At 31.1% G+C, this 60,948-nt stretch overlaps 3 protein-coding genes across 8 annotated transcripts in view; 2 read left to right on the forward strand and 1 right to left on the reverse strand.

The window, feature by feature from the left end:
* Positions 1 to 9,896, forward strand: part of Ref1 (RNA and export factor binding protein 1) — a 14,327-nt gene extending 4,431 nt beyond the window's left edge. Inside the window, exons 2-6 of the mRNA XM_076453661.1 lie at positions 1,789 to 1,926; positions 2,979 to 3,126; positions 5,902 to 6,022; positions 6,824 to 6,920; positions 9,504 to 9,896. Coding sequence (XP_076309776.1) covers positions 1,789 to 1,926; positions 2,979 to 3,126; positions 5,902 to 6,022; positions 6,824 to 6,920; positions 9,504 to 9,512 — 513 coding nt within the window. The 3' untranslated portion in view covers positions 9,513 to 9,896. The remainder of the gene's footprint in view (positions 1 to 1,788; positions 1,927 to 2,978; positions 3,127 to 5,901; positions 6,023 to 6,823; positions 6,921 to 9,503) is intronic.
* A 12,319-nt stretch (positions 9,897 to 22,215) lies between these two features.
* LOC143225020 (ubiquitin-conjugating enzyme E2 S-like) lies at positions 22,216 to 34,975 on the reverse strand. The gene is made up of 4 exons (XM_076453667.1): positions 34,856 to 34,975; positions 31,135 to 31,282; positions 28,935 to 29,125; positions 22,216 to 26,163 (listed from the first exon to the last, which is right to left on the reverse strand). The coding sequence occupies exons 1-4, from the start codon at positions 34,862 to 34,864 to the stop codon at positions 25,852 to 25,854; spliced, it is 660 nt and encodes a 219-aa protein (XP_076309782.1). The 5' UTR covers positions 34,865 to 34,975; the 3' UTR covers positions 22,216 to 25,851.
* Positions 34,976 to 35,140: 165 nt separating this feature from the next.
* On the forward strand, positions 35,141 to 60,715 carry LOC143225019 (ADP-ribosylation factor-like protein 6-interacting protein 1). 6 transcript variants are annotated; one of them, XR_013013565.1, is made up of 7 exons: positions 35,141 to 35,259; positions 37,922 to 38,067; positions 43,376 to 43,495; positions 44,538 to 44,655; positions 47,754 to 47,845; positions 51,036 to 51,120; positions 57,790 to 60,715. XR_013013565.1 is itself a non-coding variant. In XM_076453663.1 (6 exons), the coding sequence occupies exons 1-6, from the start codon at positions 35,203 to 35,205 to the stop codon at positions 57,903 to 57,905; spliced, it is 642 nt and encodes a 213-aa protein (XP_076309778.1). In that variant the 5' UTR covers positions 35,141 to 35,202; the 3' UTR covers positions 57,906 to 60,715. The 6 variants fall into 6 exon arrangements, 4 of the variants coding, with proteins under 4 accessions (XP_076309778.1, XP_076309781.1, XP_076309780.1 ...); XR_013013564.1 differs by having other exon boundaries at positions 35,188 to 35,274; XM_076453663.1 differs by lacking the exon at positions 47,754 to 47,845.
* Positions 60,716 to 60,948: the final 233 nt, after the last annotated feature.

The raw sequence follows: 60,948 nt of genomic DNA on the forward strand, positions 1-60,948 counted from the left end.
CTCTCATTCAGTTATCTTCATATCTTTCCAAGAAATGAGAAGCCAGTTAGAATTTAAATTATAATGCATTAAATTCTGTGGTTTTGAAAAAAATAGAATTTGGTTCTATGATAAAAAAAATCACTTGATCCTTTCCAAACAAGTCAAGGATCAAAGGCCATGTCATGTTTTATGTTAAGCATTCAAAAGTTTTTGAAAGTTCTACTATTTCTGTTTAAATTTTATCAAGACTTCTTGGACCAATGTGTTTTTAGAACATCAGGGAAGACTTAAAGATCATTTTATATTATTTGATATGGTAATGTGTAGAGGTGCATTTTGATATTGTAACTTCTGTATTGTTAGCCACGCATGGCTGAAAAGTCAATATAATAAAAATAATAAATCTATATAAATATATATAAGTTATGAGATTTAAGCTATTTAGTCTAAACATTTATGTTTCCATTTTATATTTGTTTAATCAACTGAACCCATACAGAGATTTGTTAGTAAAAATCTATTTTTTATTAAGAAAAGTTTAATAAAACTATCTGGACATTTTGAGGACTTCATGTATAAAATATGAAAAAAAATTATTGCATAAGTGTATTTTTAATTTTAAAATGAAAAGTACTTTGGATATTGAAGAGACAACATAGAAAAAGAAAAGAGGCAAGTGAAAAACATTGCCTAACAAACCTTAAGACTTTTAAAAATCTAATATTTTACATATGAAAGCATTGTAATATTTATTGATAATCTGCCAAATTTCTTGAACATATACTAACTTATTTAAAAGTAATAGCATGAAAACTATAACAGGTACAAAATGGTTACATGGCTGGTCCGAGGGAGTGAGGCCATACTAAAAGGGTTAAAATTAAAATCACCTTGTAAACAAACTATTAGGAGCTTGAGTACAAGTAACTACAATAGATAATGTATTTTCAGTATAAATAATTAAAACAGTTTTATTTTTTGTGTTCAAGATTTATGTGTATAAAGTTTAAGAGTCTTACCAGTTTTTGTAAAGATATATATTGTTGCACTAGTATCATTATCCACACAAGGTTATGTGTTTTACATAACCCTACTAAGAAAGAATTGTAACTTTTTGCTCTCTCTCCTGAAACATTTGTATGGCACTTTGTTAAATGTTTTGTGAAGATAACAGTTACACTAAGTCTACACTTTTCACACTTAAAATCCTCAATAAAGGATTCAAATTTAGTAATGAAAGATTTCCCTATTGTGAATCCACTGTTGTTTTTTTATATACTATATTACTAGATTATTTTGCAAAGCATCTTTTGTTAGTTTTTAAGGTATATTTTGAAAATCAGATAGTTAGATCTCAAACTTTTGTAAAAACTGTGTATATCTTGAGGTTTCTTAATTTGTAAGTGCTGTAGATCAGAAATGAGCAAATTGAAGGAAGCTGGAAAATTATATCTTGCGCTTATTCTATTTGAAAACTTGTGGTTTCATTCAGCAAGTGCTGTTAAGACTATAAAATTCATTTTTTGGATTTGTCATTGTTGTTATATTAACCTAAGTTGACCTACCTTTTACCAGGTCTTGCAGTTATGTGCAATGCTAGAATTATGATCTGTTACAGTTCCTTATTAAAATCATTGTTTTTGCATTTCTTCAGTCTGTGTGGCCATTAAGCCTGTCAAATATTTCATGGTCTTTACAAGAGAAAGTTTTCTTGTCCCTCATTTTAGATGAATCTGGTTTATATAATTATTTTTCAAGGAATTTTCACTTGTGAAGTGAACAAGTCTGTCTACATTTTCATTGCAGCCTAAACAGCTTCCTGATAAATGGCAGCATGATTTATTTGATGGTGGAGTTGGGGGAGGTGCAAGAGTGCTAACTACTGGGCCTTCTAAGTTACTGGTTTCAAACTTAGATTTTGGTGTGTCTGATGCTGATATCAAGGTAAATTTCCAGTTTAAACTTTTCATTCATTTGTAACACATTATGATTTTCAAACTTTTACCTTTGTGATAAATGTGTTTTCTAATTTATTTTATAGGTTTACTGAAAAAGTAATTGAGCTACACAAAACTAAAAATAGAAAGTATTCATAATGAATTAGTTAAAATCTCAAGGGTTATTAATATAGAGGATACATGTGTATCAACTGAAACACATTCAAATGACTAGAATGAATTAATATAGACTAAGGGACAGTATTACACTGTGTGATAGTACTATATAAATATTCCCACCTTTTCTTTTTTAATGTATGGACCATATTCAAATTTATCCATACTTTTATTTGAAGTTGAGAGAAACACGAACCTTATCACTTTCTGACATACCTACTGTATTATGCACCAACCTTTATCTAAAATTAAACATTTATTTACTCATCAGATGGCAGCTAAGCAAGTAACAAAAGCACAGTACGTTTGATACTGTGTGTAAATTCAGAGTATTTTCCACTTCTGTAACTAATATAACTAGAACTCGTATTATCAAGATGGCTAGTATGAGCATTAGAACTTTAATTAAAATAACGTACAGAACAAAGTTTTGACCTTCTTAGGTAAACTGCTAATACCAATACCAGCCGTCTTGAGAATATAATTTTACTTCATGTGGGTTTCCTGTCATCACGGATAGCTAGAACTCGATTTTTAACACTTAATATCTAATTTTTTTTCAGTCATTACCAAATTGTTTTGGAATTAAAAATATAGTCCTGGGAAGAGTGAAACTATGAGAATAGGATTTCTTATATGAATGAAACATGCACTTCCATGTTTACCAGGATTTTTCATTCATAAAATTTGAATATTATATACACTTATTGGGTACAGCATTGGTATGGGTTTACATTCTTTTGTATTAAAATATTTTAAACCTTTTTTCTTAAACGGGGGAACCTCTTAAATGATTTAAACGGATCAAAATGTAACTAAGTGAAGGTTTATACGTGAAAACTATTATCATAATAAAGTGTAAGATATAGAACTTGTTTTCAGGAACTGTTTGCAGAATTTGGGCCCCTAAGAAAGGCTGCAGTTCATTATGACAGATCTGGTCGCTCATTAGGAACAGCCGATGTGGTTTTCGAACGTCGTGCTGATGCGATAAAGGCCATGAAACAGTATAATGGTGTACCATTAGATGGTAAATATAAGTTATGGAATCTATACAAGTCAAAATCTTTGTATGTTTGCTTGCTTGTAAATTATAAAAAAAGTACATTTAAGATACTAGTGATAAAATACATCTTGGTCCCACATGGTGAAGGTTTCAGACTTTTCCAAGATGAAGTTGAATTTGTCTTGAAAAGTTGTTCTCTTGAAAACTTAATTTAGTATGTTTAAGAAACTTCTTTTTTTTTTATTAATTCTGTTATGTAAACAACTATTATTGATATCTTCAATTTTACTTAAACATTCCTTCCTTTGATGCCATGACATGTTGATGATGGATAAAAAGAAGAAGAAAAAAGAATAATACCTCTGTTGAAGATAATAACATTTATGTTCAGTTGAAAAAAATACTGAAATAGTACATATGAAAGTACTTATTTTCAAAAGGTTGATATGCAATGTTTTATGGTAGGCTACAGGTTCTCAAACACTTAACCATAGGATCACTTTTAACTGAAAGCTATTTTTCAGACCTCAAAACTTATCAGTTTCTTGTTTTAAAAGAATATTCTGTGTACGTGAAAAAGCTGTATTGAAAAATTTATTTTTCATTGTGTAAATTTAAGATTTTTAACCCTGTCACAAGTCATGCATCAAAGGCCACATCATCATGCTTGTCTTGCATTCAAAATTTTATTGAACTACTATTTTATGAATTTGTCTCTAAGTTTGGAATCAAATTGTACATTATTATTTAAATTTTCATATTATACGTTATTTAATTTCTAAATTTTAAAAGTAAATATTAACAAACATTCTTAACTATGGATTTTTTATTGTGTGACAAAATACAAAGTATAGTTTTTTACGAATAAGGAACTCTAATTACTAATATTGACAAGCTACAATATGAAGTATAAATCTTTTATCTTTTCTATTTGCTGAGATATCACTATATTTAGTGAATCAAACATAGTGGCCCCTGCTCACCTCTTTCTAATTTTGGACATATGGTCACTTATGTATACTTAGGATATGAATAACCAGTGAAAGCCTAGTGATTTTTTTTTCAGCTATTTTTAAATACAGCAGTAGCTATTCTTTCTTTAGAGACAAACTTTGTGCCAATAAATTGAGTGTTTTGTCTGTTTGAGATTTCTGTTAGATACAAATACAGCTTAGCTATTGAACTTGATAAATTATAATGAAATTCTATAGTATCGATGAAATAATTTGATTTTTTAAATTAATCAAATGTATGTGTAAAATCTAAAAAAAAATATTTCGTGTCATATCCCCTATGTGCAAAATTTGTTTAGGCTTATAAGCTACAAAAAGCAGCAACTTGAGTACAAAAGTTGTATCTGGAAAATATAATTGTTTGCTTTATTTCTATGTTTTTGAGAAAAATAAGCTGAAGAACTTGTTTATATTCTGTATACATATGTAATGTATAATAATTAAAATGTGACTGTATTTTAGAAAGTACTAGTCCACTAAAACACAGTCAATAAATGACACTTTATAAACACTAAGAGCCAGTTTTATATTGTTGGATACTGTAACATGAGTGCATGTGCACTGCATCATTGTAACTTCTGTATTGTTTGTTAGCCAGGCATGGCTGAAAGGTCAATATAATAAAAATAATAAATCTATATAAATGTATGTTATGAGATATAATCTGTTTAGTTAAAACATTTTTGTTTTATAATCTATAGCAATTCCACAAAGAAAATAACAATTTAAATTCATTTCCTAAATTTCTGTGGTGGTTACAAGATTGGTCAAGTCAACTGAAACCATACAGAGATGTTTCAGTGAAAATAGCATAAAATATTTTTTTTTCATAAAAAAGTTTGATAAAACCATAAGGATTTTGCATGTGAGATTTTAAAATGTTCTGATACTTGAAAGTATTTTTAATGATAAAATGATAATTACTTTGCATGTTTACCCCCCGTTAGTACAGCGGTATGTCTCCAGATTTACAACGCTAAAATCAGGGGTTTGATTTCCCTCGATGGGCTGAGCAGATAGCCCTTTGTGGCTTTGCTATACGAAAAACACACACACTTTGCATGTTTGATAGGCATTGTGCAAAACTAAAAAAAGCATGAGAAGAACTTTGCTTAACCAACCATAAGATTTAATAATAAATCTGATATTTTGTGGATATATGCCGTGTAACATTTACTGATAATTTTCCAAATTTTTTGAACATATGCATATATTAACTTAAAAGTGATAGCATGAAACTAATAAGCACAAAATGGTTACAAGGTTGATCCCAGGATCCAAACTCATACTGAAAAGGCTAACTTTCTGGTAATTTAGTAAGGAATAAAAACTATGAAAATTGTCTGAGAGAGCAGATTTGTGAAAAAATGCTGAAGTAAAGTTTTAATAAATAGTTAATTATAAAACTGATATAATTTTTTTTATTTTTGTTATCATGCAAATTATTTGATTATATCATTTGATTTCTCCTGATTTAACAGGTTTTATTATCTTTTGACCCTAGTAAATGTATAAATGTTTTCTTAAAGCCTATAATTTTGAAAGTTATGTGTTATATGAACAGTCAGGTTGTATAAATTTGATTTCAAGTAGTTGAGTTGCAACATATATGATAGTCTCATTACTGATAGCAAGTTATATTACCTTAAAAAAAATTTGAATAAGTTAATGTCAGAGCAACTGGTTTGATCTTTTAAGGGGATGTTGCAAACATGAGATGGTTGTTATTCCTATCCTGTACAGTTAGTATTAAACACTAACGTACCACTGAATTTATATGTATTAGGCCGTCCAATGAATATTCAAATTGTTACATCACTCACACAAGGAGGAAATGCTGGTAAAATAGGCAGTGGAATTGGTGGTGGAGGAGGTGGCCGAGGTGGTGGACGTGGGAGATTTATGAGGTAAATGATTGATCCTAAGTGTGTGTAGAATAAGCATTTTTTTATTACTTTGCTGTGTGGCTAAATTTGAACATGGTTTAGAAATATTAGCTGGAGGTAAATAATATCAGAATTTCTAGTTTACAAGACTAGTATTTAAAATCATTTGTTTATTATTAGAGCTGGCTATGAAGAATCATTAAAACCATGAAATTAATAATTTACCTGTTCTGAACTGAATTCAAGCCAAATTGTTTTTAGTTTTGTGCCCTTTGTAAAATATAAATGCTAAATTACGTTATGGAAATATGACCTAATACTGGAAGGCTAAAACTACACACATAGATGCATACATATACACACACATTAATTAGTTTATCATTATAGTTTTGCATCATAGTTTTCTAGTGTGTGTATATGTATGTTTTTTTCAGTTGTTTTTATTCAAGACTGTAATATAACTTTGGGCTTAATAACATAATACATATAACATATTTAATAAGAAGTAACTTGTGGAATAAAGCAGCCAGTTCTGTACAACAAACTGAATATAGACACTTAATGGCTAAAGTCTAAAATTTTTTTTAATATTCTTTAAGTCTACTTTATAATAGAAGAGATTGGTAAGTTTTATAATTTTCTATTTTAATCACAACAGTTTTTAAACCTACACAAATGTATGTGTGTACACATAGAAAGCTGTCTAAACAATTCCTTAATTTAAAAGTATAAATTGAATTGACAGTTCTGTGGGTAGATAAGCATAATTTTATAATAGCCACAGAAAAATAGATGCAAAATAATCTGAAACTTGTTTTGAAGGTCAAGGGGTCGAGGCAGAGGTCGTGGTGGAGGCCAGAATCGAAAAGTTCCTACTGCAGAGGAATTAGATGCAGAATTGGATGCGTATGTAAATAAGGTGATTATGTCTTCATCGTATGTAGTAAACATTTTATTAAGAAAGTAGAGGCAACAAGTAATTAATTGAAAGCTGTTAATGCTTAAGTTATGAACACTGACATTCGTGTTAAGAGTGCCATATATAATTGTGTATTATTGTAGAAAAATAGACAGGCTGGTTCTTAAAGTTCATCAGGCTGGAAAGAAGTTTATTGTTAATAAGTTGTGTGCAGTTATGTATTTATAATTTGAATTTTCTTTGTAGTCTGATTTTTTTAGAAATTCATGTGAGTGAGTAGAAAGCGATATTTAGAGATAATAGTGAACCATGGACCTATGACCCATGTTTACAGGGCCCTTATAATACTTAAACAGTGGTCATCATCAGTTGATGCTGCTGTCTATAACATTCCTGCTGTTTAACGGTTAATGATCATTGCTGCTATAATACAAATTTCATATTTTTCATCAACTTACAAATGGTAATTAGCATGCTTACTTATTGATATACTCTAATGTAAATCAATGCCAAGTTTGGGGTTTGCTTTCTGGAAATCCTTATAATGCTTTTCATAAAATATCCAAGTCCTCTAAGGGTATTTGTGAGAATTTTTACCTTTGTGCACACACCTTGGAGCAAATATAGTTCTTTTACTACCATTTAAAAGTGGGCAAGAACAGAAACTTATGGTAATTATTTTTCAAAAGTCCCTCGATTCATGAAGGGGCAGGGAGAAAATGTTTACCTTTGCACAAACTTTGGGAATAAGATGATTTATTTGATAACACTTATAAGTGTGTAACCAGTGGTTTAAAGATAGTTACATGACAAGCACACTGAATCTTATGTAATAGATGAAATTATAAATATGAATTAATGTAGTCCAAAATGCAAATACAGTTGTCTCAGTTGATTATAGGTTTTTATAGTCAAGTAATCACCATGGTGAAGTAATTCGTAATGACAAGAAACCTACTTGAAATAAATGTATCTCAAGATGGCTGGCTAAGAAGGTCAGAATGTTTTTTGCTACTTTATTTTAATAAAAGTTTTAATACCCATACCTGCCATCTAGAGATATGTAAATAATCACCAGTTAATGTTGTTAAACAAAATATATTTTTATTTTCAGTTTAAAAACTGTTGTGACACAAAATAATAATATTTTACTGATATGCTGAAATGATATAAATATTTCAACTCTTCTTGCTGGCTTCACATCAAAAACATTTAAATAACAGTAGGAAATTTAACCAGTACTGTAAACAATAACTTTGTTACTGTTTAAAAATGGCAAGCCTTTGGGTTTTACAAGCTAAACATAGTTTATTTGTGTCTACTAGGGAACAAACAACCACACCAGATGTTAAGCAAAATGTGCATTAATACAGGATCTCTTCCCCCACCCAGAGATAAGGTAGTGTTTTGGGAAGACAGGATAACAAAAATAAGAAATTCCAAGACAAAAACTTACCACCAAACATAGAAATAGTATTTTCTTTGTATCTATGTATGAGACTTGCATGACACTAATCTTTGAGTAACTCCTACCTAAATTCATGTAACAAATGTCCTTCACCAACAGTTCAAAGAGACAGTTTCTGAGGGGCTGCACTACCTTACCAGCATCAGTCACACATCCAAATTATCTGTTCCCATAGTCAACTTATGTGACTTATTCGTTTTCTTTATGAGATTAGAGACCTCATTTTTAATCTGGTGAAATGCTACATTTACCTTTGTCAGCACCAGACCTATTTTTGTGTGCTGCCACAGGATCTTTGGATTTGTCTCAACAAATTCTATTAGAGGGTCTGTTGTGATTGCATCCACAAAGACTGCATGTTGAGAATCTCGAACCTTGCAGATAATCAAGCAAATAGTAGTAACTAACAATGGCATATGAAATAGTAGCAAAGGTTTATTAGGCTCTAGTCTTAAAAGTAGATGCAATGATGGGCACAGAAGAAGACCTAATGATTATGATTACCAAACAAAAAGTGCTTTCATTAACTTTGGGATTCTGATGATGACCAGTTATAACTCAGTCAGGTTTTGTTCAGTTTGGAAAATATAAATTGTATTTGTTGTATCACATATAAGATATATGATAGGTTTTGCTAAGATCAAATAAATCCATATTTGTTTGCATCTTATTCCTGTCACCAAGGTGCTTCTGGTTGGGGGAAGAGATCCTCAATTAAATGGAGATTTCATGAAATATAATCCATTACTTATGCATATGTAGTCTCACTTAAAAATATTTTCATTTTTTCACAAGTACTCCTTTGAATTTCCACTATTAGCATACTGAAAACTAAAACTATTCTCTTATTTACTAGCCCTTATCCTGACTGGATTAATTTGTTAATATTGCTTAAATGATGACCTGAGGTACCTCATTAAATTCTATCGTATATGTAGAGTAAGGGCAGTCTTTCATTTACTTAAGTATTTTTCACAGTAGTAAAACAGTCTGATTTAATGTTGTTGAGAAAGAACCCAAAAGTATTTTCCATAGAAGAAATTCTTTTCTTTTTTAGGAAAGTTTAATATATTTTCTCTTGAACAGCATAAATTACAAGAACTCTTTTGTTACAGATGGACTAATGAAAAACCAAGCTCATTGCATTTCTGTGTTTAAATTGGTTATGGATGTCATGTAAGAAGACGTCAAGAATATCCCCCAGATGCTCACATTGCACAGTCTTCTGATTATAATTGTGTGCAGATGGACAACATACTTTTAATTTTCTAAAGAAATGTACGATTTAAAAAAAAGATTTTTGTGTGTGTATGTGTATTACTTATTGTATTGGATTTTCATCTCCATTTATTATTGCCAGATATCATCAAGTCGTATTCACTTCAAACATTTTGTATGGCTCTTTCAGATGAAACATTCACCTTAGAATTTCCTATTTTTGCTTTCCATCAGTGCAGTGATTGAAACCAGAAAGATTTTAGATTAAAAATGTGGTTTCAAAAGTTTCATTCTGTTGTTATTAATTGCAAAATTTTGCTGACTCCTTCATAAAACAGCATCAATATTTATTTTATAAAGAAATTGAGCACATGAAAATGATAATTTCGATGTAAAGAACATCATATGTTTGAAAACAAAATACATTCCAGGGACTTTGAAGCCTTGCCTTATCCGTCCCATTAAGTTATTTGATTGAAAACTCACCATAACAAAGTTTCCATATTTTTCTTTGCATGTGGAAGTCTGCAGTTGAGATTGTATATGCTATTTGCTTGAACTAGTAACTTTTAATGTTTATATTGTGCTGTTCACATTATGGTATTTTGAAGCAAACATTAAACACATTCTTCTTACTGTCATTACATCTATGAAAAAACTTTTCAGTATTCCAGTTGTATCTATATATATAAAACTGGATGGTCTTTAAATGTTCATTAAACCACTGTGACTATGACATTTTTATCCAGTTTCAAACTGACTTTGATTTCATAGATCGTTACTGCAGATATATTTTCAGTGAATCTAAATATTTAAAAAAAGCATTACTGCTCCTGTGTCATTTAGAAACAATATTTTTGTAATCAAAATTTTATTTTTAATAGCATTTGTAAATACAGCCAGTGTTTGTTAAAGTTGTCATATAATCTCATCCAATTGAAATATGAATCAGTAAAATTCATATGGAAAAAAAAAATTCAAAACTGCAAGTAGGTTTTGTTGTTTCTTTTTATGATAGAAACACATGCATGTAAATGTTTAAGGAAATAAGAATATTAAAAGTTCCTAAAATGTGGTGTTCTATAATAGTGTTTCCTATTCACTTTTAAAAGTAGAAAAATAATTTTTCCATAAAATAATGCAATTCATAATTGTATCTATACATTCATTATAGTTGAAATACTAACAGAGGCATGATGATATAACGTTAAACAAGTAAGTACCACATTTGTTGTACTAGATATAGTTCCATTTTTTCTCATATGATGTAGGCCTTGAAAAACCACTGTAACTAATACTGCCTCCTATTGTATATATACACATATAAAGGTTGCAAAATGACTGGTCCAAAACACCCAAATCACACAATTTTAACTTCAGTTTCTTATTGAAACATACAGTACAAAGAAATAAAACATGAGTACGAATTATCCACATCAGTAATGTCTCGTCTACTTATTGTTCCCAACAATTGTAACTGTTACAGGAGTAAGATAATTTTGGTAAAAGTAAGATAAGAAGTGCACTGAACTTCAGTGAAATGTGCTCAAATTAAGATTAGGATTTGTGAAATGTTGGATAGTAGAAAAATCAAAACTTTAAAAGAGCAATTGCAAATTGAAAACAAGAGTGGGTAATTCACAGAATATATATATAATTGTAACAAAATGAGTGCAAAATACTATCTTATCTCACAATAAAACAGCTGGAAAATGCAAGTACCACACCTCTCCATCCAAATGTTTCAACCAAAAATATCCCTATCTATGGAATAGAAGAACTTGTATATGACCTTCCTCAAACATGCCACAACCACATTTAATAAAATTTTGCATCATTACTCAATTAAAAAACGACAAATTAAGATGTCATGGGAAACACATTTTTAAAAAAATTTCCAGAGTTACTGAGTGTAATAGTGAACTTATTCATTCATCTTGCAGCTCATTTAAAAGGACCAGCTTTAAAAGCATTAAGCATCCTACTATCAGGCATTACCAAATGTATTTCAAGAGTCATGAAAGTGTTTCTAAACCAAAGTTTAGGAAGAAAAAAAGACGTTAGCTGGAATTGAAGATAGGGTAAGGCTTCCCCAACTATCTTACCTAATGTTAAGTGCAAAATTTGGATAAAATACATTGAAATACATTTGTAGAGGAAGCAGTTAAGGCTGCAGATAGGTAATTAAGAGCATGATCCAAAAATCTTGGAATTGGTTAGTGTAGAAAACTGAATTCCCTCTCATGATGGATCTGAAAGTAATCAAATGGTTAATTAGACAGATTACAAGAGGGTCATTCCATGTCAAATGATCCAGATTTTGGAAAATTTTTCAGGTAACCCCCTCAGAATGCCTTGAAAAAATTCACACGTGCTCATCTAGCCATATAATGAAAAACTGCCAGAGATTAGCTCAATATCTCTTATAGTTTGGTTTACAGCCCTGTAAACGTTATGTAATTTTTTGTTATGTTTGGCAAATTCATTTTCGGGCAACTTTGGCTGCAATGGTGGTAGAAGGCTGAAATTTGCTACACTGACTGAATTAATCTCACAGAATTCAAAAATAGTCTCAAACCAAGTTTATCTCTCTTAGGATTTTCATAGTGAGACTGTAAAATCACCTGAAAACCCAAAATTGTAAAAACATTGGTTTATTTAATAAACCATAGCTCTAAGACTTATTTTGATTCAAAGCTGAATTTTATTTTCAAATGTCTGATAACATATCAGTTGATAAATCAGCAACTGTTGTAATTAAAAGTCTATTAGATCTCCTGTAAAATAAATGTAGTTGCATGCAACTTTTTATGAATTAGCTAAAGATAGCCCAACTTCAGGCCACAGTTTGACCATGTCACCGGTTATTCAGCCTTTTCAGATTTTTTACCATATAGCCTTACATCTTTGAATATTATCTACAGAAAATATCCAGATGGTGTTCAACCTATTTTTTGAGTTATAATTTTTTTAAATTATCCTCTGACTATACGTTTTTTATTTTTAAAAAAATTCAGTTCAGGTGTGTTACTGTGTGCAAATATATTCATACAATTTTGAAAAATACCTGTCAGAATTTTATGAATCCCACTGAAATATTCTAACCAGTCTTTCACAATATTAAATAATGAAGTTGTAAGAAACAAGAAAGAATTCATTTCTGAACAAGTTTATTGGCATAACTAGTTAGATCATATGGCAATGCAAATATATTGTGTATGCATTTAAAATTCTTAATATAATAAATACAGAGGTAAATCACACACAAAAAGCACAGTGCTACAGCAGGGGATAACTGAGAAAGATTATAGTCACACTGAACTGCAATAATCGTGACAATGAAATGTTTCATAAACTGTTTTGGCAATAAATTAGCCATAAGAACATCAAATAAACATTGCTTTGTTCAAACAGCTTGAATAAATTTCTGAAATTCGAGTTTGATTATGTTAAGATCACTTTGACTTAGAACATAGTGGCAAGCACTACTGCCTTGCACGGTAGGTGCACTTATCAGACAAAGAATATGTTGGAAAGGAATGCAGCTTTCATCTTTATGTGACCTTGCAGGCCATGAGAACAGTTTGTTTCTTGATTTCTTCATAAATGACACCAACACATCAGAATGTTCATCTGATCTATTATGTTTCCCCATATACCATTCATTATTGTATATGCATGCCACATATTTCCCTGGCTGACAATTGTCACTGCTATCATTAGACCCTATTTGAGCTGCTGCAGCATCACTTTCACTGTTACTACCAACAGTTACAACTGTGTACACATCATCATCTGATAACCTTCTCATATACAATTTGTTGGTAGAATAAAGCTATGATGTGACCTAATACCTGTCACAGTTTTGTGTTTTTTTCATAGTGCTCAAGTAGATCAAACTTTACTGCAGAACTGATTCCTGATTGACAAGAAAGAACTGAATGCCCTGAATGTGGTCCTTTACCCAATGGTACACATTAGAGACTTAAAAGTTTGATAATTTATTATTTTACACAACCTTGAAATTTTTGAAGATCATCTTCAGAGATGTAAGAATATATGGTAAAGGCTGATTAGAATATTTCAATGGGATTCATAACTTATTTCAAAATTGTATGGATATATTTGCACACAGTAACACACCTGAATTAAAGTGTTTTTCAAGTAAACAACATATGGTCAAAGGATACTTTAAAAAATTATAACTCAAAAAGTAGGTTGAACACCATCTTGATTTTTTTTTTGTAGATCATATTCAGAGATGTAAGAATATACGGTAAAAATCGGAAAAGGCTAAATAACTGGTGACATAGTCAAACTGTGGCCTGAAGTAGGGCTATTTTTAGCTAAATCATAAAAATTTGCATGCAACTACATTTTGTTATAGGAGATCTAATAAACTTTTAATTAAAATTGCTGATTTATGAATTAATATGTTATAGGAAATTTGAAAACATAATTCAGCTTTGTATCATCAAGTCTTAGAGCTACAGCTTATTAAATAAACCAATGTTTTTTATGATTTTGAGTTTTCAGGTAATTTTATAACCTCACTATGAAAATCCTAAGAGAGATAAACTTGGTTTGAGACCATTTTTGAATTCTGTGAGATTAATTCAGTCAATGTAGCAAAGTTCAGCCTTCTACCACCATTACTCTTGCAGCTTTAAGCAGCCAAATTTGCCCAAAAATGAATTCCCAAAAATAAAAAAATTACTTAAAAGTTTACAGAGCTGTAACTCAGAAACTATTAGAGATATTGATCTAATCTTTGGCAATTTTTCCTTATATGGGTAGATAAGCACATGTGAATTTTTTCAAGGCAATTTGTGGGATCACCTGCAGCCCCCTGGATGATTTGACATGGAATGACCCAAGACTACATTTACAACTTAAAAGAGCATATTACCAGGAACTAAACCAAAGTTTGTAGAAAATAAAGATAACATAAGCATGCAACATGTGGATATAAGAGCTGATACTACAATTAATCAGCCAAAGAAACATCTTACCACTGATGAGACCAGGAATGAGCTAAACCTGAGAAAAGTTCAATTAATAATACTACACCTGCCCCAATCTGTTCATTATTTAAATAAACACTTCAACTGATTTGCTAATGAGAAATCTTAGTGTTGTTGAAAGTTGTTTCATAGCTACTACTATGATTCATTTTGCTAAAGAAAAAATAAACTGCTTCAAAGGTGAAGTAAGAGGAAAGATGGAAGTTAACCTCATTGTGATTAGTTTATCTACACAACATAATATGCTAATAATTTACAAGGAGTGCATATTGGGAATAAACTTCATGCAGAAACAGGATGGTTTATGTGTGCTTCAGGCAATTTTAACATTTATGACCTGAAAATTCTTGTGCACCACACAGCCATTACAGTCCCAAAAGTTTAACTTTCAGTGAAATGAAGGGAACCAGTTAATAATCCAAACAGTGAAACCAGGAACAATTTTACATTTAGTAAAAGAGCACTTGTCCTGAGGGATTATTGGTTGTAATGTCTCTTACAGATATGAATAAAAATATCATTAAGGCCAAGAACATAACAAACCATGAATTGTGAACCAATTTTAGATAATTGCAATACTATAAGTAGTCACCTTAAAAACAAAAAGATGTAAGAAGTCCAATATCAAATCTTAAAGTACACAGAATTGTCCCCTTACAGGAACTGAGACAACTTTACAGCTGATCAATGCTCTTAGAACATATAATTTTTTCCAATGAATGTCATGAGTTAGACCATACAAGTAAAATCTTGAGACTGATACTGGAAATGTAGTTTTAATACATCAGTTGACTCCAAGATGCAATACAAACTGAGGCTCTTAAAAGAATTACAAGTCTATAGGCCTCACTTATTTACTTGCAAATGATGAATCCACAAAATTAAGATAAGATTGCTGGAAGACAAATATTGTCATAAAGGATTTCTAGACACTGTCACAAATTCATTACTTTGGATGCTTTATCCAAGTCAAAATGGTTTTCAATGTTGGATCTGATGAGCTGATATTGTCAAGTGCTAGGTAATAAAGCAAGATGAGAAAGGGCAGCCTTTACTCTAGAAAAGTTTTAGTGATTTGTTGTGTTATCATTTAGATTATTTATTGTACTTACTACTAAATGACTAATTGTGTGTGTTCGCTCTAGGTTAACTTGGAATACCATATTCATCTTCTTGAATACCAGTAACAAATGGAAAGAACTTCAATGACTTGTGAAGAACTAATTACTGAATTTATTAAATAAAAAGAACCTGAAACCAGGTCACAAGCATGAATTCTTCCATCAACAGAAGTCTTCTAGGTCATGTATCTGACAAAGGGAATGTTTACAAAATAATCAAGGCTAAATCTTTTCTGAATTAGCCCATACGTTTTTAAGAGAAAAATTCAAATATCTTAAACTATCATCATATAACAACCTTTCCATCCCAGGCATCACCCTACTTATCTTCCTCTGAACCCTTTCCACAATTTCAGTCCTTTCTAAGGTAAAGAGCCTAAGACTGAACACAGTACTCCAAATATGGCCTACCAAGTGACCTATACAATAGCATTATGAATAAATCATTGATTACTCCTTCATCTGTGTTAATAGTATAACTCAAAAATGGCAAAGCCCTAACACTGAGCACCAGGTTACCCCACTTGTAAGGCCAGCTTGATTGACCTCCACTTATAACAACCCTCTGCTTACATCTATCCAGCCAATTTTCTACCTTATGAGCCAATCTATCCCTCACACTTGCAGAAATAATTTTTGTAACAAGTCTTTTAACCAATTCACTGTGGCTGGGACATATAAATCTTAGTACATTGAGAAATACTTGTCCCAGCTGCAGTAAAATGAGGTGCCTTGTCAAAAGTTTTCTGAAAAAAAGTTTTCCTGCTATAATTGGTGGGACCATCCTTATCACCTCTTTTACAGAATAATGCAATTACCCAACTTCAAATGTTCTGGCACCTGCCTACTATTCTAAAACAGAAAAAATAATAGGAAGTTGTTCACATATCTAAACCTTGGAATAATATCATCTGGCCAACAAAAATAATCTTTTCTCTATGCTTCTGTTTTTTAAGGAACAGGATTAACATAATCATCTTTGTTCTAACAACTGTTCAGGAAGAATACTGCTTAATATAACTCAACCATCTGATAATCATTATATACCAGCCTTTCCGTATCATTTATTAAATGCTCTACTCTGACCTTAACATTTTATCACCCTTATTATATTTATAAATAATCTTTACTATTGATTTATATACTTGGTTTTTATAGTTTATTAATTTAATCTGGTGGTCTCTATAACAAATTCAAATTAAAACCTTTTTTGGGTTGCTAAGAGAAACCCAAAGACATTCAGTCAACCCCACTGCTATTGGCCTTGACATTTTCAACTTGAATAAACCTTAATTCCTATTATGTATTTATATATATAGTCACTCTTACACCTCTCTTTTACTACTGTGTCCCTATTAAACAGCCTATAACCCTTATTTCAAAGGATTTCTATCATAAATGTGTACATTTAGCCAAGTTTAAGATACTCTTATTCTATCAATCTTCCATTTCAACCAGTGTTCTATATCATCCATTTTATTTTTACTTTAGTTTGGTAGTGAAACCAGTGTTGTCATAACACTAAAACTACTTTTGTACTTTGTTCCAAAACTTGTAACATTTTTTTTTCTTTATTACTCTGGCTCTCTTCACCATCTAATCCTAGTTTAAAGCTGCCGTACAGTTAAGTTAATATCCTTTACAAGCAAAAAAACCCCTAGCCTATTTAAGTGTAAAACCACCCATTCTGAAAAAAAAACAAAACTTTTTACAACCCAATTGATCCCATAAATCCATCCACTCAACTTGTTCATCCTTGCATATCAACCTAAACCAGACGTTCAGTCCTTAGTCTACCTTAACCTAACATTCTCTACATCATAAACTGTTATGGCTACTACAAAGACTGCATCACTTTTCTCTTGCTCTGTTGGTTATTTCCTCCACCCCTACCCCCAAAATAACACAACTATTTTCCCCCTATTTACCTCAAATAATATTCCATTCAAGTACCATACTAAAGAATGACCTATAACTATAACCTCCTTACATTTTACATTTCCATTCCTATCTGTTACCCTTACCCCACCCTAGTTCTACACAAGCTAAAGGCTAAAATCTGTTAGTTAAAAAACCCAATTATAAATAAATCCCATAATAATAATCATTTTAATGCTGTCTTTACTTTCCTAAAAAACATCATAAGCCATTGTATCTTTTGCATGCAAAAGCTTAAGTTGTTTAAATCCTGCTGCCATTTTCCACGACATATCCTTCTATTTAACCCTTACTTTTGCCATACTTAGGATAGTCTTCAATTACTTCAACCTACCAACTACATACAAATTATATATCTTCACTATGAGCTTCCACATATGTGCATGCCAGTTTGAATTTCCCAAATACAACTCGCTCCTTACACTACTGGTACCTTACAAGCTGTGAGCACTACACTTTTACTACTTTTATCCACTGTAGCCTGAGAATAAATAACACTAAATAAAAGCAGCCTATTGACAGCACTCTTAAGTCTAATGTTTGAGTTAAATATATTATTTTATTACTCTCTTTTTTTTACCAAAGTAATCATGTTTATATCTAAAATGAGTATCAAATTAACTAGTCTAAGTTTAAATTATGGCTAAAATTGCATTACACTCATTAATGCAAATTGTAGGTTAAACAGTTTCAAGTTGTACATAAATATTCTACTAACCAGTATTTATAACATTAATTATAAATTTCAGTAACATATCTATTATGTACATTTCTTAGTTACATTCAACTAAATAACAATTTAAACCTTCTAATTCAGTGGTTCTTAACCTTGTTGGAGGTACTGAACCCCGGAAGTTTCGTACTTGCATTCACTTAACCCTTTGCAATTGGAAAAATAAAATGATTTTTTTTCAAATTCAAAACACAAGTAGATATTTTATAAATGCACAAAATGAACCATGCATCAGTTGCACACAATATCACTGTGTTCAAAAAACAAAACCACAACTCAATGAATATTTACTGCAAATCAATGTGACTTTTGCTGTTGCCTTTCAGAGACAAGTTCAGAAATGTGCACCTTCACCTTGGTAAGTGCCTCTCTCATATCAATTTTGCAACAAAGTCTGTTCCTTTTCTTCATTTTTATGTCTACCATCCTCGAAAAGGACTGCTTGCAAAGATACATTGTAACAAATGGTATGAGTATCTCAAGGGCTTTCTAAGCAATAAGAGGGTACGCTACGATTTGGTGACACCAAAACGTTGAAAGCGTTGTTGTTCTGAAAAGTTGCTGTTGAACCTGGCTCTGCTGAAGTTCAATGATTTTGTTGAGATATTCATCATTGACATCTGCTGTCCCAACACTAAACGTGAACGGCTGTCTCAGCCATGCTGGATATGACTCTCTGGTGTGGAAGTATCAGTCGAGAGACCTTACGAGCTCATCTAAGTGCATGGCAATTGCTTGCTTCAGTTCCCTGGGTACAGCAATGTCTCTGATTTCAAACACATCTTCAATCTTACTTACACAGTTGTCCAGCAGGGGAAAGTTTGCGAAGTTATCATTCTCTGTCATTTCCATAATGGCAGTTTTTTTTAAAAGCCTTCAGGTTTTCTTCTGCTTCAATGATGTTGACTCCACTGCCCTGCATCTGTTGATTGAGAGCATTGAAGATATCGGCTATGTATGCCAAAATGAGAATGAACTCAGATTTTTCAAAGCAATCTGCATGACAATGACGGTGCTCTTGCAAAAACAGGGCTAATTCCACACGCACAGCAAAAATACGATTCAGCACCTTTCCCCAGAATAACCACCAAACGTTAGAATGGTACAGAAGTACCTTGGATTCAGAGCCCATTTCATTACACAGTCAAGATGTCATCTATTCTGCTGCTGATGGTGTCATTTGAAAGAGGAATTTGGGATAACTTATTTTCTGCAGCTTTTCTCAGCATAATATTTGCCATCTTCAATGCAGCTGATTTTACGATTGCTTCACCAATGGTGTGTGGTTTGCCCTGCTTTGCCATCAAGTACGCAACTTTGTACAATGCTGTGAGGATCGGTTTGTCAATGGGTACAAAACCAAGAGCAGGAAAAGTAGCCTTTTCATCGAAACTGGCTCTCTTTACCTTGAATTCAGCAAGCGTTGTGTTCTTGTATTTCCATGCAACTTTAGGGAAGTGTTGTCTTAGTTTTTCCTGGTGCTAGATTAGAATTGCTCAACTTGGCATTGCAAATCATGCATTGAGGACGCTGAATCCCATCATATTCCATTATACACGTGAATCCATATTGTACTTATTTGTCCGACCACTTTCTGTTTTGCTTGACAGTTAGTATGAAGGGATTGAAAGATTAGGAAAAAAATCACAAATGACACACAATTACTACAGTCACAAGTCGACTGCTAAGCGCACGAAATTCCTTGCAGCACAGATATTAAGGCCAAGTGGAGCATGACGTCACGAATCATGAGTGGGGTGAACAAAAAAGGACACACACACAGTGTGTCTTGACCTCTGCCGAAACCCTGGAGTTCGATTGAACACAGGTTAAGAACCACTATTCTAATGTATTACATTCTTAGCAGTTAATTATTAATAACAATGTAACTTATGCTTTTCAAATAATATATATAAACTTTACAAATATTGAAACATGCTTGCCTTCTGTGAAGAGTTATACAATATATAGTTACAACTATTTCTGTTTTAGCATTCAAATCTTCCATTTATTTTATATGACTAAGAAATCTGTAAGTGGATAACATGAAAAGCTGTTATGATAAAAATACTACTAATAGAATGAGACTTCATTACAAAAGTACTGTCTTTATAGTGAAGTAGACATTAGAAAGGACCATCTACTGGCATCAACAGAACCAGTAATATTGTTTAGAATCCAGATAGACAAGCAAACCAAGACAAAGGCCATTCACTATTATTTTCTTTTTGAAATACAGCTCTGCCAGAACAGCAAACTGATTTTAAAAACAAATTATCTTAAACCTAAACTCTTGGATAAAGGTACATTACCATTTCTATTCTAAAAGTAACTGAAATATAAACTAATTAAAAAATTTAAGATTCAGTTTTTTACAGAATCATGAAATTATATCCACAGCAAACCAAGGGTTAATTATTGACAGTTTGTTGGTGTACAAATCAGAAGGTAGTATGCAGTCATTTGTTGTTATTGTCAATTTATTTTCTCACCAAATTCCAGTTAAGAATATATGTATTATGTAACTTTATCTTTGATTTCCTACTTCCATTGTGGCATAGTTTTGCTGAATTCACAGTTTATCAGCACTGTCTGAAAAAGCAAAGCAAACAAGGTAGGCTTCATTTAGTGATAAAATGTAAATAGTTTGATTCAGATGAATAGTTCTTTACACACCATTAACTTAAAATAGTTTAGGTGGTTATAAAATATGACACACTGTCACGATTAATTATACATCAAAATCAAACAAATTCATTGCTATTAGCTTTAATAGCAAACAAACTTGATATCAAAGCTACACCATAACATTTCCCCAGGTCTCTATAAACTGTATAGACCCAAACAAATCTCTTAACCTTGTTAGAACCTAAATGTTTGCCAAAAGCATCTAAGAATTATAAGAATGTGCTAATTTATACACTTCAACATACACCAGGGTTCTTTATATAAAGAACACCAATTGATAGCAGTTTCCAGCACAGGTCTATATTTTCAAGAAATTGGTCCTTTAATCCTTCTTTTTCTTGGCCTCTACGTTTTCTTACTTGGATAATTGTCTAAACAGTATGACCAGCTACAACTGGAACCATTGAAACAGCTTTAGAAGTAGATAACATTACATTATTAACATTAGTTGAGTGTTTAGTTTTTCACTACAAATAAACAGTTCCTACCTCTACGAGGTATGAAACAGCTTTTGTTTTAGACAAAAAAAAAACCAATCAGAATTGTATTTTAACCATTAATTAGTCAGCAATCAGTTCTTATGAACAATCTGGGAAATTTTGAGTTTGTACTTCAACAAAGTACTAGAAATATAGATATTAGTAACAGTGTAGCTTTATTTTAAACTTAGGATTATCATTGCATAGAACTTCTGGAAAACAATTAGCTTCTTTATTACTCAGTTAATCAGAATAGACTGTACATTTTGTATCTATTAATCCAAACGTATCTGCCTGACAAAAAACTACTATCTCATACAAATCAACAATTTATAATACTGATATACAAACCTGTAATCTTCTTAACCCTTAAAAATAGGAATGTTGTAGGTAACTGATGATAGATGCCACTTAAGGATTAAGTAACAAATATGGTTTTAGAGAATTTTACTCTATGTCCTGTCATTATCCTAGGATTAATAAAGGATTTATTTTAAATTAAGCTGGTGGATTTGGGGAAAACAATGTTTATATAAATTATACACTTTTCACCCTTGTCTTCATATTTCCTATCCCATATAAAAACATACTAATCTCAGTACTTAAGAAAAATTAAAAAGGAACAATTTCCAGATAAAAGCAATTTTTATTTTGTACAAATTATGCAAACACCACTAAAAACATTTAATACATGTACTGAATTATATGATGATTTTATACACACTGAAATTTTACTAAGTTTAATACTGGTTTATCTTGGACACACTTAGCATACACAGTAGCAAAATGTTTACTGTAAAAATTAATTACAAGTTATTTCATTCAATTTTAAATACTGCAAATGCTGAAAAAAACTATTAAGTTTGGATCTGTTTTAAACTTCACAAAAGAAGATGGACTAACAATATGTAGTAACAAAATGTAATTTCAGCTCTGAAATATACTAGCACACGTCACAAAAACAAATTAATATTAGTGCATTATACATTCCTTTAAACACACACACAAATACACAGAGTAACATCCATTTAAAACTGTCCACTTCCTGTTAAATTAATCATTTGAACAGAATATTTTAGATATTCTCCATACAATTCACTGAGAAAAATATCAATCATTTTGGAAGAAATGCATTTTTACCTCATATTTGACAAACAGAAACTAAAACCAATTCCAAATACTGAAAATATTTTTAAGGTACTCATAAACTTTTTAATTGCACTTCCTTTTTCTTAACTTATTAGGTTGCAAGTTCAATCATGATTTAGTTTTAAAAAGTTAAATGCAAGAAGCAAGAGTATTCAATTGGTTCCGACAACACTTCTTCATGGAAAGCCTACCACACCATTCACAGTCAAGTTTACTTACAGTTCCATAAATAAAATTTACACTAATACATTCTGACATGTTGCTTGATGAGGGCTTAATGAAAGAAAGAAATGAGCTGATGGAATTAGTTATGTAGGTATGAGCTGTGGGTAATGTCCTAAGGGGGTCAACATTGAACATCATCTTATGTGCATCTTGTAAGGCCTATTGAGTCAATCTCAAACAATCTTGGCAGATTTGCACTTTAGACAATGTTCAACATTTTAAAGGGATTTAAGGTCAAAGCACGAAAGCTGCTAGAATATTTTTCAAATATCCATGCTTTTCTCATGGTCGATGAGATGTAGGGTATCCAAGGGTGGAATTACCTCAATCTTTATTTGTTGGTAGATGGAAACCAAACTGCAAACATTGTTTATGAAGTTTTAAATTCTAAAATACTGATATAAACTTAATGTTCAAGTTATTATTTTAAAATATATAATTAATGTTGAACTTGCACAGTTTTAATTAACTTCAAACGTTCTCTGCAAGTTTACAGGTTTTACAGCTTGTACTATACACTCAGATGATTATGCTTGAAATGATTTTTAAACAAATTTTGGAATTATGCATTACTCCAGGTCTTTAATTTTCAACATTATGGTTTCTTGTATATTAATACTTCTACTATACATTTATCTATTGAATTGATGCTGCATATAAAACAATTTTCAACTAAACTATTGTCTCTAATTCCTATCAGTGACTGACTTTCAACACAAACATAATAAAATATAAAATCTCAAATTAAACACAAGATAATATTCAGAATTATCATCTTTATTTTTCAAAATAATGTTTAATGAAGTGTTCCATAATACACAATAGTTACACAAAAATCAGAGACATTTTTAAATAGGAAACTTACAATGTCTCTTTTTGAACCTTTATTGTGATATGGAACATTTCCAAGAAGCAATCTTCTGACTTTTTTCTTTTTAAAAAAAGCCACTTATGATGTCAAATTATAGAGCACTTGAGACAAGAAATACTGGCGTAATCAACTGAAGAATCACAATATCATGTGTGTCAGTGAAATTCCTCTGTCAGAGATTAGAAGCATCACAAGTTTCCTGTTACATTATATCCATGTCTCATACCAGTACTCCAGTTATTTGTAAAAATAATGCCTTTATTAAAACAGAATAGGAATTGAAAATTTTGACAAAAATCCATACCACAACATCAAGAGCAAAAGAATTTAAAGACCTATATCTCATGATATAAATGTATTACAACATACAATACACTATACTCAACACTCCTGAAACATGTATGCCAATGATCTTGTTTAGCTGTCCTGATGCTATAATGACTCTAACAAATATTTAGACAGGTTTCACAGTTACATTTCATACTTTGTAATTAAAACAAAATGTACATGAAAAGGGAATAACTTTTAATGTAATGCTAAAATTTTAATTCAGAATGATCAATTAAATCCAAAGCTAATGCAGACAGAATTTCCAATATATTACAATACACATTTACTGTCATCCCTATATCAGTCAAGTATGCCTAAGGGTAAGGGAAAAGCTTGTCAGAAAGGTTTTTAATCTTATTATTAGCATGTGATTTATACTTGACACTGTATACAAACTAAACTCAATTTTTTCTACTCTTTTACCATAATAAACGATTCACAAAAACCAGATAATTCCAGCAATATCCCCCATGAAAAACCTACAGCAGTTCACTCTCACAAACCTATTGATTTCTTTAACCATGCCCACATTTGAATCATTATACAGCATACATTCATTAGACCTTATTCACTCCTCTGAAGAGCTGCTTACATATTCGTATAAAATCAACCTTAAGTTAACCCTTGTTAGAACCATGTTGGCACTAAGATTATTACATACATGTTTACACTTCGTGATGACGAGAAAACCCACTTGTGGAGAAAATGATAATGTAAAAAACGGCTGGTATCAGTAGAGAAGGCACTACGTAGAGGAGCTAGTAACATTTCGACCTTTCTCTACCCATACCAGCCATTTTTACATGTATAATGATGTTTACACTTGGCCAAGTCACATTGAAATCTTCAAGCAATGCTCATTTATTAAATTATGATTATTCAATAAATAATTCGTCTCAATGGTTAACACTCTCATACTGACAAAATTCACCTACTGGTGGTGACTAAATTGAAGATCTTTGAAATATAAAATAATTCATAATTTAAACTTTAAGAACAGCTGGTCCCCCACACACACAAACAGACTAAATTTTGCTTAATAAAGCTGTACATGCTTGTACTCTTTGTTACACGTAATGTTCCATTAATTGTTACATTTTAATACTTAATATTTCCACCCTAATATGCTAGATATGTAAACAACTTAAGTAGCACATGCATGTGTATAACTACAAAGGGTTTTTTTCCCTCACAAAATCTAAAACAAACTAATTATAAGTTCTATATCTTAAATTTTAAATGTTAAACAGAAGAGTGGCAGTTGCTCTTTACTTTATACATTCCTGATTACTTACTAAATACAAATTCCAAGAGGAAAATGAAACCTGGACTTATAATTCTGGGAACCTAAGTTTTACCTATTAAGCCAATACACTTAAAAAAACAAAAAAAAACTACTTTCCATGCACTTTCTCATGTTACAATGATAATGTAATAAAAGCCTAAATGATTTTTACCACTGCAAATATACATTAGTATTATAAAATATGGCAATTGATACAGGTTTTAAAATAGATTTTGTTATTTTCCATTTTGTACATAAGGGGCTTCACAATAAAATAAACAATATACATCACACGTTAAATGTGTACACCCACACACATACAATGGGCACACGATATGTTTTTCTTTTCTGTATCCACCCTTCTCACTAATAATTAAAAATGGTTGACCATACATTATACCCTCATAACCTCTTCAATGTTCTCTTCTTTTCTTTCATAATTTTCAGGTTTTTCTTTTCTGCTATCGTTTTACTTTTCTCAGAAGCATGTTTTTTGGCCATTGGACCTTCAACACCCTTGACAATGGTACTTGCTGACGAAGACGCTGGATCCATCTCAAGACCTTCTTTTCCAAGTTTTGGAGGTCGAGCATGAATTTCAGTCATCATTTTTGCTCGCTGACAGTAGTCATCATATCTTTCCAACAGAAGTTTCCCTGCCTCCTCATTTAGTGCTGATTCAGGATTGGGAAAGATAAGAAGGCACTTCACAGTCTAGAGAAAGACAATTATTTTTGAAAATCCTCACTTAAATATTCAACGAACAGGTCGAAGGCACATACAATCATATTACAGTTATTTTTGAAACTTTATATGTTTAATTTTTTTTTTAATTCAGAAATTCTCATCTTTTTGTTTTTAGCTCATTTTATTACACCTAATATACAACATTCTTAATATTTAAGGAATAAAGAACTGAAACTTCAGACATCTACAAGTTTTTGATTTGCTAGGATATCAACATATTTTACAAGCCTATCAGGATGGCCCCACACACTACTCTATTCTTTTGAAAATCTCTTGTCTAACCATACCTATTTTTAAGTAAACTTCTATAATAAATAAAAAAAGAACATTTCAAACTGTGTAAATCTGAATTTTTTTTTAAGATTTGTAACTGGATGTAAACATTAAAGTCTATTAAGTCATTGCTCTGAAGAGAAATATTTTTAACCCACATATAGCTGTTAAAAAGTGTGATAAAATACAATCACTTCACGTGTACCAATACAGTAATTTGATATTTTTTGTTTTGCTAAAATGTTCTTTAAAACTGACAAACATTAACTTGTTTTCTCCCATTACTTAAAAGAATAAATAAGGTACAGCAAGTCCTACAATAAAGTACGAATCAGTTTTGTAGCATCAAGTACTTGAATCCAATTCTTTCTACACATTTTGTACTGTTATGTTTTTTTGAGGAAAATAACTAAATCTTTAGCATTTAAAAGTAAAAAATACAACAACACACACACATACACTTACACTAGCTATAGAATCCATCCAATGGATGAGTGAAATAAAAACTTGTTGCAACAAAGGATATGAATTATGCTTCAATTGTTTAACACAATAAAAATTAATTCATGTTTACAGTCTCCCCACACAACTGCAGGATATAAATACAGTAGCTATATATATTTGACAAGTATATGCATAGCATGTGGTATGTTGATTACCATACATCAGTGATCACACATGCAGTACCGTTATCAAAGATAGCATCATGTCAACAATATCAAGAGCAACCATCTAAAGGTTGTTGTCAGTTCCTGAAACATTATCATACACCAACCACATGTTTCATTAAACTATTTCAACTATTAGGTTGAGGAATAATTCGTGAGCGTTTTTAAATAATTTCATTCAAGCATTACATGCAAGACTATACAATACTTCAATGCATGAACACATTAACCCAAAACATTTATTATGATACTTTATTTCATGTAATACCTAGGTATATAGTATGCATTGTTTTAAACGAAATTGCAAGAAATTAAATGCGAAAAGCAGATGGTGTCGAAAATGCTCGATTTTGTCCACTTGACATTCCATTTAATGAGCTGAAAATGAAAGCAAAAAGTAAAGACATATGAAAATCAAACACACCATCTATTAGAGCAAAAAATTATCTACCAAATGACATGAAATATTTTGCGAAAGCGTTTCATTTATGAATATATTTTTTTAACTTGAAAAAACGCTCACGAATTATTCCTCAACCCAATAAAACAGTACTGGTGTTATACAGACTTATGATTATGATGGACATAAACCAAAGAAACAAGATTACTGAGAATTGTTAATTTCAAAAATGAGAATAGGGATCTTCAAAAAAAAAAAAAAGATACTGTAAAGTAAAAACGCTACTGAAAAAAAGTAACAAACCAGCTGAAGATCTGATACTCAGTGACATAATTTTCTCAAGCTATAAATTCCTAAATGCAGTAATTTAGGAATGAATATCTCAGACCTTAAGCTTGTTTACTTTTATGTTTGCATTTTCACTTTAAGCTACCCATTAGTTTTCATGTTAAGTTTTAATGTTTTATGTATCATCAGGAATGCTGGAAATGTTTCAGTAAATATTACAAGTCTTTTGTGCATGTGAAATCAAGTGCATTTTTTAAAAAATTAAGTATCTTTACAAAAGATTAGTCAATATGTGGAATGAGGGTGTTGCTGTTCACAATATGACTGAAAGTGTTTTTGTAAACAAATTTTGTGCTTTATGCTAAACAAAACCAAAAAAGGAGGAAAAAACAGGAACTCTGCCAAAAATAAGGGAAAGTTGGAGATCACAAGAAAATATTCATAAAAAAGCAGGACACACTGGAGGGGCTGCAAATACATCATGCACTAGAACAGAATGTTAAATACTATAATTTATTTGATTTTCAAATTATGCTATGAATAGGTTAAAAAGTTGTTAGTGCTCAGAGCTGACTTGTTAACTATTAGCCCCAACCACCAAAACTAATAAATGAACACAAGACTCTGATACACAATAAGATGCTCCTTCTATTGGTCATAAACATGTCGATTACAAATGTACCTCCCATCTTATCATAACTTCTTTGTCAAGTTTGACAAATGTAAGAAATAACTGGTATCTCAGCAATTCAAGAAAAAAAATGTGCAAGACATGTCGCATAACATGGAGACATTAGAATTTATTTCCTTTTTCTTAAAGTAAGAGTTGAGTTGCAAATTACATTTTGAAATCAACTTTATTGTCATACATTAGTTTGTGACAAAATAGTTTAAATCTTGAAGGTAATTTATGAAAAGTGCACTTTGACCCATCTGTATACATAATTATGTAGATTACCGAAATGTTCTATTAACTATTAAAAGTAGTGTACATATCATATCTTTACAAGGCATTCATTTAGTTTACTAAAATAATTACTTGTTTTACATTTAAAGCTTAAGAGTTTATTATTTGTGATATAAAAAGAATTATATATATACTATTTTACCAGTAAGACATGCTTCAGTCCCAGATCAGGTTTCCAGTCTTTCTTGAGCGTGTTGACACAGATTTCACCATTTTTTGCTACATTAGGATGAAATACTTTGGTGATAAAAAAACCTTTTGGTGGTACTACTGGAAAGTCCTTGCCGAGAACCAGTTTCACGCGAAATGCACCGTTGGCATAAGGTGTCCCAGCTGCATTTAAAAAATTTAACAAAAATTATTAGTTTCAATGAGCATAATTCAAGAATATTACAACTAAATCTTGTTTTATACTTTACAGGATATTCACTAAAATACACAATAACACAAAATACAACTTCAGCAACGAAATAGTATGAAAAAATATTCATAATACTAACAGGTCATAAAACTTCCCAGAAAAAAGAGAAATAAATGCCTTAATTTATTTAATTAATTACGTTATTTACGTATCAGAGTAACATGTTAAAACATGTTAAAATGAAAATTCAAAATGTTCATTGCTGCCCCCTATGTGTCACAATCTTTTCCATAAGATTGAAAGTTTTTTTTAAACTAGCTTCTGCATCTTTTAACAGAAACTACAAAAACCTTTCAACTTAAAATATATTGGTTAAGATCCCAAAAACAATAAGAGTACCCAACTGATGACCTAAAGTAGTTGTCATAGCTCTCTATAGTTTGCATATTACTAATAATTAAGATTCTTTATTATCAATTGCAAACAATGTTGTGGAATTTTAGCAGCTCTCTTGGTATTATTATATGACTAAAACTTTGCTACTTTAAATTATAGAACTAATCTGCTAAAGTTCAAGCTCTAAAAATCGTTATGGTTAAAATATTTTGTTATATTAAAGAGTACACTTGCACTCTGTACAGATGACATGGATGCCTGTATTAAAGTAACACAAAAGTCATTTGGATTATCTTTTTTACAGGTCATCAGAAACAAGACATAAACCACCTTGCTTGATTGTTCTGTCACCAATGTATATGCTGCTTTTCCAAGCATCTCAGTCAAAATCAGGCAAACAGCCAAAACTGAGATTGCTTGTTTTCATTCACCATCACCTTTTTTCAATAGGTAAAAACAAACGGAACCAGAATTTTCATTTTTAAAATTTTACTGTAATGTGAAATAGTCATAAAAGTAGTATTCTAAAGTCAACTAACAGAAAAGTACAACAATGAAAGCTAAGATTCTGTTCAAACACCAAGCTTTCGATAGTCAAAGTGGAGAAGTTATAATTTTCTTATACTGAAAATGTATTTCTCACAGGTACTTCCCTCCTCTCACAAGATTGGTTATTCTTGTTCACTGCTGCCCCCTATGTGTCACAAGCCTACTGTGGTTACAACATGTGTCTCATGTAATTCATCATGTATCACCTCTCCACTGCAGAGTATGTTCATGCAACTCCCTCTATGTGCCTCAACTGGACTATTACTTTGAAGTTAAACAAAAAACAGAAGCAACAGAAATGTGTGGGAAGTGCAAGTGGAAAGAAGTACCTATCTATATACATTTTCAGTATAGAAAAATTATAACTTCCAATATGGTACTTCCCTCCACTCAAAAGATTAGCTGTAATCCCATATTTGATATGAGGAAGGACCAGTGTGAGGGAAGAACATACCCCCAAACATATCCAAAGAAGACCTCTGCAGATGAGAGTCAGATCTAAAAAAGAAAATTGCACTTTGTATAGCTTTCCTCATAATGGAATTACATCCAAGTACTTTTTGAGGTATGTTATGAAAATCTACTGTATATTTTAGCAAATATACAATATTATAAAGGTTTTCATCTTGAAATCATACAAGCCGAAAAATGTGTATTATTCTGACATACAGCAGGAACTTTTAACTCTAAAGAAACATCTCAAAAACTAATTTTTTGTTACCATGCATCTAGTGCCTAAACAATTACTTCATTGAGAACAAGTTTAATTTCTAGCTATCAAACAATCAATGATTAAATCTGTTTAAATTGCCTTCATATTTTCTTCAGCAACAACTGTATATCTTTTCTCCTCCCTGTATTAGTAAATGGTTTTTCTCATATTCTACTTAAGCACCTGAAAACAGTTTGACCATGACGACAGGACTTGTTTTATACTTTTAACCAACAAGCTTTTAATTTTATAATTAAACTACTTAAGGCTATCTTCAAGTTACTGCTAAAGCAACTTTGTTGTCTAACATTTTCTTCTTTTTACCTGGACCTTCAATAACAGCCTGTATATCTGTAACATCTTCTTCATTTATAAATATTTTAATGCCTTCTGGTGGGGTTGTAGCCAGTTCGGACATTTCCTTTGCAATTCGCCGAATTACCTGAGGTGACAAGTTCTCCACATTTGAGTTCTGTAAATAAATATATTCAATTAATTATATGGGTTCCTCAAAACATGTTTTCTGTTTTTTGACCACAAAGATTTAAACAACCTGTTTCTTAAATTGTAGTTGAATCACAAGAACACTAAATTTGTTACAATCACAAAAAATGAATTTTAAAAATATTGTAATATTTAATAAATATGTGCAATTTCATTTATTAGGTTTCATAACACATATATCTATATTCTCTAACTTTTTAATGAGGCAAATCCAGCTTAAGACAGAGAGATCAGGCTTTTTATATATATATATACAGGGTGTTCGGAAAGTCACTGTGCACTTGTATATTTATTAACAGCCAAAACTGCATAGTGACTTTCTGAGCACCCAGTAGTTATAAACATGAAGATAAAGCTGTTAATGTGTTCTAAGATCGTCAAAAGTTGAATCACAGATGTTCCACAGAGATAAAAACTGATCAATATTTCAAAAAGAATCAAACTCAACTGAGCTGAGTTTGGACAGGGGTACATCAAATAACAATTTTCTGGCTAGTTTTAATGGTGCATTATATAACTACTAGTCTGATAAATTAATGATACTTCTATTAGATGTATGAAGAAACCTTCCTTTGTAATTAGACTTAATTAAAAAGGCATATATGGTTTGTAAAATCAGTGTTGATGGTTTTCACAACTTTAAAAGTTTCAAAGTACTTTTAATGTGAACAATACCATACAAATGCAAAAATTTGTTTAACCTCACAGTACATCACAGCCACAGTTTTTACAGCTTAAGTAATGAATAAGATTGATTAACATGCTTTTTACCAGGTCAATTTTCATGCAATTTTAAAAAGACAAAACAAATTGTAGTGAAGCATAAAATTTTGAGAGAAAAGAGTTTGCATTAGTAAACAAAAACACAATACTTATACTAAGACATTCTTACTGAATAATAATATATTAGCCATACTTTTCCTTAACCTGAGGATGACCTAGGAAGGTCAAAACATTGTGCTCTCCTTACCAGTAAGTGTTAATATCCATACCAGCCATTCTGACATACATTTTTTATTTCAAGTGGATTTTTCAACATCAAGAATTAGCCACAAATATTACAGAACTATAATATATTACTTTCACATAAAATCAATAAACCATTAAAACCACAAAATAAACAAGATGAATATAATCTTCAGTAGATCACATCCTAACCAAGCTTTTTTCTCCCAGACTTCAGCTTAAAACATATACTTGATGCATACAGTACTATCATAAAATTCATACCCATTACGTTAAATATCAACCCTTCCCACTTATACTGGCCATTACTATATTCATTGCTATGTGCCTCACACAACTTTTTGTCATGAACCACATGACACACTAACTGGTTACAGACAAATGTTCCAAAGCCACATTTCTCTTATAGTATTTGAGTTTTGAACACTCTGACTGCTCCTCAGCACCTCCTGAATACTCAATTTTTCTTTACTTAATTTATTATGCAGCAGCAAATTATTAAGCTGAAATCACGACAGTGTAGCAGTTGTTAAATGGAAGGAGAAATTTGCCATTTTTTGGTTTTCTATTGTAATATAGCATATAGCTTACAAGTATACTTTTTAACTAGCATTTTATCTTATGAACATTAGATCAATTCTGATTGCAATTAATAAGGTTTATTCCAGAAATATAATTTAAAATATTTAGTTTCACTTTCTTCAGTGCTACACAAATTTCTATATCCAGTGCAGAACTATTTCCATGAGGAAAACTCTGCATATGTATGCACTTTCAATTACATTTTAGAATTTCTAGGAAATGTTCAATTAGCATTTAAAAATTAGTTTCATAATGTATAAAAGTAAAAGTTTCACAAATAAGTTATGTTAAACTGAAACAAAACAGAAAGGAAACTACTTTCTCATAAACACAAGTGTAGAATGGTCATTTACACTTTAAGTGATTATATAAAACTTAATGTAGAATACACTGGGCATACTAACGTGAAAGATTTTAAAGTTCATCATTTTAGGGTATAAATTAATTACTTTGAAGTATCATCCTAGTAGCCCTCCTCTCAACCCTTTCCAACAATTCAACAACCTTTCTATAGGCATCCAAAACTGAACATAATACTCAAGATGTGGCCTAACCAATGGCTTATACTATGAAATTATAAATATCTGTATCATATAGGTGCATTCAAATTCATTTTAAACAAAATATGTTTAATTACTTAAGAAACCATAAACTCAAATTCATAACATGAAATAAAAAAGCTCCACTACTATACAAGCAGAGGTGTTTGTAAACATTATCAGAAAAAAATCAAACAAAAGAATAAAATGTTACACTTTGCATGTACATCCAAATACTAAAAACCTGAACACTAAGCACACCTGCAATCTTGTGGATTAAGACATTGAGTTACAAGTGACATGTCCATAGCAATATCATAAAACACATATTGACAATGACTAAAAATACAGAAATCACTAATATTTGTCCAGTTCTAATTAGGTGTGTGTAAGCATGAATGTTTCTCACCTAAATCACAAATGTTATCTCTAATATTTGTTGTTGTTTTTTGTTTTAGCTGAATGTTTCTTAACATGAGAGTCAAATTTTTTCTAGTTCTGAATTTTGTTTCACCTGAAAACATTTCAAGTTTGCTATGAACTGGATAAAAACTAATTATGTATAATGCTTATGGGCAAAAGACAACATTAATTTCATGTTACATTCCTCTATAACTGTTGGAAACTGGTACATTAACATTTGGCTGCAGACTTTGGATAACAATCTATATTGAAGTTTTATATTTTATAAAAATGTCATATTTATTACCTGCCATTTACAAGATATATTTTAATACTTGATACACCATCCCTAACTTTGTTTCATTTTCGTAAATTGGTTGAAAATATCCTGTACCTGCAGCAATACTACCTTAAAATCTATCCTTAAATTTCCAACTGCATTTAGATTTTACACTATATCTATTACATATTATTACCACTGGATTCTAATTAAAACAGTATATTCAGTCTCAGCCTGGTTTAAATGTGTTACCAAAAATTAACTGGAACATTTAACTTAATTAAAACACTGCAGGCAAAATATTTTCTACAAATTGGAAGCTATATTTAGAAACTGAATTTCATTATTATTCTCAATTGCAATGGATACCATAAAAGTTAGTTTAAAGATAAGCTTCACTAAACATTACCTACACATTTAATTGAAACTTTTTATATAAACTTATTAAGCGACATTGTAATTAACATAACTATGAAGTCACATTTAATTTAAACATGATTTATATTAACGCCTTTAAGTTAAACATAATTTGATTAGTTAGGTTTACACTTTAGAAGAGCGCAACTACAAGTTACGTTTTTTTTATAATACAGTTATACAAGTAGACCTAACTTCTTAAGCCTAACTTACCACACCGCTACAATAAAATTTGAAAATTCTACATCATTTGGTCTACTTACAGCCTATATATAAATTATCACCGTTTTAAGTTACGCCTTAGGTTTAAAGGTAAAATATTAAATCTATGAGTAATAATTAAAGTTGTACCTACATTTGACATTTCTGTTGAATATTACACACTTAAATATCACACTATTTCCGACAAGCCTTTTCTGACTTCGCGAAAACCAACGTCCCCTTACTCGTACCTAAAAAATTGGTTTAATCAACCAAGTTTCAAATTCAACGAATCATGCTTCGAATTTTCCATATATAATCTCGTAGGCAGAACATTAAAAAAATATTTTTTTGATATTGTAATAATTATTAATTCGTGCATAATATGTTTTCTCTTAGCATCGAATATAAATTATTATTATAAATATATATATTTCAATGTATATTTATTATTATCACAATTTTCGACCTATCGACCTGATCTTATCAGAGGACAACAACATGGTGGATGTAGTGGAAAGCACGGTAAAAAGCGAATCTATTTATCGAAAATCTACTGTGAGTACTAATCTGGTAATTTTTCTTTTGATTTGTCGCATTTCATATGAGACTCTTGAGTTTATATTATTATAGTTATACGAACGTTGGTAATGTAAACAAAAGGGAAGACATTACAGGTTATCTCTTGTGTAGCTGACAAAAAAAGAGAGAAATAAGAAATTTACATTTACTATAATAATTTAGACGTTTCACAATAACAGCCATTTGTTTTAGAAATACGCATTTGTACGCATGTTTTTTGACTCAGAAATGTGATTAATTGCAATTTACATACGAAACATAGAGAAAACTCATTAATAATGAAAATGTGTTTAAATCCTTGGGAAACATAACATTTTTCAGGTATTTTAATTTATCACGAATATCCTCTTTATTGGAACAAATGTTTGCCATTAACCAAATACAAAATTTGTTGATGTTGACCTTCTGGGAATGAGGATGTATAAGTATATTGTGTGGAAATAGGCTCACGGTTTGTTTTATATCTGTGTATAACTTGCCAGTGGAATCATGTACTTAAAACATTAAGAAATGGTATCTGGTCATAACATTTCAGTTCATAAGTGAAATGTTTGTTTGGATGAACTGAGTTTTACTTTGTTATGAAGCTATTTATTGTAGTTTTCACCAGAAAATAAAGTGGGCATGTCATCAGCATATCATAAACTAAAATCAGGTTTTTCATCTAGTTTTTAAAAACTTATTTTCAAAATAATCCATGAAGATGTCAAATAAGAGAGAGAGAGAAAAAAACAGCAGATTACTCATGCTTCAGCTATTATTTTATTGAAAAAATCCATATAAACATATACTGTTAACTAGATGTAAACATACTTTAATAATAGTGAAGCTAAAAATCTCATATAATCTTCTAGATAATTCATTTAGGGCTTCCACCTGTTGGTACTTTGTAAATAATATTTTTATGTTGATGGTCAACAGAAATTTTTCTTTAACTTTTTTTTTATGTTAACTTTATAACAAATTCTGGTGTGTGTGTTTTTTTTTTTTTTTACACTGTATTTATTTAAATCCTCTAATGATGATAAGCAGTTCATTAAATATTCTATCAAAGTAAATAATTATTGGATCATTGATGTGCATACCACTATAGTAGCCATTATTGTTTGTTCTTTTTTGATAATTTTTATATTTATATTTCATGTCAAACCACTAGCAAGAACTGGCGGAAATATATAGAATGAGTTGTTATGTTATTTGCAGCATTATAAGCATCCCAAAGACTGCTGATGAAAAGATTAGGTAATTGTTGGACATGTATTAAAAATAACTGGATGATTATTGGTCATCTCTTAATCAGTAATTGACCAATTTTCATATCTGTACACCCAAGGGTGATAGATATTTCAGTTTTGCTAGGACAGTCCCATTTGTTTGGTAATTTATTCCAATGTCTCAAGAAAAATTCTCGAAACGCACAGAAAAGTCCTCATTTTATGATAAAGACTTCAAACTGTTAGTCATATTAAATTATGAATGTAATAGGGCTACTTGACTTGCTCATTATTGTAACATGTACTCTCCTTGGACCAAACCCTTTTAAAATGCCATTTATGAGAGTTGAGAAACTTAAGTCTATGCAGGTTTGAATGTTGAGATATTTAAAGCATTGCTTATCATGAAACACATTTTACACAGTTGTGTACTGCATTTTATGACTGTTTAATGAAAAAACAAACTTCTACATTTTATTCATTTTTCACAAAAAAATATCTAAAAATTTCATAGCAATGTTACAACATAAAAGTTGTAACTTTGAAAGTTTTGTGGATTCTTAAATGAATCCAGGTATGAATTAGTTTGTTGTAAATTGAACTGGACAGAGTGAATACTTGGATGTATAATTTAACTATTTTTGCTCATTTGTTTCATGTCTAGTACCAGATAGTAGTTGAAATTATTTCAGAAACAATGCTAATGTTAAAATTGTGAAATATTTCAATTAATTTAAAGTAAATTAATGTTAAAATATTTTAGGTATGTAGTAACTAACTTGGCATTATAAGCAAAAGCTGGGTTGTCTTGATATTTCAGTTTAGAACTCTGGTCACCCTAGCCCATTCTGATATTGTTCATAAAATTATATACATCAGTATACTAAATTGAGCCTATTTTTGTGTGTCATTATTGCATAATAATACTGTTTACACAAAAAAACATCCAGTTATAAAAATATATTAATCATATTTTGAAAATTATTAGTAACTGTCTGTTGAAGACTGGGTTGAGATCTTGTACTTTCAGCTTTTATGATGATTACTATTAATTTCTGTAAGTTTGTGGTCATAAAGTCTTTATTGTTATTGCAGTTTGATTTAGTAAAGGAGTATTAGAATGAGTTTTAATATTTTCAAAAATAAATAATGAAAAGCCAGTTGTAAACAAGTTATGAAAATGTTGCCAATAGATTAATTATTAATTGATCTTTAAATTATTTGATAGCATACATGTATTTAAAATACACTGATGATTATTTAATACACAATTCTAAAACTAGGACATTTGTATAATGGTAAATAGTTAAAAATATTTTTAAAATATTTGTGAGTTTTTTAAATACTAAATGTTACACGAGTGCTTGGGAATTAAAAAATTGTGTATTGTCTCGTTAGTTTTGATTATATTTTTTTGCACACAGGATATGGCCTGTCAGGAAGAAGTAAGGAACCTAAAGAACAAATTGGATGGATGGAAGCAGGTTTTGCAACCATTATATTCATTACTGATCTGGGAACAAACATATTACCCTGCAATTCTGACTGGTATCATCACTGTTATATTCATGTAAGAACACATATAAGGTTCCTTTGTTTTGAAAGGTGTTCTTATACTGTTATATACTTACTGTTTCTGTTTTAAAATAGTTGATACTACGCCACACTACACCACCACAGATATAAAATGTCTGCCTCATGCTTTGTAATATAGGATAAAATGCAAGTACAGTGGACTTTTTGTACTTTGAAAACAAAGGTTAGACATATTGGCAAGTATAAATTATAAACTCTCAACCATCATTTAGATGCAAGTAATCACTTAATGTTTCATTTCTGTGACATTTTAAAAACATTAAACTGCATATCACTGCAGTTTAAAAGTTTGGAAGAAAAGCATTACAATAAATCTGTATTTTATTGTTTTAAAAATTAATTTTATTTAATAAGAATTTAATTATTTATAAGTTGTATTTTTGTTTATTAAACTTAGCTAGAAGTGGTAGCTTAACATTCCAAATCATTCTTTCTTTAGTTTAAATTTAAAGATAAGACTAATAAAGCTTTTCTGAAACAATTTGAATTTGGCACAGTGCAGAAAAACTGGTTATTTCTGATTGTTATACTGGAAACAAGCTTGTCTGTTTCTATAATTTCTGAACATCCTACATATAATTAATTTAATATTGCTTACAGATATTTTACATTTGTGAAGGTCTAGTTATAGCTTCTATAAGTTCTACCTTCCAGAACAGTTCACTTACCTCTTTGTACACAATTGCTATTTTTGAAGCATCTGCCTATGGGATTTTGCAAATACCTCTAGTGATATCTCCCACCTAAGATTTGTTTTGATATGAATTGTACTAGTGCATAATTTAATCATATAGAGGGCAGCAAAGAATAAGAATAGCTAACCTTCTGAGAAGAGGGTATACCTGTAGGAAATGCATTTTCAATAGAGTAAAATTATAGCTTTCACAGTGTTAACTGTTTTTGGTTTCCTTTTAGTTTGTTTTAACTTTGATTTAACCCTATTGTTACAGATATGTCCATTTGGTAATTCTTTTCTGTGACCTCCATGTGGCTTCTTTTTATTCACTTGAAGTTTTCAGATATTTTTCTTACATCTTGAAGATTTGGGCTGAGGGCTGCCTGGCACTGAACTTCTATTTTTTCCTTGTTTTTTACCCCTCACATCCTTGTGTGTCAATCTCACAAACCCTTTATTTCTCTCTCACTTTTCTTGCCAACACTACAATCAGTATTCCATTGCCACACTCCTTCCCCTGCTTCAGAATTCTGTCTCTTCACCAACAAACACACTTATGGATTGGGAATGTCTCTGATGACTTCACATCCTCAAGGGTTTCATTTCTTGTGGAGATGACCCTCCACATTAGTGTTTTACAGCTTTTGACAGCCCTTCAGGCATGTTTCTATTTCATCTTTTGTCTTGTGGATCATTTGGTTGTGATCTCCTTCCAAATTTTCTGAAATTGTTTCCCCTTATCAATCATTAGGGTTGTACTCACAGCAAGGGCCTTTGCTTCCTCATTTGGACTTTCTGTTCTGTTCTCTCTGGCACTGGATTTATCTGACAGCCTGTTGTGTCCCTGGGGCATGACTTATTGGCAGATTCACTCTTTCAATCAGACAGGGCTTTGTCTACAGAGTGGTCCCTCCATTCTCAGGTCTATTATTGGATACATTCCCAGTTTGGTATCACAGTGATTGATGCCTTAACCCCTCTGTTCAATACCAAATTTCCCCTCTTCTGGTCACTCAGTTGACTTAAGTGTGGATGCCCACAATCAGGGATTGTTTCTTGTCTTTCTGTAGATGTATGCTACTCTTTGTTTTGTCCTGCATATTTTGTGGTTGATTTTTTACATTCCTCATAAGGCTTTGTTGATAGCATCTTTTTAGCCAGTTCAGTCTTGGTTTCCTCTTCTCCAGCAGGTGATGTAACTTTAACTTTGGCAAGACATTTTGTTCCCCTCCCCTTTCCACATACATACTATATTTATTGTACTTGGAAGGTCATCAAAGCTGTTTTAGTGATTCAAAGTATAAAATAATATAAAAAATCAATAAACTTTTAAAATATGATCTCATTATCACATCAATATTGTGAAAGTGAAAATTACAACAGCTAGTGTCAACATAAAAGTACTATACTTTCTAGGGTTATTCTTGTTCTACCTGTATGAAATTCAAACTTTAAAAAAAAAAAGAGTCAAAACTGATAAAACAATTCATATAAAAAGAAAAGTGAAAGTTCTATTTTTTAATGCTAACAAAACAGTATCTTTTATTTTTTAAAATAGCGTAAGACTTTTCTAAAATATGTCAAGCTTTGTAAACGTATATTAAGAAATTTTACTTATCCTCTTAGTATTAAAATATTTAGCAATCCAAAATAAAATTACACATGGTTTGACAGAGATGTATGTCACTTCTGGTGTCCTGGTGTTTGTCTTATAGGAAAGCCACATTGGGCTATCTGCTGGGTCCACCAAGAGGAATCAAACCCCTGATTTTAGCATTGTAAATCCATAGACCTGCTGTACCAGTGGGGGACCACTTCTGGTGTCAAATCACATTTTGATTTAACAGTGCTACCATGGGCCAGGCATCCAGAATTTTACAGAACCTAATTTTTCAAATCATTCTGGGTCATTTGTTTATTGGCTAAGACTTTTTCCAAAACCTGATTGGGCAAAAAGCAGGTGATTGCCACACTTTTTGTGAAAACCAAACCCATGGCTGGCCACAAAACGGATATCAACATACTGTCAAATTCAGCGAAGAAGTTGTACTAATCTTGCACTGATAAAGCAGTGTTAATACAGAAAAAGTGGAAAAGGGCTTGTAAATGCAAAGTGTGTATGTGTAATACTTGTGAGAAATGCTCCTGATATCAATGCAGGTACAATGGTGTAGATACAAAGGTCAAAATGACACAGAAAGCAGGTGGGAAACAGCTGCAGAACAGATTAAAGGCATGAGGAAAGAAAAAAGAAGGATCGACTACACTGTTTCATTGTAGGATGATGAAGATGAAATGTCTAGTAACACTGCTGACAATCCCTTGGATTTCGTGACACTGAAGAAACTATGCAGATCATCCAAGAACTCAAGTGTGAAAGTAAAGCATTGTTGTGTACTACTCCAACAGGGCACAGGAACAATGTCTCTTCAGTTTGGCAGTTCTTTAGTATTGAATTCAAAGCAACATCAAACCTTCCAAATGAATAAGCTCAACAGAAGGCATCAAGTGTCAGTACTCTTGACAAGAACAATTGATTGCTTGTGTTCTGCATGACTGAATTAAATATTCTATCTGCCATGTTACTCCCAGGAGATCCAGATGGTCTTAGAAATGTGGTTGGAAATGACTTTTGTAAGAAATCTGAGGATACAAACTGTTCTCATCTTCCAACAATATGCAACAAGCTCTGCCAGAGAAATGTATTCCAAGAAAGGTTGTACTTACATTACTGTGTTAGTTGATGACATTCAAAGAGAGTGAAGACTGGAGAACAAGCTTTTGAAACAGCTACATCAATTGAAGTGTGTGTTTCAGCTAGAACCTACAAGACAACATGTCCAGCATTACTGTAAATGAGCTGCACTAAAAGCAGTGGAGCACCATTAATCAAGGTGTCGAGAATTATCCCTAGAACAACAATGAGAACAAATAGCCAAGAACACAACAAACTATGCTTGATCTCAGCCAAGAAGCTGATTGTGTAAGTCAACAACACAATAATACATGTGTCTTCTATGTTTACTGCTGTGTACAATGGGAGTCAAAAACTTGTGGTAATGTCACTAAATCTGTAAATTTTTTGGTAAAACTTTGTGTGGAATTTTAGTTCAATCTCAAAATACTAAAATAGAGTTTTAGCTCATGCTGGAATGATGTTGTATATTAAGGTCTGCCATACAGCCCAAAATCCTAGGTGCCTGACCTGTGGAAGCACTTTTAAAATGTAAAAGCTGTTAAATAAGAATTATCAATACTGTTAGCTATATGTACAATATATTAAAGTACACATTAGAACTTAATAATTTAAATAAGATTTGTAATGTGATTTAGCTGTGGTCTTTTTTTCTTGTAATTTTCTCAAACAGTGTACATGTACAAACTATATGTACCAGATGCATGACTTCTAAGGTCACCCAATATATCAGTTTACTAAATTCAGTCATAACTGTCTCATATTAAGCAAGGTGAGTTGTTTCTATCATTAAATGTTCTTGTTATTTACTGACAGTTAAGAAATGTACTTGAAATAGGTTACTCTGGTTTCATTTCATTTAATTTCTGGTGATTTTTCCCTTTTATTTTGAAAGCATTTATTCACCCATGTTTTACTACTAAATCTTTCACTCATTTCTGTGATTTCAAGCATGCATTCCAACATTCACATTACCTCTTCAGTTTTATCCAATTCATCTGAAACCATACCTCAGGCCACAGTGTACAGCAGCCTGTCATGGGTTTTATCAACATTTACTTGTGGGGAGATTTAACATCATATTGACTCCATTTCTTTTCCTCCTATTGCCCCTTTTACACTTATGCATTTCAATCCTGAATGTACTGATGATGATTCCAATAGTTTTTCCCCCTGCAGTTTGCCATGCCTTTCTTCCCACATCCTACCTGTGGATTCTGTTCAGCCATTTTGGATTTTATTTCTCAGGTATGTGATGTTTTATCTTTTGTAGGTTCCAAACTTCCCTTACAGATAACAGGTTCCCTGCATTCCCATCTTCATTTTACTGTGCTGATTTTGTTGCAGTACATTTCCTCAATCCCTGAGGGACATCCTCTTCTTTTTCATATCCTCGTTGACCCACTTGTCTTCAGCTTGGTACCTGCCAATGTGGTTTATTTGTTGTTAGGACCTTTTGTATAATGATGCCTTACTTCACAGACACGTTCTCCCAACTTCTTATCTGTAGGACCTTTGTATGACCTTGATTTTTTGCAACATTATGTGTTATTCAGTTGTAGTCGTTGGGTCACTTCTGGTTAACTACAGTCTACTTTTTTCTCTTGCAGCTGATTTTGTCTCCTGTACCTCCCCTTCTGTACCCTTACCTGCTCCTTCTCACAATGCCACAGTTCATCATCCTAACCACTAACCAGATCCTAATTTACCCTCTAATGTGTTGAAGAAAAAGTAGTGATATCCCATTATTTAAAAATCTTTAATCAAAATTACTTTTTAAGTAAATATGGCCAAACTGTAGATGTATGTTGTTTTTTATCCAGCTCTTATTAACCCATGTCATTATTGATTGTTGCTGGCATATTAAGAGTAGTTCCAAATATAAATATGTTTATTTTGTATGTTTTATAGTCTTCTGTGGTATTTCGAGCCATCGGTACTCACCACTTTCTCCTTGCTTGGGATTGTGATATGTGTAGCTGACTATGCAGTACCCATTATGTGTAGCACATTCTTAGATGCTTCCAAGTGGTAAGGAATGACTTGTAAGGTGTTTGTTCATTCTGTCAAAATGTACAAATACATTGCTACTTCTATCTTTTTCTTTCATTCTCTCACAAATTCACTTTTATTCTGTAAGGTCAAGTGAATATCCTATTTCCTTCTATTTTCCTATCATTTTTACTAAAATATATAAATAGTTTCTCTTTTGAAGTTAAAATTCAAAATATATATTTATGTGTGTATATTTATGTTGCATATTGAATGTATCAACAGTACGAGACAACACATACCAAAACAGTTAAGGCATTCCCAATAAAATGTGTTGTTCTGAAACAACTCATAACTGCTTTGGAAAATAGCTTGTTAGAGTTTAAAAAGCTTGCTGACAAGATTGAAATCAAAATTGTGCCAAACTTTTCAGTCATGCACTTTCATAAGATACAGGTGGAACATAAAGTTTCTTTTGATCAATTCAAGGTTAATTTTAAAAGGTTAAACAGACTTTACTTTTCAAAGGTATTTAATCTGGTTTTAACAGTCTGGTGTGAATTTAGTGCTCAGTACATTTTAATAACTGTTTTATTATTGTTTTTAAATTTAGAATAATTCTAAAAGTTCTGCAATTGATGTGTATGTACACACACACACGTTTGGAAAATTTAGATGTACAAGTTAATCTAAATGAAATAATACCTAACTTTTAAACAAGTTCCATTCTCGTGCTAATTTATTTTTTATGTAAATGACATCAGTTGTAAATATTGTTTTTAACAGGTTTTACTGCCTAATTTATGCTCTCTACTCAACATATCTGTAGTTTGTCAGTCTGTATAATATGATCTGTATGCTGATCATATTGTACAAGTTAGTTTGGAACCATTGGAATTCAAATCATCCTTAGAATCTTAAGTTTAGGTAAAATTAGCAAAAATATATCATTGTTTAGTATCCTTGCACATTTGAGGAATAATTAATGCCTCTTGGTTTTTGTGTTAGGTAGGTTTGATCTATCCTTAAAATGAATGACTGTCTTTACAATTAACATTGTTTTGTGTACATACCTTCTCAGGACAGAGACTCAAGAAAACAAGCATGACAAGATATGCAAGGCCATCATCCAGACAAAGCAACAAACTTCTGAACTCTGGTCATCCTTTGTTCAGTTTCGAGATACCATGCCCAAACTTGTAAGGATGATAGTATTTAATTACTGAATTTTTCTTTCTGATTTGATTAGTCCTGAATTTAGGATTACAATAAAAATATTATTTTAAATAAAGTTTTAGACATTATATTGGCATCTTGCTTTAGATGTTCCAAAAAAAAACTCAGTACAGAGCTTAAAACATTGTCTCCAAGTTACACAAGGCATAAACAGTCTGTACAAAACTATTCAACAAGAAAGTTTTATTCTTATTAATTCTTAATCAGAGGTATCTGACCAATAATCAGTGTTACAACACTCGTAGAGTTTAATGAAATTTATTTTCAACAGAAACACATAAATGTGACAACTACAAATCAGTCAGGATGGACTTCAGCCAAATTAGGTCCATGCTCATGTACAGTTGCAAAGAGAATATTAGTATATTTTAACCAGCTACAGTAAACATAATTCTGATATGGTCTTGCCCTCTTGATCTTCTTTCTGCCCTCTAAGCATTGCAGAAAACTTTTAATGCTCCATGCACCAGTCTGTGTACCCCACAAATTTTGCACCGCTTTTGAACGTGCACATAATGTGACTACCCCTCACCTATATTAGTACAGTTACCTTCCTCTGATTCTCAGTCCTCACTTTCTTAATTGGCACAGCACAATTAAGATGTTTTTTTTAATGTAACTACCATTCATTATTATACTTTGTTGACATTTTAACAGTTTTACTGTGTTTACCTTTATACTGTTTCAATTTATTTTTCTCGTTTGTTTATTGTTACCAAATTATACAGTAACGTAGAATGACTTCACAGTTCAATATATCAAAAATGGACATTCCTATTATTGAACACAAAGCTTCTGGTACAATTACCCATCCATCGAGTTTGACTTTATCTGCTGAGGAGGTACAGGCCTTAACCCTATAACTCCTGTTATCATTTTTAAATCCCTTTCTGCTAATGTCACAAAGTGTTACTGAATTATAAATCAAAAATTAATTAAACCAGTTTTACTATGAATTTATTTTAATGAAATTATCATCACCAAGTACATTAGTATCCAAAGTCTTCTATTATTAAAGTTTTTATATCTTTACTCCAAATAAAATTGCAAAAAGAATAATTAAAAATGTCACATTTGCTCTCACTCAAAATGCAAGTGGCTGTTAGCAACTAAATTTTAGACTTTCTTATACAAGAAAAAACGAGGTACAAATTTTTTGTGTGTGTTAGCAATAAACTGTACAGTTCCTTTACTAGTAACTTGATACGAGTTCCAAGAACTATCCTCAAAAAGTTTTTGACATTCCTGAGTTCAAGTTATGGCATATAAAATTGCAAAATAGAAGCTGGGCTGACTGTTTTAAGTTGAAAGGCATGCTTATAACCAACAGAAAGAGGAGATTTTGCTCTTGAAGGTCAATTATCCTTGCATAATCCATACAATGCAGATGTACTTTGTGCCTTAATAATAAGGGTAAGTTCATTGTTAAGAGTGGTGTTCGTAGAGTTTGGTAGTTACCTCTCACCTTATATGTATTAGTTTGTTAGACAGATTGCATTAAGGTTTTACTTTTATATTTTAGTTAGTTATGTATTATTTGTGTTTTAAGATTTATATTTGAAAAGTTTATTTTTAAAATTATTCTATACTTTGAATCTCTAAATCAGCTTTGAGACACAAGTGCAAAATAAATATTATTCTGGAAGGGCTAATAAACCTAATAGCTTAAGTTAATGTAACATCATTGCCTGTGAGTGCTTGTAAATGTGCATTGACATAAATAATCAGAGATAAAGAACAGGAGAGGGAAAATAAATTAAAAGAGAAAAGATATAGACATGAAATTATGTATGTCAATCACTAGATATGTCATTAAAGTAATTAGTAAAGATTTAAAATGTACATACATATTTCTTTTCCATAATTTTTAACATTTAATTGCACTGGATGTTGATGATAATAGCTAGAGTTAGTAATGCTCTAGAGAAAATGCCAAATAAAATATGAACATTAACCTTAAAGTAACTGTTAATATTCATATAGTAGGTTCTATAGATTATACAAGCGAAGTATAAAAGCTGAAAGGTAAAAATCAGTATTTTTATATTTCTTGTGAATATCACTTTACATGTGAACTGTCCAGTGTCCAAGTGCAAATAACTACATTAAATAACAAATTTTTTAAACAAGTTTAGAAAAAACCAAAATGAAATGTTTTATTTTTCTGAAAATATATACTTTTAGGAACATAGTTGTCAAATTTTAAATGATTTCATCCGCTAATTTCATTTTTGAATAAAATGTAAAGAGACCAATGTTACTTACTAAAAAAAACTAGGTTAATTCCTAGGGAACCAGATTGCTACATTCAGCCAGTGATTTCTTCTCATTTTCTACCTGACAATGTTTTGGAGGTTGAATAGAGTCAAGGTGAAGAAAATTTGATACAATTTTTTCTGGCACCTTATTTTGGTCAGTCACATTCTATGCTTCTACAAGATATCTCACTTTTTCTACAACTTTTCCTTTACAGCTGATTAATCGGATATTTGAGGATGTGTCAGTTTGATATTTATACTATTAATGTTACCAAAATCTTTTACCATTTCTCTTATGTTGTCTTGTGTCCATACTGGTCTTTCCTCCCTAAGACTTTTGATGCCTAGGAAAACTGTTTGGCTTTCACTCTTGTTTCTTTACCCTCCATTGCTCATTTTGATTCTGATCAGCTCCTTTTTCAGGTTCACTCCATAAATGTTATATGGTATGTACTGCTTCCTTTCAGAGTTCACATTCTTCATCTTTTATTCCCTGGAACTCTTCTGTTTTTTGTGATCTTTTCCCTGTCACACTAACTGGTTAGGTTCGAAAGTCACTGTCTCATCAGCGTATCTTCTCATAACATTTGTCATAACACCTTGTCTTTGGCTACTCATCTTCATCATTCACTGAAAGAAATCATTTGTGCCAAAATGTGAACTATTCCTTCATCAGTTGTCATCTGCACTATCTAGCTGTGTCATTCTCAGGTGGTTATCATCCCCTCCCATGGTAATTTTACACATCTGTTTTTGACTTGGTTATGTCTTTTCATGACATTTCATTTATGTTTTGTTTTCAGGAACACTGTTTTACCACTACTAATGGGATCCCACTCTGTGGCAAATGTTACCTGGTCAGGTGTGCTTACAGTCAAACCTGCATTATATACAGGTAGGGCTATAACACTGACTATAGATTCATGATGTAAAAAAAATTGTAGGTTCAAGACTGATGGAGAATAAATGAAAATCCTATAACCTGAGCACTTTTGAAAGGTGGACTTTTCTTCTTCACGGGCAAACTTGGGAATTGTGGTGTAATTGAACAAGTGATGTATATAATAGAGGGAGTAGTGAATCATGAAGGTCATCTAGCTTTCCAGAAAATGTTTATTTCTCTGTGTATTATTGTAAGCATCTCATTTCCGGTACAGTGAAGCCAATGGCAAGAGTGTATGTGAAAAGGTGTTAGGAATATTTTACTTTAAATATGACTAAATATATATATTTAAAACTATATTCAGGTGTTTAAGTAAAATAAACAGGTTCTATCCTTCCTTTTTCCATGGATTCTTATTCTCAGGTGGACCAAATGTTGATTAGGATAGAACCAACCTACACAGGATCCTCCTCATAATAGATTTTAAATTACACCACCCTGTTGCCACAGTTGACTGCAGCAGTGGCATTTCTTCACAATAATTCCAATTTCAGGAGGTTTCCTTTTCTGCTCCTGAGTTTGGAGGACTTTGTATGCTTTATAATACTGACAACAGGATGTATGTACACTGTTTCTACAGTTTAAAAAATGTTTTATATTGTCCTCATAGATTTGGTTGCTGGATTGTCTTCCATGCATTCAGGGTTGGGTGTTTTATGATTTCTGATCTTAATACTGATTACAAATATTGCCCTGTTTTTACAGTTGAGTTGAAGCAAAGACCTGACCACTTAATGCTGGGTTGAGTATGTTGTACTTGCTCCTATGATAGTTTGGGGAGTTTGTTCAGTTTGGGCCTAATTCTAATTTCCTCTTTTTATTTCCAGTGCTTGACATTAGTCACTGTGTTTTCGTAGGGTTGGTGTTGATGTATGTGTATCACATGCCATGGCCATAATGTTTATGTTACTCTACTTTTTTCCATCTGAGCGATCCTCAACCCTCTTAATGCCAAGGAGAAGTTGTGAAGCCTCATGTGTCTGGTTGAGGTTGGATAGATACTTAGTCATAGCTAGATGTTTTTCTCCATCATTATATTCATGTAAACTGTGGATTGTACCTCTCCAAATAAATTAAGATTGTGAACATCATTTTTTTTTCAACCTGTATCAGGCTCATTTCCTTCTTGTGAAGTGAAGAGCATATATGTTTTGTGAGTAATGTAGTGCATCTCGTATGTGTATTCTTCACTTCATAAGAAGGAAATGAGCCTTATACAGGCTGGAAAAAATGATGTGCACAAGCTTACTTTGTGGGATTCTAGGTTTTTGTGAAAGGAGATAAGACCACATCAGAAATTAATGTTTCCTGACACTGAAAATGTATTTGTAATAGGTATTTATCTCCACTCACAGACTTCTTCCTCATTGCTGGTGTTATTCATTTTAGATTCTGCAGGAGAATCAGAGAGAACTAGCTGCACCAATATAGATGATGCTGTACTATTTATGTGGGATGGTAACATGCTGTGTACATGTTCAAAAGTGGCACAAAATTTGTGAGGCATTTAAACTGGTGTGTTGAGTGTTAAAATGGTTTAGCAATGCTTAGAGGGCAGAAAGAAGTCTGAAATAGCATTGTATGATGAGTGATAGGTACCTATCAGAAATAAATTTTCAGAGTAAGAAAATGTTAACTTTGGTGAAACACTAATTATATGGATATTTAATTTTTCAGGACAAATGTGCTTTTTTTTTGTTTACATGTGAAAAGAAGTTAAATATTTATCTAAATAAAAAGTATTTCAGAAAATTTGGGTAATCTTTATTATAGAAGATGTTCCTTGAGACATTTAGTCTAAGTAATTGTCTCTTTCTTACATTTCAGTCCATTAAGTTATATACAGGTACTAACATTTCAATATGTTTGTACAACATTGCATTACATTAGGCTTGTATGATATGTTCTTAAGATAAGTTATTGAATATACCTTACATGAATATACAAAAGTTGAGTATGTTACAATATTAAATTAATTTTGAAAATGCAAATCAAAAATCACAGGACAGCCAAAGCTGACATAAAATTGGAATGTGTAATATATCAAAACTACATTTGACTTTGCTCTATGTTTTGTACATAGCATGATGCTACCCAAAATTATTGTTTTTTGGGAAGGTTATCTGATAACCTTTTCTGACCTAAATGTTCATACACTTAGACCATATAAAGATGCATTTAGATTGGGAATTTAGAATTTCCAAAATGAGGGTTATCCTTTGTACTTAGTAGCCTAGAAAACAAGTATGTATCAACTTGGAGTACTAAGACCATCTAAAAATAGACCTGCAACAAGTTTTATCCTATCATTAGTAAGCAAAATATTGCATTTTGTAACATATGAGGTTTGATGAACACAAAGGTAAGTTGCAAAATTCTTCCACATACTCTTAGGCAACAGTATGAAACACAGTTAAGAAAGATCTCCATATGAGAAAAGGCAAACAAAGTATGAGTTTGCCAAGATAAAACTTCCATTTATGTATCCCATCAAACCATCATATACCTCAAGCAGCTGATGAGAGAAATGCATTCTAATACTATCTATCATGATAGGCAGTTAAACATTTTTAAAAATTACAGCACAATCTGAGTGATTGGGTTGTTTAAATAGTGATTGGAAAACTGTCATCCTCACTCAACAAACTGATCATAAATGGTATGCAGTTAGGATTTATGTACTTTAGACAAGAAAGGCTTACAGAGGAGACTTGTAATGAAAACTACACAAAAAGGCTGTTTTAAAGATACATGAGAGATCATGGCAATGTGGTGTAATGATATGGCAAGGCTCCAAAAATATTTGAGTATAACATGCTCTACCTCTATAGTCCCTTCCTTTATGTGAACAAAAGGTGAAATAATATGGAAGGTTAAGTAAATTATTCAGAATTACTCTAAAGAAATTTTTTCTTACACAGATACTTAGATTAGGTAGAAAAATAAATTGTGTATTTTCTTGTGGTCACTAATTTTACAAAGAAAAAGAAGGGACAATCAAAGAAAAATAATATATAATTTTTGTATTATCCACAAAATATTACAAAATTTATAATATTCGTAATCCAACTATACAGCTACATAATGAATGCAGTGACTGTGAGAACAATCCTAATTAGCCATGGATGTGTTTACATTTCAGTATTTTGTGAGTGTGCTGGTCATCTTGTTGGTTTTGGCCTGGATTGGTAATGTTGTGGACAGTATGCTTCTCACTTACTTTATTGGTAAGTTCTTTATTAGTTTCATATTCCAATAAAAGTCTTATAAATTTAGTAAATAAACAAAAGGTAGCTGATGGCAACTTAAATTCTATCAAATGTTTAATATTATTTTTGAACCTTAAGTGATGTTAAATGTGCCATTCTTAATGATATCCATTTTATAATAATTTAATTCTTTTCATGTAAATGCTGATACTCATGTATTTAGTTAATGTATTATTAGGTCCTGGCTTCACCATACCTTGAGTAGGCTAAGTTTTCAATGTTATGTTACATTTGAATATGTTAATCCAGTTATATTAAGCAACTGCTAACTTACAAATATTTGTTTTCCAAATTACTTCTTATTAAAACTGAAATACTGCTTGTAAAAAGTTACCATGCAATAAGTGGTGACTGTGTTATTAACATCTATAAGTATATTTTCAAATCCACTGATGTACCATACAGATTCCTTAATATACTTAAAAAGTTACCATGCAATAAGTGGTGACTGTGTTATTAACATCTATAAGTATATTTTCAAATCCACTGATGTACCATACAGATTCCTTAATATGTTAACCTATCTGTTAACTAACTTCACACAATTATACTTACAAATGATAATCAGTCATAAGAACAGCTAAGAAATGGTTTGTCTATGGCATTAGACCATGAATATTGATAGTCTTTGTTTGATTTATAACACTACCTAAAATAAAATACGCTTAACAGTAGAGAGAATAATTAGTTGGCTTACATCTTAAAATCATATGTACAATTAATAGATTAATTTTAGCAAATTTTTTTAGTACACATTAAATGTCTTTATGTGGAAAACATTTTTAATGAGGTATATTTGTTTGTGAATTTCTGAGACCTATGAAGTGTCAGTCTGAGTAAAAGGTGATTTGTATTCTAAGAATAAAAATATTCCTTTTTGTATTTCCAGAACTTCCTAATTGAATATTAAATGATTTTGATAGCAAAACTTTGTTATATCTAATTTTCTATACCCTAAAATTAACTGTAGAGAACTTATCAATGTGAAATTAAAATTTGAAAAATATTAAATGAAATGGATAATGCCTTTCTTAACCCTGCACTGACTGCAGTGTTGATCAGAAAGTTCAGAGTTACTTAACAGTTTTCAACTGCTAACCTTTTCCATCTGTATTCTTTTATTTTTTTATATTTTATTGCTGTACCTTTTACCTTCTGAAGCAATGAATCACAGTGAACTGTTTCGTATAGAGCTAATGTAAATTGCTTATGATATAAGTGTCATGTTTCGTTTTGTGCATGTACAGTTTTAGATGTTTTAATTTTACCAAAGTTTTATGCTAAACCAATGAATTTGTAATTTTTACATTTTAGTTGTATTTATTGAAAAGTAGAGGTATCAGTAAATAGATAAATTTGTATAAAAAGAAGAAAGTATAGTACTCAATGCATAAATGAAACAATTACATTCTAGTAAAAATTTTTTACATTTATCCTTAAGCCTTATTGAGCCTCACAAGTTTAACTGTACAAAACAATCCATGGAGCTTTCAGAATATGTATGTTAGAACACATAAGGTATATTAGTCATTAGAATAAAGTGTTACAAAATGACCATCATTCATGAAACTTTGTATGTCAACTATAAATAAGTTTTAAAATATCATTACTACTCAGAACACCAAATTTAATTAATACAAACCAAGCAGTTCTTGTTGAGTAATTAGATTAATTACTTAATGGAGGAAAATTGAGTATAGAATTGTAAGATTTACATAAAGGAGAATCTATTCTTTCTATTGATCGTAAACATACCCATGAGTGATATAGATTTGATTAGCATAGAGCCTTGAAAATAAGAAATGTCGAAGGAACTCCTATGAGATTTAACAAATTTATTGACAAATCAAGAAAATCGGATGTACACATTTTTTAGAATCTTGTTGCAGTTATTTATATGTTATGTTCTAATTGGTTTTAAACTGCAGCAACCTGTTTCTGAAGTTAGAAGAATTCTGAATGGAGAAATTAGGGCTCAGATATGTCATAAAGACTTAGATTATTTTGTGTTATTTCATTTTGAAAGTAACATGTTAAAACTTAGATAATATAAAACCTGTTATATCAACTATGTTTTCTTGCTAAGTTTATTAACATACATTGATAATAAAATTACTTAATTAAATTATGTAGATAATACTGTAAGAAGTTGTGAAATGTGCACTTTGACTTGATTGCATCGAAGGAGTTAATACACTTGCCATTGCTTAGTGAGAGGCTGTGGTAAAAAAGCTAAGATAATATGAAAGCTAGATATAACTGAAAAATGAGAAATTAAGCTGTACTAAAGGATATCCACATTTTATTGTTTTATTTGTGTTTCTTTTGTCCTGTCAAAGATTTATTTATTTTGATTAATAAGGCTTAAATTATTAAAATATGTTTCTTTACTCAAGTCGTTCCCAGTGGCTCAGTGATAAGTCAGTGGGCTTATAAAACTAACACCCAGAATGAGCAAAGTATAGATAACTCATTTTGTATAACCTATTTACAGACTAGAACCTTCCATGTGTATAGCTATCAGGTGCTTTAATAAACACAAATAAACCTTTTATGACTACAGCAGTAAAAAAGTATAAAAATATAGATTTATTGCAGTGTGAACGAGTCACCTTTATATTAAGCTGTTAGTACACAAATACATTTACCACTGTTTTTGACTTAGCCAAAAGTAAGTATGCATCTACACATTTATCCATTTACCATCTGCAGTTGAGTTGCATGTAATCTACTAATAGAAACTGCCTATCAGTCAATGATTATAATCACACTGTACCATTATTTAACCTTTTCCAGACAGGTCATTTGTCAAAGGTCATGTCATTGCATTTGTTGACACACATTTAAGATTTTATTGATCTACTATTTTATGAATTTATCTCCTTACGTTTGTTATCAAATGGTAGATTATAGTTCAAATTTTCATGTTATACATTATTTAATTTCTTAACTTAAAAGTAAATATCAAACAAGCACACCTAAACATCAATTTTTTGGCATCACTTGATGTCTTGAATGCAACACTGGTTTAAATTAGATGTTTCTGATGGCAAAATACAAAGTCTATAGTGTTGTATGGATTAGGAACTCAAATTACTGATATTGAAAAGCTAGAATATAAAATAAAAACGTTTTACCTTTTCTGTTTGCTGACTTATCATTATATTTACTGAACCAAACACAACTCACCTCTTTACATTTTTAGAAATGGTCTCTCATGTGCACTTCTGAATTTACTTGTGAATATCCAGTCAATAGCTCAGAATTTCCCTTTAGTGATTTTCTTGGCCATTTTCAAATATAGCAGAAGCTTCTCTTTCTTTCCAGACAAACCTTCATGCTAGTAAGATTAATCTTTAGTCTGTTTGTGATTTATTTTATTTTAGATACAAGTACAGCTTAGTTATTAAAATTAATAAATTATAATGGAATTCTGTTGGATTGATGAAGTAATTTTGTTTTGTTTTTTTTTGGTCATTAAAGTGTGTTTATATAAAACTCAGAAAAATCTGTTTCCTTTCACATTCTTCATATGCTAAATTTCTTAATGAATAGCAAGTTAAGACAAGCATCAATGAGTACAAATGTCATAACTAGAAGAGATAATTATGGGCTTTATTTCTTTATTCACTATACTATATTTTAAGAAAAGTAAATTTGAGAACTTGTTTGTAAATAGTAATAAACCATATACTTATACCATTTATAATAATTGAAATGTGACTGTATTTTAGCAAATATTAGTCTACTAAAACACAGCCAAGATGGGTCACTTATTGGATAAGACACATGCACATCATCATTTTAATCTTTGCAATGTTAGCCAGGCATGACTGAAGGGTCAATGTATAAGGCTGTGAGAATTAAGTTCTTTAGTATAAACATTTATGTTTGCATTTTATGATCTGTAATCATTCTAGAAGGAAAAAAATATTTATATTCATTTCTAAAGTTTTACATGTTGTTTACAAAATCAGTCAAACTGACTGAACTTATGTAGAGACTTGTTAATTAAAGTAATATAAGGTATAGTTTTTTTCTTGAGAAACAGTGATAAAACTATTTGGACATATAAGGTTTTCACATGTGAAATTTTAAAATGTTCTGATGCAAAAATGAAAATTACTTTGCATGTCAGGCAAGTGATGTAAAATAAAAAAGGCATGAAAAAAGCATTGCTTAACAAATTTTAAGAGTTAATAAAAAAAATCTTCTATTTTGAGTATGAAAGCCTTATAATAGTTACTGATAATCTACCAAATTTTGTGAATGTACACTTACTAATTTAAGTGTAACAGAATTAAAACTATAACAAGCACAGACTTGTTATGAGGTCAGTCCCAGGGACTGAGCCCTTCCTGAAAGAGTTAAACCTTAAACACTTGATACACTGTTGAAGAATAGATGTATAATTGTTCATGGATGAATTTACATGCCCTGATTTTACTGAGACTGGCTGTGAGTCAGTGATCCACACTTGATATTTTTGAGTGTTGTAGGAAGTGCTTGTGCATCATATTGTTCTGTTTCTTTTTTTTGTTATGCATACACAGTAAGTGCTATGAACTGTGGGTTCTGTTTTGTCTTTTTCTAAAGATTCCATCCTTTGCATGCCTTACAGTTTGCTATTTGCAAATTTGTAATTTTTATACAAGTATTTATTCTTGTGAAAATAAAGGTATTGCATGCCTCTGTGCTAGTCATTACTTTGTTACATTGCAATGCCTGTACATATATCATACCTATAAGCTCTGTGAACCATTTAGAATTTTTGCATAAGCTTTATTGTAACCATCATAAGATCAGTGAAACAACAGACTGATGTAGTTTACATTTTTCTGAGTGAGATACCTTTGCTCTGATGTGCTGTGTTTAGGGCTTCTGATTCCTTTACACACCCACATTCAATCTTTAACCTTGGAGCTTGTTATATTCCTGGAATTTTTATATCTTCTGACAAATCATCTTCTAAAAATAAATAAAATCCTTCACACATAATGGTCATTTCACTCACTGGTTTTTAGTTATATCTACCCAGTGATAAATGCATTTTCCAAATTTTTATTGCTGTTTCCACATTAATGTTTACTTGCAATGTATTTCTGGTGCTGTGCATATTGCACAATTTGTATATTGGTGGGTGTTCTGCACACAATTTGCTGAAGTATAATCTACTAGTGGTATCTTCTTTTCCTAATAGAGTCTTAATCTGTATCAGTAACATTTTTACTACTCAATCCTTGAGTATCCTTTCCAGGCTGAAAAAGTGTGTCCAAGATTCTTGCAGTTCAGACTGTGAGTGTCTTTGTTACTGGGTTGGAGACATCTTCTGCATCATTCTGATCTTTTTTTGTAATGAAACTCAAAGTATTAGACCTGTGTGCTGCTCAGTATTGGAATTTTCTTTTATAGTAGTTTACCTATTTATGCAAGAAGAAGCTGTTTCTTATGGGTAGAGCTAACATTATGTTCCTTTTATCTTTCATTTATAACCTTTGTGCTTACCCTTTTCTTTTATGGAAAACAAATTGCTGTACTTCAACTTTTCAGTAGTGCAGGATAGCTTAGGGTTAATATTTTACTTCTCATTGAGTGGAAGAGACTTGTTATGGAATTGTGAAAGTATTTTACGTGAATAAGGTTTCAGTCTGATGTTGTAGGCTCTATACAAGCTCCCTTTCACAGTTTTGTAACTTCCATCTTTGAACATCTGGTTCTTTTTTTCTGTCTTCAGTTTATCAATGTGATGAAATACATCCATTCAATGGGAATCTATTATTTTTCCAAGAGGATTGTCACAGCTTTGGAAGAATAGACCTTCTTTTCTCCAAACATTCTGCATTGTTTGTTACTAGTTGAGGACCATGTGCCAGTGTAATTATTGCAGTAGGCCTTTTTGTAAATTACACCTGGTATGAGATGTACACATACAACATATCAGCAGTGAAGGAGTTGCATGCTCCATTTTCTACTAGTTGACTCAGAGTTCTTTTCATAATGATCATGCTTGCAAGAAGCACAATCTGCTCTGGTCTTCTGGGAAGGTTTGCACTTTCTAACCCACTTATTATTTCTTTACCAGTACTGTTAACTCTTTGTCAACTATGTCCTGTATTTTACAAGACCATATTCATGTACATGGTGTTCCAAAACATTATTTTTGAGGCCTTTGATGATTGATTATTACTTCTCTTGGGATGGGTTTCAACAAATACTTCTCTGGTTCCTCCAGAGCCATTTGAACTTCATTTTGTGGAATTTACTACAGAAATGGTAGAAGCAGAACTCCTATGACTGACAGTGTAAATATAAAAGGTAGGATAAGTGCAATGTGGAAATGAAATAACATTAGTAAATTGCAGTAAACACTGATTGATCTGTATATTCTCACAGTAAAATATATGAAACTCAACTTTTCACACAAAAACTAAAAGACTTTTACAAGATTGCAGAATTACTCTTAAAAGTTCCAAAAGTATTCCACAAAATTACAGTAGAGGAATCTTATTGAACCATTCTTGGGATAAAAAATGTTAAGCTTTACTATTAAAAAGTCCAATGTTAGATGCAACCAATATAATTTAGTAACTTTTTTCTGTTACGTAATGTTTACTTGCATATTTTTAGTATTAGCAGTTGTGATGCTGCCTGGTCTGAAGCATCAAGGAATTATCCAGAAGCTTATCTGCCAAAGAGTACAACAACTGAAGAACATCCTTGGTCAGAAGTTGAAAAAGAATTAAATTTCCCTTTGTGAGTCAAAGCCAACATCCTTCTCATACTGTGTAGTTGCATTCCAACATTATACCCCTGTCTCTTTTTTCTCTCTCAGATTTGATGCCAATCTCTTTTGTAGTTCAGATCCATATTCTAATTCATGTGAAAGTTTTAAACAATATTTGTTTGTCATATTCTCTTTTGATACCTTGACAAGTAGATTTTACCATAATGTTTGAATGATAACATGCTCTAAACTATATTAATGTTTTATTGTTAAGTATAAGCTATGGCAAATGTATATGAATAGCTGTATTTTCTGAAATGCAAGGTTTGTTTTAGTTATAGATACACATGTTTATTTTGATCTTGTGATTTTAGCTATGAATATAAGTTTGTTAGTGTGTTTTTCTGATAAACTATTATTGTTAACTGTGACTTATTATTGATAGTTTTGAACATAACAGAAATAATTTTGATTTTAATTCAGTGGTGTGTTTTTTTCTTTACCTTATTAAAATAACTACAGTGTCCATTAAAAATGTTAGGATAAATAAAAGAAAGTAATTGTGGTTCTGGTCATGTTAAAATTGAAAATAGAAGTAATGTTTTATTTTTCATGATGAAAGTGTACAAATCTATTTTTTTTTTCCTGACACTAAATTATTTCGAGAAACAAGCACTTCGTTTCACTTTGATGTTTACATGTCAAGATTTATCAAAATTAAGTCCTAGATTTTTAATTTTTCAGTACCCTCAATTTATTTGAAGAAGGATTTTAATGGGTCCCTGGTGTTTTTTTGTTGGTGTTTTTTCAGGAAGTGTTGTATTTTAGCATTTTAACTCAAAGTTTTATATGTATTCTGTGTATAGAGCATGTCACTGTATTATTTCCCATTTATGCTTATTTCTTCATATGGGTGGATGTTTTAGTGGTAAAATACTGATGCATACATTTGTAGTCATTTCTACAAGTACTGTTTCAACCAGAAATACCATGAACTTTAAAAATTCCCATGTTTAGAAATGGAAGTATGGTCAGTATAATCAGGCTGTGAACAAACAGGTCTTGTTACTGACTGCAGCACTGAAGGAATTTTAATAAGTCAAAACACAGCTTCCAACATCTTTTATTTTGAAAATTGTGCACAATAAATTGTGAAATAGTTCCAAAACATTAAAAACGTAGCAGCAACCTAGGTTCGGCAATATTTACATATTGAAAGTTTAAGGTCAGAAATCTTTGTTTCAGTCTTAAAGACGAGCAGATTTAGTAGTTTTTTTCATAAATTGGTTAATGAGAACCACTTTTTATTTTCTGTTTGGCTTTCATGAAATCATGAACCTAATCAGTGCCATAACTTGTTTTGTAAGATCATTGTCTTTCAACTAGTTTAGCTTAAAATAATGAATTAAATGAAACAGACTTAAGTCACTTAAATAATGCTTCTTGATTGAAGCAATAACTGAATTTTTTCACAAGTTAGATTGCTTATGTGTACTCAATAATTGCAAGTTATCAGTTTAAAAATCTAGCTCCTGAAAAAAGGATAAATTCTGTAGCTAAAATAATGCAATTTTGCCATAATTTAACTTATTTTGCATTGTTTTCAGTTTATTACAGAAAGAAATATAATCCTTTAACACTTTGAAATACATGTGCAATTTTGGTGACAAAAGTCTCATATTGAAGTTTACTATGCTGTGCTTTGACATTCACTGTTCACATCATCTTATGACAGTATGTGCTTATATGAACATTAGGTTTGCTGATGTTACTATTGTGATATGCAGAATTAAAAAAATATATATATTCTTTGAATTTTTGAAGCATTTTAATTGTTCAATGTTTCTTTGTTTTGTCTGTACAAAGCCATTATTGTTTTGTGAAACAATGTAATACATTTGGCAACTATTTTTAAGAGAAAAATTAGATTAAAATGTGATAATCATTATATCTTCAAGTAAGTGAAAGTTTAGCTTTATATAACTTACATCTACAAACAGTAAATTAAATTATAGTTGATATATCTAGAGTGAATAAGAAACAAATAAGCACATACTCTTAATACTTTTGAAATAATTTTTTGGAAGTGCATGAAATGATATTTTGTAAAAGAATTTAGTTGTCTATTCACACAATCCTCTTTCATTTAGAGTGAAATGTCAGACATTTTTGTACCAATATGGACATTATATTTTAAAATGGATTGTTGTATTGTGTGTATTCTATCTTTTTCATTATGAAGATCATTTAGTTGAGTAATATTTGAGATATTCTTTCAGATGCCAGTTTATTATGTTACGTTACGCTTCACTTGGCTCATGTAAAAAACTCAACTGTTAGAATAGGAATGTTTTATCAATGCTTTGAGGTTTTAAAATCTTCTCTCAAGTTCGTTATTAATCATTAAGATATTTCATGTGTGCAAAATGTATAAACAAGCCTAGGAGACAGTAACTTTTAGGACAGTTGTAAAATAATGTACAATTTTTGTTTCTCTCAGTATTAAGTTGTAGCTAAACTCTTGTAAAATAAAGATCTACTAGTTGAAAGTTCAGAACAGCTTATTACTGGAATATATTATTTGGAGCTATGTTTATTATTTATAAAGTGTAAAGTGAAGAATTTCACTTTCTTAAAGAAAATCTGAAACAGTAATTTTATTTCCATGTCATTTGTCCTGCAAGTTTATGTGCTATCCAGTGGATTTTGTAAGTTTCTGTTTTAAATTACCAGGTTATTGGTAGAGCGTGTTGCAGTATTGTAGTGGATATTCATATTTAAAACATGTCAATGCATGATAAAATAAAAATAAAGCATGTTTTATGTATATTTTAAGAGTGGAGTTCATCATAGAGATAAATACCTGTTGATTCCATCCATGGAAACATGGTATATTCTCAAATACAGAGATAGCCATTTGGCATGCTAAGTACTACTGTGATTTCTCACCATACACATAACTTTGTGTTGCAGTCAGTTGTGTTTTTCACCTGTAAACACGATGTTAATGCAGTGCATAGTCATATGATCTTCACATGTTACAAGACAATAATAGATATGCA

The sequence above is a fragment of the Tachypleus tridentatus genome, chromosome 9 (assembly GCF_004210375.1).
Source record: "Tachypleus tridentatus isolate NWPU-2018 chromosome 9, ASM421037v1, whole genome shotgun sequence".
Taxonomy (NCBI): domain Eukaryota; kingdom Metazoa; phylum Arthropoda; class Merostomata; order Xiphosura; family Limulidae; genus Tachypleus; species Tachypleus tridentatus.

Bases quoted from the DNA above. Each gene is read 5' to 3' on its own strand.
- LOC143225020 (XM_076453667.1), bottom strand. The intron at 29,126-31,134 runs GTAAAAAGAAGA...TTTTAAATGCAG, and splicing joins GGCTGTTATTGAAGGTCCAG to CTGGGACACCTTATGCCAAC. The intron at 26,164-28,934 runs GTAAAATAGTAT...GTCTTTCTCTAG, and splicing joins GACTGAAGCATGTCTTACTG to ACTGTGAAGTGCCTTCTTAT.
- LOC143225019 (XM_076453662.1), top strand. From the start codon at position 35,203: ATGGTGGATGTAGTGGAAAGCACGGTAAAAAGCGAATCTATTTATCGA. The intron at 35,275-37,921 runs GTAATTTTTCTT...TTTTGCACACAG, and splicing joins CTACTGTGAGTACTAATCTG to GATATGGCCTGTCAGGAAGA. The intron at 43,496-44,537 runs GTAAGGAATGAC...ATACCTTCTCAG, and splicing joins TTCTTAGATGCTTCCAAGTG to GACAGAGACTCAAGAAAACA.